General features: G+C 36.9%; 1 protein-coding gene across 1 annotated transcript; it reads left to right on the top strand.

Moving 5' to 3' along the window:
* Window positions 1–10793: 10793 nt before the first annotated feature.
* On the top strand, window positions 10794–32302 carry MS4A13 (membrane spanning 4-domains A13). Its single transcript, XM_045855436.1, has 6 exons — window positions 10794–10877; window positions 12934–13074; window positions 18912–18968; window positions 20164–20283; window positions 25897–25992; window positions 31990–32302. Exons 1-6 carry the CDS (start codon window positions 10830–10832, stop codon window positions 32047–32049), a joined length of 522 nt encoding a protein of 173 aa, XP_045711392.1. The 5' UTR covers window positions 10794–10829; the 3' UTR covers window positions 32050–32302.
* Window positions 32303–61771: the final 29469 nt, after the last annotated feature.

Genomic DNA, 61771 nt, shown 5'->3' with positions numbered 1-61771 from the left:
AGCTTCTGTGATGAAAGAGCTGCCCAGAGATCTAGTCACAACTCTCTGTGCTTTTCTCTTCGTAGGAAATGAAACCTGTAAAAGTTATGCTTTTGCATTTTGCAGGAAACAGCTGCAGTGAACCTAAATGTATGACAGGAACAATCCAAGTCACAAGATGGTAGAAAACTTTGTCAAAACTTATTATAGCGTCCCCCCTCCAATTTTTTTCTTTTTAAGTTTACGTGAATTGTGTCCTACATAATGATGTGTTGAATTGCATCCAGGATGCATTATTTGCAGACCTTTTATTTACCAATGTGGAATGGCAATGGATTCTTTTAAACACTTTCTCTTTCCTAAACCCTCTTGAAAATTTTATCAGTAGGAAATCTCTGACATAGACAAATTTGGAAAGGAGTATCATTGAATGGGGTACAACTGGAACGGATTTAAGCTAAACTGAGTTTCATGCAGGCATTTTAGTATTAAAAGAAGCTAGGCTGTGTGACATTTTTTAAACCACTCTCTTTCAGCTAAAGCTGTACCCTGCAATCACCTGGTTAAGGGCAGGGGGGCACGCTTAAGACTCCTGACACCTAAGTGCCAGCCCAGGGATTCTACCAATTGTCCTGGGGTCAGCTTGGGCATAGGATAAAAAAAACTCTCACAGTGGCCCTGACTGGTGTGATTCAGTGGGTTGGGCATTTGTCCCCAGAAAGAAAGGTTGTGGGTTCCATTCTCAGTCAGGGCACATGACTGGGTTGCAGGCTGGGTCCCTGGAGGGCGGCATGCAAGAGGCAACAGCAAACAATCAATGCTTTCCTCCCACTCTAAAAATAAAGAAATAAAATATTTTCAAAAGTCAAAAAAATAAAAACTCTTCCAGTGATTCTAATGTGCATCAGGTTGAGAACTATTCTAAATTCTTTCTATGAAATCTAAATAGTTAAGATAAAGTAGTGTAGACAACTAGTTATCACTTTAAATAGCTTCTGAAATATACTTTTGATTTGTAAAGACAATATTTCAAAATTTGGAAAAAGGACAGGGAAAAAAACAACAACATAAAACAGGTCTTTTCTGATCGCTTCATTTCACCTTGCTCTCTAGACACTCCCTCCAGCTTCATTTTAATTCTTTGCCTGGCACACTAGTTACAATCTGGTGTTTCTAACATTTGTTTGTTTGTTTGTTTGTTTGTTTCTCTTTCCTAGAATACAAGTTTCTGAGTGCTGGGACTTGTCCATTGTGTCTTGTCTATCACTGGTGCTCCTCCACCTAGAAGAGCATGTGGCACATATTAGGTCCTCAACCAACATTTATTGAACAATGATGGTAAAAATCAGTTCTGTTTATGTTACTTGTATTTATAGTAATTGATAGGCATATTCTTTTCTCTACATAACATTGATAGGGTTTCATGTGTATTTTATCTTATTTTAATAGTTGCATTATAGTCCATTGTTAGAAATGCCAAAATTGTTTTACCCATTTACCCTGTGGGTAAACACTAAAGTTAACTCTGACTGTGTATCTCTCTACCTGTCTATCTCTACGTATATGTGTGGTCTATTAAAATATGAGCATTCAGTTTCATTCTTCTTTTATCTCTTTACTGGACAAGTTTACAGTTTACATTACAAGTCAGTGAAATATTGAATCAAAGGGATTTCAATATTTTCTTTTTGTGTCAATTTTTAAATATAGTTTGTAGTTAAGATTCTCAGTCCTGTGAAAAAATAAGTGTATCCTGGTCACTAAATTTAGAGTAACTTTAATAAATTACCACTCTCTCTTACACATCCTCTTTCTTAATTCATTAAGCAAAAAATTATATGTAATTTCAATAATTTTCCATTGCTAGTGAAATGAAATCGCATTCTAATAAATTTCTTTTTATATTCTTTTCCTATTTTCTGTCCACTAAATGCAGTTTACCTTTGTTTTTATTTTTACTAAATTAATAATATCAAGTATTCAAAACATAGTGGAAACACAAAACACACCAAACCACAAAATCCAGTGTGGAATAAAGCAGTCTGTCCGTCCTTCCTTCCTTCCTTTCTTCCTTCCCTCCCTCCTTCCCTCCCTCCCTAAGAGAAAGACACTGCATATAGTGTATAAGCTTGCCAAGCTAAGCTACTTTTCTTAATAGGAGAAATGAGAATTGTTTTGTTGTTGTTGTTGTTGTTTTGCTATTCAACAAGCAGAGAATGGGGTGGCTCCCAAGAGATTTTACAGGCATTCAGAGGTTAGATGAAAGCAAAAAGGTGATCTTCTTCATGAAAGGAGGTAATATGAATGATAGATGACCATCCAGAGGCAAATGACCCCACCTTGCTGGGGCCTAGGTGCAAAGCAGTCCAGGGCATGATTCTCTCAAGTGTATGTTTCAACCATCAGGGCAGGAACAAGAACAAAGAGCAAGCAGACAGCGATGGCAAGAAAGAGTAATGCTTATCTGCACCTGAGACCCCTCTTCACAAGGCATCTCAGTGTAGAATATGCCCACATGCTAGTGGACCAAAGCAAGAGGAAACTGATTTAAATTAATACAAGAAATACACTGATGTAAATTAGAGGGAGAAGAACTACCTCTTGTTAAATATACACCATGTGACAAGCATTAGGGTGGAAGTATTGTATCCAGCATATTAATTATGCTTCGCCTCAACCCCATGGAAGTTGGTGTGATTCCATTTGACAGATGAAAAAATGCAGTTTAAAGAAATGTCACTTCCCAAAGTCACACAGATAGTAAGTGGGAGCTGGCATTCACCTTTCAACCTAACTACAAATTGTTCATCCTTTCTCCAACTGCCTCTCTTAAGACTAAAAAGGGAAAATCTCTGACTTCATCAAAAGATACACCATTTTCTATTAAATCTATAATTCAAGACCCAAACAGACATACTATACAAGCACTGTTATAAGATTCCCAACTATTTGTCACTTTCTAAGGTTTCAGTGTCAGGGGAGAAGCAGAAGCACACATTTTCCTTGCGTCTCCAAGGTTCCAAAGTAACTCCTTGCTATTTCAGAGGGAGAATAGAAGTGTAATTATCCCAAACATGCATGAAGTTAAAAAAAAAGGCAAAAATTAACCATGAAGGACATCTGGTGGTTAAAAACAAAGGCAAAGACTAACTAACCATGAAGGACATCTGGTGGTTAAAAAAAAAGTCAAAGACTAACCACGAAGGACATCTGGTGGTCAAATCTGTCACCATTGTGCCATGATTGCTTCTCTGGACCACACTTGCCACCAGACACCAATACGCAAGCTCAGACACCATACAGGACTTCCAAGCCTTTGTTTGACTCCCTACCTGGTTGGCTTATCATGGCCTACATCTGACCTGGTTCCCTGCAGGCACCCTGCTTCAGTACACGGTTGAATCCAGACACACCTGCACACAGACACTCTGCCACTTCCTGTGTGATCTCTATCAGATTGCTCCCCACTCAGGGATGCAGTTTCTCCGTGTATAATGAAATCTACTGCAGGATTTCTGAAAGAAACAGATTCACGTGAAGCTACAAAGGACCCAATAAATGGCACATGATTTTATTTCCTAGCCAGTTCTAACTTGACATGGCATATACTACCATCATTTGACTACCAATGATTGAGGTTTAGAGTTACTGTCCATAGACATTCTAGGAAGCTTAGCCCTTTTGGCTCTCTTCCTCCTGTCTTTATTCTGACCCAATTTATATGACTGAGCCTTGGTTTCTGTACTGGGCTCTCCAGCCTAAATAGACTATTCCTTGACACTTCCCTTTCTAGAGCATGGGATCTGACTCTCTGTGCCTCTAGCTTCAGGTTGGAGCCTGTTTGGCAAACAGGAATCCATGATGACTGACACAGGCTGGTGCCCCTCAAACTGTGGACCACAGACCAATGCTGGAATGTGCCTTGATATGTGAACAAACCCATGAAAAGATAAATACAGTGGATAAAAGTAAACCATGTAGGGACTCTCACCTTACTGAACCATTACACTGATATAGACCACACTGGCTGTTCAAACTTGTGTAGCAAGTTGCATGTGGTACAAGCACCATATCGATCAAGCCCTTTAGGTCCGCATGACAACATGTGGTATGTTAAGGTTGAAGGAAAGTGCACTAGGAAGTACCTTTAAAGATGAATCCCTTTTTTGAGAACATAGGTCTTAGCCAATAAGAAAATGTTTGCATACTTGCAATTAAAAAAATGAATATAAATGAGTACAAAACCAAGTAATTAGATGTGTGATTAAAATAAGAAGAAACAACAGAAATTTATAAAAGAAAAAAGATGGCTTAAATTGACAGGTATAATCAAGAAGATGTCATGGAAAGGTGGAGATGAGCTGAGCCCTTAACTAAATAGTTAAGACATGGGCTCTATAGTAAATTAGCTGTATTAAATCTCTTAATATGTCTCTCAGTAATTGTGTGACCTTGGATACTGCTATGGTCTGAATGGTGGTACTCTCATGAATTGGATTAGTGCTTTATCAAAGAGGCTCCTGAAAGACCCCTAGCCCTTCAGCCATGTGAGGACACAGCGAGAAGGTGTCGTCTATAAACCAGGAAGAGGGACCTCACCAGAAAGTGGCCATGCTGGTGCCTTGAACATGGACTTCCCAACCCGCAGAACTGTGGGCAATAAATCTCTGTTGTTTATCAGCTACCCAGTCTGTAGCACTTTGTTACAGCAGCCTCAACAAACTAAGACAGGTAATTACTCTCTTTATGTCTCTGTATCTGCATCCAGTTGATGGGAGGATTACAAGAAAAAAAAATGAATGTATTTATAATATTATTAAGCATATAGTTAATGCCCAATATGTTATTTTCTCTTCACCAATACTTTCCTGATGACAGGGATTACCCAAGCAGAGAATCGATCCGTTTGAAAAAAGCTACCAAAGTCACAGTTAAAATGTTTTCTTCTAAGTGTCTCTGAGAGGCTCTCAGAGGGTGTGTGTGGACTTAAGCAGTAGCACATTCTGAAAAACTCTCCTTAGGCCAAATCTGCAATCCTCCCCAAATTCCTCAAACAAGACCTTATGCTTATAAGGTTCTGGCTTAGTGTATGTGACAGTCCCACTGGCCCCACTCTTGTGGTACACGTATGCCTGAATGACAGCCAGGGATCTTGGCAGAGTTGACAATAAGTAACCAGCAGTAAATATAGCAATGTTTCAGGGGTGCCTGAAAATGAGAAGCAAATTAAAAATTCCTTTTTTCAGACAAAAATGCATAGACACAGACAACAATTTGGCAGTTGTCAGAGAGGAAGGGGATGGGTGGGAGGTAGTAAAGGGAAAAGGGGTCAAATATATGGTGACAGAAGGAGATGTGACTTTGGGTGGTAAACATGCAATGTTTACAGATGATGTGTTATAAAATTGTATGCTCGAAACCTATATAATTATGTTAACCAATGTCACCTTAACAAATTTAACTTAAAAAGGCTTAAAAATTAGTGTCCATCCAATATATCAATAGAATATGAGTTCTGCCTTTCTCAGTCTAAACCACTTCTGAAATATTTATTGTTGTGGAAATAAACTGATTTTGGCTCCCCAGTACCCATCTATTCATTGCTCTTCTGATACCCAAATCCCTGATTTACTTGGGGAAATGATTCTCTATGAATTTCATCATTCTTAAAAATGATTTACCCCTAGAGTTTTCAGTTACATGAACCAATAAAAATCCCTTTTGCCCCAAAAATAAAAAGAAAATAAAATGCCTGTTTTCTTTTTCTCAGGCAATCGTGATCAGACTGATGCACATTGGTTCCGGAATTATTTTGAATTAATGAGCATCACTGATGGATCAGTTCCTAATGTTCCTGAATAAGGAAAGTCTTCTGGCATTTCAAAGAAAGTCCAAAATTAATTCACATTCTATGGAAATAAACAGCTGACAATAGCAGAGAAATAATCATGGAGCGAGTTCAGTACGAGCAATAGCACATTTGATGAGTCAGGGACTTTTTGAAGCCTGTGTGAGGTCTCCTGAATAGTCAGGATTTCAGTGTGTTTATCCCTGATCTCAGCTGTCTGGGAAAGGAATTTCAGCCATGCTGATTATCTTCTCTCGCTCGCAGGTCTGCAAAACTAGTACCACCGCCCACTTTGCCAGCTGAGCAATCAGCAACACCAACAGGGTGAGTTGGATCTCTTCTCTGTAGAGTGCTCTGAATACATGCTGGAGAAATACAGACTGAAGTGTCAGCTAAGTCCTACTGTGGGCTTCCCCAGGTGCTCTTTGTCCTTGATTCTCATGGGACCTGGGGATGGGGTGGCGGTTTGGGAAACTGGATAGAATTGTAATAACAATACTGCTGTTTTATTTATTCATTTTAGTCTGTCCTGTTAATTCCAAACATGTATGAAACCAGGGTCTTCCTCAGCTCCTCCTAGAAATGATGGCCACTGAGCTCATGCCACTAGGTGTTAAAGAAGAAAGAGCATCATGCAATCTCGTGGAGTGAAACTAGTCTGCAGGAGGTTAAGAAGTTGGCCTCTACTATTCCTGATGGTTGCTAGTCTTTAAAGACTCTGTTTGAGATTTGTCCTTGGTTTGCTACTAATGATAATCGTGTGTATCTCCCTGCTACTGTTTCCTCCTACACACTGCTACCACACATTGACATGGGTGAAGGACCAGAGGACTGAAAATAACTCTAACAACCTCAAAGTTAAAAATTTCCTGTTAACATTACTCTTTCTTCAATGAAATATTACTAAGAACAGAAGCCTTTTTTGGTATATTTTTAAAATTTATTTTGGGTTTGATGGTGTTGTAGAGCAATAGCTCTGGCAAAAGCAGAATGATACAATTTCTCTGTTGATGATTTCAAATCATCCGGGTATCTGTCAGGGTGCCCAAGTCACTAGAGAGTTCCCTTACTCATCCCTGTTCTGTTCAGAAAGCCAATACCCAGTTGCCCTTGTTGGAGGTCATACTATTTTGTACATTAATATAATCAAACATCTTGCCTTTTGGATATCTGCAGAGCTTTGTTATTTACAGAGTATTTTCATGTGCATTAAATTCATTTACAATTGGGGTAATAGCAGGACGAGGATGATACATCAAGGGGTTTTTACTGGGGGTTTGGCTTTTTCATTTTTGAAATGGGAGATACATGGGCATGTTTAAAAGCCAACAGGAACAATCCAGGTAAGAATGATGTTGAATGTATTAGAGATAAGGGATGAATGGCCATGGAAGTTTAAAAAAAATTAAGTGCGTATATGAAGGGCACGACCAAAGTCATGAGGAAGGGTGGCTTATCTAAGTAACAGAAAGGAAGATGTCGCTGTTGCAGACACCAGTCGGGGTGCAGGGATGGCAATGAGTAGTACGGGAGGCTCCCATTCGGTGGCTAGTGTCATCCCTGTCGGAGGAGAAGGGAGGCCGTGCACAAGGGGAAGGGTGTCATGGGTCAAGTCAGAATACTGAGCAGAAAGGGTGATGTTGGGAAAGTTATGGAAGTAGGGAATTAACTGATCAGAGAAACAGGGGAGGGCACTGATGCACCATGGTGCACTGAGAGCGCAGCTGAGGGGGTGACCACAAATTTACCTACAAACTGCTTCAGCACCCTTTGTCTGCTCAGCGGTGTATCCAGATAAAGCGCCTATGTGATTTTATCCAGGGTTATGGGCTTTGCTAGAAGGGATGATAAAATGCCAGGAAGGCAAAAGGCTTAGCCTATTGTCAAAGTATTACTAAAAAGATAGACTGTGAAATTAAACCTGGTAAGGAATTAAAGATATTGTTTGCTTAAATTTTTCTATGTTTTTTTCCACTTCCTCATCCACCTCAGATCTGATTCTTGTGTATCTTTCAGCTGCTACCTCTGCTTCTTTACACATCTTTCTCTCTCTCTCTCTCTTTTTTTTACTGTTGTTCAAATACAGTTGTAGATATCTCTTCATAAACATGATTTGAACCTCCGCCCACATCAGACAGAACACTTGGTGCCAGATATAACCTGAAAGATAAACTCACCTCAGCAGGTGGATGGAAAAGTCATTCCGGAGCCTTGCTACATATTCCCTTCATTAATTTCCTTATTTGGCTACCTGTTTTGAAAAAAGTGAATCTGACTCAGCTACTCGCCTTTTCATTATTTACACCTTCTGAAGTGCACTTGCGGCCAACAGTTGAGGACAGAAAAGGTGAAGCGCCAACTTTTCATCAGTGATACTGGTCACGTTGCGGGAGATATGTATCTAACAAATGGACCAGAAAGGCCAATATCAGGCTTGGAGGTTTGAAGAAACTCCGTCTAGAGACACGCTCAGCGGTAGTTGGCGTGGGTCAGACCACGTGACCGGGCCCTAGTGAGTCTGCGCACAAGCCCTCCTTTCCTACCCACCTGGAGTGTGCACGCAGGCACACAAGTACCACCGTTGGAGGCCCGAGCGGCCTAAGGGAGGAGCCTGAGGGCCAGCTGGGTCCTGGGCTCCTTGTTACCTAAGTAATGACCTCTAGGCAGGATCTGGGGACCCGGCGCTGAGAGCGCTGCCAGCTGAGATCTCCCTCTTGAGCCAGGCCTGCGCAGAGACACCCCTAAGCCTGGGCCTGGACCTGAGAGTGTGACACCCAATCGATCCTGAGGACCTTCGTCAAGTGAAATGAAGGGTAATGATGTCAGTTGGTTTATGCATTTTCTGAAGTATTAGAAGCCATAAGGGGGCATGGAGACAGGATTCCCCCATACAGAGGCTGGGCTCACCCAGTCTGAGTCTCTGGGTCACAGCCCGGGACTGTTATCCCTGAGCATCCAAAATGAATTCCTTGAATTCTGGGAACTCACATTGACTTGGGAGCCAGTGCTGAGAATCAACCGTGAGATTGCACGGTGATCGGAGGCATGCACGTCCAGCATGTTAGGGGAATAGGAGAGCAGGCCTCCCAGAGAGTGTTGCTGCAGGAGCTGTTAGGGCTGAGACTGACGGAGTGGCCGGGATGAGGCTGAGAAGGTGGGCAGGGGGCAGTTAATGAAGGGCTCTGTATGCCCCACTGAAGAATTTCCACACAGTGAGGAGACGGTTGCATCACTACCAAAGATGCTAAAGATGGAGAAGTGGTTTGTAGACATGAGCTCTCTGGAATTATTCCAGAATTTGTAAAGCAAGTTTAGGGAATTGGCAGTAAGGGCTCTGGGCTTGTCCTGCAGCTACTTCTGTGTTAGTGATGGAATCAACAGAAAAGAACAAAGAATAAATTATTCATCTTATTTATTTATTTATTTTACAAAAATGGGATAGTTAACTGGGTTGTGTAGTAACTGTATGTAGAATATCTTTTTTTAAAAAAATTCTAACCATCATTTATTCCAGGAATATACTGCAGCATTTCTCAGTTTCTTCCTTTCATCAGTTAAGCTAAGGATTTTCAACACACACACATGCCTTCTTTTCTTTAGTATTTTAATGAATGCCTCGTTTTGGGTGGTTTTGGGTGGTTTTGGTGGGAGCCTGATAAAGATGACAGTAATGCTCTTCAAGATGACAGTAAATATTCTGCTCTCCAAGTCACTCTTGCTGCTTTCACGGTCAACTATGAATGTGAAAAGAATTTTTATATACACACAAAAGGACTTCTTATATTTATTATTATCCTTTTATCTGAAAGGTGAAATAATAGCAATCGAGATATGGCTCTTCCTCATTACTGTCTATAAATTCTGTAATTCTATCTCTTTTCATTTAAGCATGACAGAGTGATTAATCTTGGTGGCCTGCAGGCCTATACCCTTTCTTTGGTATTTTTTCAGAGATAGTGTTTGAATATAGAAAGCTTACTATTTATATTTCAATTATTAATGTACTGTTTTTTCTCATCTCTGTCAGTAGCTCTGGTATCTTTGCCTAGTTTTTTTTTCCTGTCCCTATACTTTACAGAATTAAGAGACATTCAGAAAATCAGCTTTAGAAACAAAGGCTCATCAAAATAATCAAGTCATGAGATTTTAAGGGTGCGGGGAATTAGAGGTCCCCTAGTCCATATTCCCTGCTTTCTGAAAAGACAAAAGTTTTAGGATCATCTATCAGGTGATCACCTGGCTAAGTGGCATCACTCATATTATTGACCTAAATATGACATGTTAGAAGATGTAGAGCAGTTTAATTTCTGACCCACAAGAGGATAAAATCCCTTAAGGGGATACAATTATTATCCAAATTTTTATCTTAAAGTAAATAAGAAGATGATCTAAACATCAGGGAGAAATACAGGAATATAAGGGGCGGGGCGGGGGGAACAGTGGAAGCCTTCAAGAGTGTGGAGTGACGGAAGAAAAAGTTCTTGCATCCAGAAAGAGGAACTAAGTAGTAGGTATGTGTCAGGAAAAATTTACAAGCCCATGATAAACTTAAGTATAAGAACTTGATTTTGAAAATGCAAACATAGCATTAGGAATTACAATGAATCGATTATGAATTGCAAATGAATTGTTAAAAGCTTTACCAGGAATTTTCTAACACTGTTCCATAGGTTTTCTTTCTACTTTATAATCCAGACATGCTGTTCACTACTCAGAAAATATCTGTAATATACCAGTATTTTTTAGTCACAGGCTTTTCAGTTGAGACTCTTATTCAGAACAGGTAAATGCAAGTTGATGCTACTAAAAATGAAGGCATGAGAAGAAGAGAGTGATTACCTCTGAGTTTGGGGAGGTGGTTGTAAAATAATAAAGAACCAAACTTAATTATTTTCTTTTGAACAAAACGTGTATATGTGTTTTGTATTGTTTTGTAGAAGTTTGCTAATAAAGATATCACCAAAGATTAGAGACGTAATCATCTAGAGGAAATGCTGGTAGTATGGCTCAATGTTCAAAACTATCTACAGCAGATGCACTTGTATTAGGGGTAAGTACCACTTCACTTTGACTAAATGTGAGGTCATGCACTACTTCAATTTAATAAGGAACATTCTTGGATCTGGAAAGGGTCAGGTTTGGTTAAGACAACAGGGTAAACCTTGTTTTTTTCTTCTTAAATGTTGATTGTCTTCTACAAATGTTGAGTCATCTCATGGCCCTTCATAAAGTAGTATCTATTAGATATAAGCAAACTGACCAAATGCACATACACAGGGAAATAGACAAAATCCAAAGTAGGCATTTAAAAACCAGTATTTTTTTTAACTGTAAAAGAGATCTATTGCTGATCCCTTTTAAATACTGTATTGATGTCTGTGCAGTAGGATGATTATCAATGTCTCTTAAGCTATACACAGAGAGTTTATCTAGCTCTCTTACAAAAACACCAAGGAATTGTGGAGACCATGCCCTTTCACATATGAAGGGGAAAACAGTTTTTCACTGGGTGTGAACTTTTCCTTTGAAGCTGGCTACCATGTAGACCACTAGTCTAAGTCTTTCACCTGACTGTTCAGCAGGGGTTCTTAACCTCTTTGGAGTCATGGACCCCTTAGACATAGGAAGAAAGCTCTGAATCTTCTTCTCAGACACATATATATCATAACCCTTTGCACTCATTTTTCCCCCAGGGGAGGACTGTGTCTTCCTGGAACCCACTCATTGGCATTAGGTGAAGAACCATTTTTAAATGAGAAGACCCATCTTGTCTTCCACACACTAGCAGCCATGCTTTCTTGTAGCGTTCTTAAGCCTTGGCCAAATGCGTGGTTTTATATAGAACAATTACCAATCATATAAAAAGAGACACTATTTTTTAAACCCAGTCACTTTTTTGAACAGTTGGAAAGTCCCGTGGAATTTATGTTCTTGATACTGAGGTGCTTCCACAGGAGGCATTTCCTGGGTGCCTGCTCTGCACTGGGCACCACAGCAAAGGCTGATGATAACAGCAAGACAGCTGAGGTCCAGGCCCTGGAGAATTTTGTGATCTAGTGGAGGGTTTTCCCACAATAAAATCCAAAGGACCTCTAAAAATAATGCTGTTCTTTCAAATTGGGTGTAGAGGAAATCTTAAATTCTAAATCTATAAAAAGGCATGACATTTTTACCTACAACAGTGGTCTTTCTATACCACAAAACCCCACTTCTCTAAAATATATTTTTAATATCAGCCAATTGCATTTATGTGTTTCATAAATGACTTGCTTTACACAGAATTGGAACTATTAAACTTAAAACATTAAATAGCTTTTTTTAAAGTTTATATGAAAATAAAAATAATCTCTGAAATTTTTAAAGGGTAATTTAAAATGTGATTCAGAATATGAAATATCAGTTTATATATACAGTCAGAAATATTTTTTACTGGGACATATTTACTGACATTGTAATTATATTCTTACACATTCAAGTTGAGTGATAATTCTCCCCTAACCCTAACCTATCCCCATTCAATAGGAAGACCTTGTGCAAGCAAGTCTACTTTGGGTACTCTTTGTATCTCTGTGTACCTCATCCCAGCATGCTTGTGAAAAATATCCATACCCAGGATTTATTGAAGGAAAAAATATATAAAACTTTATTAGATTCAAAAAGTGATTCATTGATTCATTAATTGTCTTGTTCATAAAGAACAAGAAAATATTGGATGTGTGGCTACCTGCATCCAAATAGATTAGTAACCATATTTCCTCTCAAGCACCCTCAGTCCTCTCCTCTCATGCTATTGCTGGGTAGAAAAGAAGAGTAGCCAGTGATGGAGTTAGAGTGTCAACTTTCTTTTGGAAGAATTGGCCAGAATTATTAAGGAACAATTATTAGGTGCTCCAGGTATGGTGATTTCTATTTGGTAAGCCTCAGTCAGTACTTCTTGGTGAGGACCTTCCTCTTGGATGAACCAATCCAAGAAATACGTGGTTAAGTGTATTACTATTTTACTTTTATCTTTTGTAAATGTGTTGAATGTTTCTCATAATTAACAGTTATTGGAATTGTATTATACATTACATGATTTCAGTACTAATAGCACTCTTTTCTCACAGGCTATCCAGATTTTGATTGGCATCTTTCATATTTTCATGTGGTATTTCCTATTGATTATGTATGTGGGACAGATTAAAGGAGTCTTTGGGACCTATGAACCTCTAACTTACAAAGCAGGATGTCCTTTATGGGGAATTATTGTGAGTAGAATGCATTTATATGACTTAATCATTCAATAAATAATATGCATGCCTCTAATGGAAGACAGGGAGTAGTTTCTAAACAGAGTTTTCATAAGAATTATTTAACAAAACTCCAGGTTGGTAATTCATTCAAAATCAATTTCCATTTTTCAACAGATATTTTTTGAGCACTATTAATTTGCCTGTGATGTTACAAGAGATGTGGATATAGGAGTGAATACACAATGACAACCATAGATTGGATTGTCCTTAGATATGTGAGAAACAAAGCATCTCAACCATGATATCCATTAGCATGGTCAATTTTCATATTTAGGGTTATTATATAAGCTTCCTCCCACAATGAGTCTATAATCATACAATGTCTAAATTTGCCATTACCTGAACTCTTCTGTGGTTTTTACGTAACTGTAATATAGTAGAAAAATCTGGAGAGCCTGGCATCCTGGAAACCAAGTAAACAAAGAAATAAGGAAAGACAAATTATTAAACTCCATTGTTTTTTAAAAAATATTTTATTTATTTTTTTTAGAGAGTGGGGAAGGGAAGGAGAAAGAGAAGGAAAGAAGAATCAGTGTGTGGTTGTGTCTTGCACACTTCCTCCTGGGGACCTGGCCCACAACCCAGGAATATTCCCTAGACTGGGAATTGAACTGCAACCTTTTGGTTCGCAGGCCCATACTCAGTCCACTGAACTATATGAGCCAGGGCTAAATTCTGTTATTTTTATCAAATAAGACAAGGGCTGATCATTGGATTTAGCAATACAAAGGCCTGTAGTAAACCTGATAAGTAGTTTCAGGGAAATAGTGGGGTACAAGCCTGCCTGGAGTTGGTTTAAGACACAGTAGGAGAAAGGAATTATTGACACTAAACACGGACAACTCCTTGAAGGACTTTGGTTAATGTGGTATATTGAAATGAGATGGTAGCTGGGGAAAGTTTGGGTCAAGAGAGGGTTTGCTTACTTGTTTCACTAAGTTGGAAGCATCATGTCTTTTATTGAGGAGACTGAATCAGAAGAGAAAATTGGTGACATGAGATAAATGGTGGGAGAGAGGGATCATTAGAATTACATACTTGTGTAGTCAAGAGATGATGAATTTTAATACACAAATAGCTAAGAGCACAGATAGCTCATCTCTAGCAGTGGTTCTCAACTAGAGGTGATTTTGCCACTCAGAGGACATTTGGTAGTGTCTGGAGACAATTTTGGTTTTCACAGCTGGGGGTGTGCATCTAGTGGGCAGAGACCATGGGTGCTGATAAACATCCTACAATGCATAGGACAGCTCCCACAACAAAGAATTATCCATCTTTAATGTAAATAGTGTCAAGACAGAAGAACACAGAGAGAGGAGAAACATTTTGATAAGTAGGTAGATGGGATGTTGGGAGGTTGTGGAACTTTTCTTCCAATGGCTTGAAATATCTTGGTGAATGAGAAAGCAAGACCATGAGCTGCAAGTGCTAATGGCAGAGTAGATTGGTTGTTTGAGGAGAGAGGAGGGGACATGAAATAGTCACGTAGGAAAAGTGAGAGAGTGCGTGTATTATGAAAAATTGGTTTGACTTCCATGCAGCACTAAGAGCTCAATTAAGCTTATAGTGAGATGGGTCAAGAAGGTTGCCTGTCTTTCTCAAGCTGTGACTGGCTGCATGAGTGCAGGTATGCAGTAAGAAGAATTGCACTTAATCAGGGTTTTGGTCTAAGCATGTAGCTGTGACTAAACAAGAAAGATGCAAAAGACTTGAGAGTGTACATAAATAAGTGAATGTTTGTAGAGTTTGACCATGGAATTTAAGAGAGTGATGGAGAGAATGTAACAGGGAGGTGAGGGGCTCAGATTATAGATCTAGATGGGGCCATGAACTAGAATAATAGAAGTTGATGGTCAGAGTGGGACATTTGAAATTGAGATTTGAAAGATGTTACACTTACTGGTAGAAACAAGAACAAGAGAATGAATATGAGAGTGAGTGGCTGAAACAGGATGGAGTTAAAGGATCGAAGGACATAAATCAAAGAACCACAAGCCCAGGATATTAGAAGGATTATATATATATTAAAAATAACAAAGATTAAGAGATGTTAGAGAGTTAAAGATGAGATTAAAATTACCCAGAAAGAGGAGAGCGACCAAAGAGTCAACATATGACTTTCACCAGGAGGGACAGTGGGTGATAGAATCTGAGGACATTTGATTCAAAGTTACAGGAGAGAGAATGGTTGGAAATAGCAATAAGAAGCAGGGAGACCACTTACCCCATGCTTACAACCAATGGTCTAAACCTTGCTACAGAGGTGCCCAACCTTTTGGCATCTCTGGGCCACACTGGAAGAGGAAGAGTTGTCTTGGGCGACACATTAAATATACAAACACTTAACAAAAATCGATGAGCAAAAACAAGGTTTTAACTAAATTTATGATTTTGTTTTGGGCCACATTCATAGCCATCCTGGGCCACATGGGGCCCACGGGCCTTGGGTTGGACACCCCTGGAAGGGGTGTTGGAGATAAAATGGCTGCTACCTGACAGGGCTTTATCCAAAGCAGTGGCCTCTAGGAGATACTCTGCCTTTCCACATTGGCTCACAAGTGTCAAAGCACTGCATTGGAAAACAATGGGAGAAAAATAGTGAATTTGCAGAAAAATCCCAATAAATGATTCATGTCCCTTAGCATTTAATCATTTATATTATCAAAATAGCATATTTAGGACTTCTGGCCAAGATGGAGGTGTAAGGAGACACACTGTGCCTCCTTGCACAACCAAAAGAAGGACAACAACAAATTTAAAAACAAAAATCAACCAGAACTGACAGAAAATCAAACGGTATAGAAGTCCGACAACCAAGGAGTTAAAGAAGAAACATTCATCCAGACGGGTCGGAGGGACAGAGATGGGCAGCTGGGCAGAGAGGACTCACAGCAAAGTGGTGACTGGAGGACCGGGGAGGGCAAGGCTGCAGCTGGGGAGCAAGGTGGTGGCTGGCAGACCCAGAGAGGTGGCAGACTGCAGACTGGGTACAGATAAATCAGGAGGAACAACCAGGGAGCAAGACAGATCACAGGACTCAGTTTCAGTGCGGGAAAGTAAAGTCTCAAACCTCTGATTGAAAACACCTGTAGGGATTGAGGTGGAAGCAGGAAAAACTCCCAGCCTCACAGGAGAGTTCATTGGAGAGATCAACAGGGTCCTAGAGCATACACAAGCCCACTCATCCAGGAATCAACACCAGAAGGGCCCAATTTGATTATGGGTAGCAGGAGAAGTGAATGAAAACCAGCAGAGAGCTGAGCAAGTGGCACTGTTCCTTCTCAGACCCCTCCTCCACATACAGTGTCACAACGCAGTGACGTGAGTTGCCCCACCCTCATGAACACCTAAGGCTCCACCATTTACTATATAATAGGCATGCCGAGATAAAAAAAAATGGCCCAAATCAAAGAACAGATCAAAGCACCAGAAAAAATATAACTAAGTGATGAAGAGATAGCCAACCTATCAGATACACAGTTCAAAACACTGGTTATCAGGATGCTCACAGAATTTGTTGAATATGGTCACAAATTAGATGAAAAAATGAAGGCTACACTAACTGAAATAAAGGAAAATGTACAGGGAACCAACTGTGATGGGAAAAAAACTGGGACTCGAATTAATAGTGTGGACCAGAAAGAAGAAAGAAACATTCAACCAGAAAAGAATGAGAAAACAATTCAAAAAAATGAGGAGAGGCATAGGAAACTACAGAACATCTTTAAATGCTCCAACATCCAAATCATAGGAGCACAAGAGGGAGAAGAGGAAGAGCAACAAATTGAAAACTTACTTGAACAAATAATAAAGGAGAACTTCCCCAATCTGGAAGAAAAAATAGACTTCCAAGAAGTCCAGGAAGCTCAGAGAGTCCCAAAGAAGTTGGACCCAAGGAGGAACACACCAAGGCACATCATAATTACATTACCCAAGATTAAAGAGGAGAGAATCTTAAAAGCAGCAAGAGGAGAGGAGACAGTTACTTACAAAGGAGTGTCCATAAGACTGTCAGCTGATTTCCCAAAAGAAATCTTGCAGGCAAGAAGAGGCTGGAAAGAAGTATTCCAAGACACGAAAGGCAAGGACCTACATCCAAAATTACTCTATCCAGCAAAGCTATAATTCAAAATGGAAGGGCATATAAAGTGCTTCCCAGATAAGGTCAAGTTAAAGGAGTTCATCATCACCAAGCCCTTATAATATGAAATGTTGAAGGGACTTATCTAAGAAAAACAAGATAAAAACTATGAACAGTAAAATGACAACAAACTCACAGTTATTAACAACCACACCTAAAACAAAAACAAAAACAAAAACAACTAGAACAGGATCAGAATCACAGAAATGGAGATCACATGGAGGATTATCAGTGGGGGAGTGGGAGGAGGAGAGAGGGGGGGAAAAGTACAGAGCATAAGTAGCATAGATGGTATGTAGAAAATAGACAGGTGGAGGTTAAGAACAGTATAGGAAATGTAGAAACCAAAGAACTTATATGTATGGCCCATGGACATAAACTAAAGTGGGGGAATGTGGGTGGGAGGAAGTGTGCAGGGTAGAGGGGAATAAAGGGGTGGGAAGTGGGACAAGTGTAATAGAATAATCAATAAAATATATTTTAAAAATATAAAAAATTACCCCCCCCCAAAATAGGGTATTTAACTCCTAGTAGAAATTACCTGAAAATTTTATGAAATTTAATCCAATGCAAAACTTCTTACTTAGGTCATAAACTTTGGGTATTTTGTGAAGTACGTGGTTTGGTAGTTTAAATTAGAGAGCACTCCAGTTTAAAATTCAAAAGATATTTTTACTTTCTATTCTGAATTAGCCCTTACCTTCACTGCGTATGTCCTTGGAAATCTCAACTTTTGTTACAGAATGAAGTGCTGAGTGTGTAGATTTAAGTTATTCTTGAGGAGCTTATAAGATTCAGATTTGGCCTTTTTTTTTTGTATGGTGTATCATATGAATAGTTTGAACAGTATCAACAGTATGAACAGTTAAAAATAGTATTTTTCCACAAATTAAAACAAAACAGATAAGACAAAAAGAATATTTGTTCAGCCCACCTTCAAAAAATGTGGCATCAGTTTATACTTCCAGGAAACAGACAAAGTAGCCTGTTATGAGGTAATAGAACTCTTTTTGAAAATAAAGACAAAAATATGAATGGCAGCTGTTACTTTCATAGTGTCATAGTCTCAGTTAAGAGGTATATTTTATACAAACACAATTTTGAGTAGACTTATGGGCCATTTTTTTTCACATCTGGGTGAAAAAAATGCTCAGACCATCCCAAAGAAGTTGGACCCAAGGAGGGACACACCAAGGCACATCATAAGTATATTACCCAAGATTAAAGAGGAGAGAATCTTAAAAGCAGCAAGAGGAAAGGAGACAGTTACTTACAAAGGAGTATCTTTTCACAGCAGTTATAATCAGTGGCATTTCACGAGGAAGGACGGCACTCCAAGTAATAATTGAATGAGTTCAGGAAACATGCATAGATTTGGTCCCTTATTCAGGACCACCTAAGTCATCTTTGTCATATACCACAACCTGAGTTCTGCACACTGTCCCCTAGGTATTTCTGTTATTAGTGACCCTACTATTGCTTTTAAATTTATTACTATATGTCCTGACACCTTCAACTAAATTTTTTTTTATATTTTGCTACTCTTAGTATTCTAAAAATAATTGACTTAGAAGAGGGAGTTGTTAAAAATACATTTTAAATGTATGAGCATTATTAATGAATATTTATAAATATATGTTTTTATATACAGTTTATCGTTTCAGGAATCTTCTTAATTAAAATAGCAAGGCGTCCAACTCCACACCTGGTAAGTTGAAATGTTTAGGGTATCCTAGAAATCATTTGTCACAAAGCTAAATAAGTTTTCTTTTTAAAAAAGATTTTATTTATTATTTTTAGACAGAGGAGAAGGGAGGGAGAAAGAGAGGGAGAGAAACATCAATGTGTGGTTGCCTCTCTGGCACCCCTTACTGAGGACCTGGCCTGCAACCCAGGCATGTTCCCTGACTGGGAATCGAACTAGTGACCCTTTGGTTCGCAGGCTGGTACTCAATCCACTGAGCCACACTAGCCAGGGCTACAAAGCTAAATAAGTTTTAATGAAAAGATAGTGAGCATCTAAACAATGCAGGAATCTACCCTACCTGTAAAATAAATGAAGAAATTAAATGAAAATCCAAAGGCACATACTTTAATGTAGACAAACACACTATACTAGTTAGTATTTATATGTAAAGGTTTCTAAATTTATGTATACCTTTTTTTTGGGGGGGGTGGTATTCTACCTTCTTTTAAGAGTGTATAAACTTTACTATTTGAAAAATGTAATAGAACCTAGTGCTTTTATATGCAAACCCTAATACTGCTATAAAATTCCATTTTCCTAACTATGCAGTTTGCAAACAGGATTGCATCTTGTAATAAAATAAAGGATAAATACAGAATAAAGATATGCCTTTGATATAGGTGGAAAGCCATTGGGAAGAGAAAATTTTAGAGTTAAACAGTACCTTAGAAATTAATTCATCTTATCTCATAATTGTACAGATAAAAAGCTACATATAATTGTACAGATATCCAGAGGTATTAAAGGATTTTTCCTAGAGATTTAAAACCTACCATTAAAAACCATTGATTCCTATTTGGCTTATTTCTACAAGTAGTTCTTTTCCATCTTTTTCTTCTATTTTTCTGTTTGCAGTAGAACTCCTTTTGTTAGAATCACATCTTATATATAAGACTTTCTTCCAGCCCACTCAGAAGACTGTAAAATTTTTTAGCCCAAATGAAAGATTTATGCTTATTGATTTGATGATATTTTCATGTTTTCTCCAAACTGTTTTATGTAAATCAGAAAAATAATTTATTCTAATGGTAAGCATACCAACATTTCTAAAGCTTCAGAAACTAGATCAGTTTTAACTGGGTGATTCTTTTAGCACACTGCCTAACTGAAGTGCTTATTCTGATTGTAATAAGTTTACCCTCTATCTTCTTTTCAGGTTGCATGTGCTTTGACCTTGCACATCTTGTGCATAATTGTTACGATCGTTGCAATAGCGTTGACTATATTAGAGTTGTCTAGGTTTGATTCTGTGTCATATAGGAACTATGGACAAGCGGTAAGTGACCAATTCTATAGGAACATCTCAATTTCGAAATGATTCCTTTCAGAGGTTTTGAAGGCTTAGGAGGTAAAATAAGGATTTTATTGGTCCTCACAAAATTCTCTGACTTAATAGTAAGCTCTTGGTTGAAAATTCTAACTCAAAAATAACTCTATCATAATTCTTTGTAAATATTACTAGAATATTTGAATTCTTGATATATCCAATTAAAATAGAGCAAGTAAATAATTTGAAGGTGGTAAGTGTATCTGCATTAGGCGTGGAATCACTGATGATCCTCTTAAAGAGAGAAAAGTATAATGCTAGACCTTAAAACCATTCTCATAACTGACAAAAGAACTCTGCTATTAATGCACAGTTGTAATTACAGACACCTCGAAACTTCAGGTTTAACGTATAACTTTTCATGCGCAGCCTATTTTTGTATCTCATGTGAGTTTTGCTTTAAGCCCTTAGGTACCACATAAATGTGAATATCTTCACTGATGTCATAATAGGTTTTTTCCCAATTGTGTTGGCTCTAGATTTAGAATCATAGATTATTAGTGTTGCAGTACTTACAAAATCTTCCATGTAAAATCATAACAGGTTGGAGTGGAGCTCCTCTTTGTTACTGAACAACAGAGCAAAACAAAGAACTATTTGAAAGTTTTAATTTAAACATAATTCTAATGAGTAGAAGAGTCATCATAGGTGAGAGATAAACTTCCTGCTCCCTCCATGTACCCCTACTCTGTAGGACCACCAGTGGAAGGAACCCAAGCATGGAAATGAGAGAAGGTACAATAATCCTGAAATAGATCACGTGTAATTAATGACATATTGATTTAAATAAGCGTGAGTCAGATTTTCCCTATAAATTGTAAGAAAACTCTCCACTTGCCCTGGAAATTCAATATACAAATCTTCAATTCTAATTTTTGAGCCAAAGATAGGGAGGGGAATAAAGTATAGAGTAATGTCAAGTTATTACAGCTTACCACTCTTATTCATAAGCTTGTAATCATCAGTTTAAGATAATATGGCATAACCCCTGCTTTGTGTGGCTCAGTGGATTGAGTGCTGGCCTGCGAACCAAAGGGTTGCCTGTTCAATTCCCAGTCAGGGCACATGCCTGGGTTGTGGGCCAGGTTGGGACCACAGTAGGGAGCATGTGAGAGGCAACCACACATTGATGTTTCTCTCCCTCTCTCCTTCCCTTCCCCTCTCTCTAAAAATAAATAAATAAAATATTTTAAAAGAAGATAACATGACATAATTGCTAAAGGCCTACCTTTTGCAAATATTATTACGAAGCATTTCAGACTGTATTTACCTGACCCAAACTCAGTGTTAATGATCAGTTTCACAATCCACCAAAGACACATTTTGGCTTTATTTGCTGTGATTTGTTACACAAAATGAACTTGTATGTTAGGCTTACATATCTCATTTTGGAGGCATTATAGAATTATCTACCTACATTTATTTTTAAAAAGCATTGTATAGGATTTCCTATATGCCAATCTTTCTAACATAAACAAGTGGCTTGACTAAATCCACAAATGCATCAAATTATCAGTGTTCACAGGTAGGTTCCAGTAGCCCCAAAAGTGTGTGCCTCAAAAATATACTCCTCATAGAGGAAAATGGTAAATAGTATAAATCCAGAGCCAGACTGTCTTTATTCAAACACCACCTTCAGTACTCACTGTGTGTGACCCCCTTGGACAAGTTTCTTAACTTCCTTGTTCTTTAGTTTCTTTATGTGTAAATGGAGAAAATAATAGCACAATCTACTAGTTAATTGCTTTATCTATCTCCCAAACTCCAGTCTTCTTGTTCTAATGGCAAGCTTGACTTTTCTACTTGGATATGCTTCTAGCATCATCATCTCAAGTGCAATAGATAAAAAATGAAAAATATTTACTCCTCAGAAATACTGTGCCGCAAAACTTCCTTATTTCAATCTCCTAGGCTCAAACTTTTCTGTAACCATTCACCCTTCTCTCTTCACTGTCTTCCCAATTACCAACTATTGTTTTTTTCTTAGTTAAATTTTTATTAATTAGGGCTCTTTTTCTTATGACAGGAAATACAACCCAAAGTGACTGAAGTAAAAAAGGGGCACCTACTGATTTAAATTGCATTCAGAAGCTTAAATTATGTGTCCAGAACTCAGTCACTCTCTCTGTTGTTCTTGAACTTCTCTGGCAGACATCTTGCTACTTTCAAGGAGACGGGTTGAGAATAACACTCACATATTAAGGAATATGGGCAAAATGACTTTCTATAATCTCGCCCACTAAGAAGTTACAAGTACTTCTCAGCTTAAAAATGTTATGATCATGTTTCTGCCAAGAAAATTAAATCAGAATTCTTCACCTTGCCATTTCAAATCCTCTATAGTCTTTATCTTGCCTTATCATGCATGAGTGAACACTATAGCTTGAGTTAAACATTTTATCATTTTCTCAACATGTCATACTCATTCTTGCGTTCAGTTTTTTGCTAACATTATCAAACTATAGATCATGTGATATATATTTTAGCTTTATTGTTGGTCCTTTTTTATGTCTCCATTTCTTAATTATTTCATCACACTTGTAATTTATGCTATTAAATTCTTTCTGGAATAAGAAAGGTTACAAAGAAAGAAGTAAATTAAAGCTGCCTAGAGTGTTGCTTCCCCACTTTCGTTTTCTCAGTTCTACTCTTATTTCAAAGGTCCTACCTCTTTATGAAGCCCTCCTAGATATGAATGACTTAGGGTGGATCTCCTGTCCCCTATAATTATTGAGCAAGTCTTCATCTTTTTGGTATATTTAGCTTTACCATATGTTACCATAATATTATCTTTCTGTTTTTTCTACTTGAATATAAATCTTGAGAAAACAAGAATATTTTGTCATTGCATTCTTATCATCTAATTCCTACCACCTCATACTTTATTTCATGTAAGATAAACCCAACCAAAAAAGGACAAAAGAAGGAACCAAAGGAAAGAGAATTATGATATTCTTTTTAGGTCTGAATATCATTATTGTCTTTCCATAGCCAGTACAAAAACCACACTTATTTTCAGAATTAATAGAATCACTTCACGAGGAAGGATGGCATTCCAAGTAATAAGTGAATGAGTTCAGAAAGCACACACAGTTTGGTCCCTTATTCAGAACCAAATCCTGAATGGGTTAATAGTTGAAATCCTGATATATATCAATAGTTGAAAGTATTTTTCAGATGGCAGCCAAAGGGGTCTACTTTTTTAACCCAACAATCACCATCGCCCTAGACTTCCCAGCAAAACATCATTCTTTGAACTCTCAATTCACTCATCCTTCCCTATGATATTACACAAATTTCTATGTGATATTTTTATTATTACCACATATGTGAATTTGAGAAAGTTTGTAATTAATAATAGCTGTTTTAATACCTGAGGATTGCTTGATAAAATCTCTTGGTAGCCATCTTATCATTGGAGACAGGAAAGTCAACTCTTTTTTTTATTTTTAAGTTTATTTTATTGATTATACTATTACAGTTGCCCCATTTTTCTCCTCTTTATCCACCTCCGTCCTGCATCCTGCTCCCACCAGAATTCCCCCCATTTAGTTCATGTCCATGGGTCATACATATAAGTTCTTTGGCTTCTACATGTCCTATACAATTCTTAACCCCTCCCCCTGTCTATTTTGTACCTACCAGTTATGCTTCTTATTCCCTGTACTTTCCTCCCATTCTCTCCCCTCCCACTCTCCACTGATAACCCTCCATGTGATCTTCATTTCTGTGATTCTGTTCCTATTCTAGTTGTTTGCTTAGTTTGTTTTTGTATTTTAGGTTCAGTTATTGGTAGTTGTGAGTTTGTTGTTATTTTACTGATTACAGCTTTGATTTTTTAGATAAGTCCCTTTAACATGTCATATAATAAGGGCTTGGTGGTGATAAACTCCCTTAACTTTACTTTATCTTGGAAGTATTTTATCTGCCCTCCCATTTTCTGGATTGAGTAATCTTGGATATAGGTTCCTTCCCTTTCATGACTTCAAATATTTCTTTCCAGCCCCTTCCTGCCTGCAAGGTTTCTTTTGAGAAATCAGGTGTTAGTCTTATGGGCACTCCTTTGTAGGTAACTGTCTCCTTTTCTTTTGCTGCTTTGAAGATTCTCTCCTTATCTTTAATCTAGGGTAATGTAATTATGATGTGCCTTGGTGTGTGCTTCCTTGGGTCCAAACTCTTTGGGACTCTCTGGGCTTCCTGGACTTCTTAGAGTCCATTTCCTTTACCAGATTGGGGAATTCCTCTTTCATTATTTTTTCAAACAAATTTTCAATTTCTTGCTCTTCCTCTTCTCATTCTGGCACCCCTATGATTCAGATGTTGGAATATTTCAAGTTGTCCCAGAGCTTCCTAAGCTTCTCCTCATTTTTTTTTGAATTCTTATTTCTTCATTCTGTTCTGGTGTAATGTTTATTTCTTCTTTGTGTTCCAAATTGTTGACTTGAGTCCCAGTTTCTTTCCCTTCACTGTTGGTTCCCTGTATATTTTCTTTTATTTCACTTTCCCTAGCCTTCACTTCCTCCTCTATTTTGTGTTTGTACTCAATCAATTTTGTGAGAATCCTGATTACCAATGTTTGAACTGTGCACCTGATATGTTGGTTATCTCCTCATTGCTTATTTCTTTTTCTGGAGTTTTGATCTGTTCTTTCATTTAGGCCATATTCCTTTGTCTCCGCGCACCTGTTATGTTTTAAGGGGTGGGGCCTTAGGTATTTGTCAGGGCAGGACAACCGAGTTTGCTTAGTTTTTGTACTGTATGTGGGGGGCAGGTCTGAGAGGAAACATTGCCACTTGCTAGGCTCTCAGCCAGCTTTCAGTCACTTCCCCCACTACCCACAAGCAAATTGGGCTCTTCTGGTGCTAATTCCTGGGTGGGTGGGCTTGTGTATGTTCTGGACCTAGTGGGTCTCTCTAGCAAACTCTCCTGTGAGGCTGGGAGTTTCTCCCATTGACACAACCCCCATGTTTTTACAATCAGAGGTTCTGAGGCTTTAGTTGCCTACCCTGGAACCCTGGTTGCATGGTCTGTCTTGGTCCCCAGTTATTTCTCCCAGCTGCCTGGTCTGCCAGCCTCCACCTTGCCTGCCTGGTCCACTGCCTTGCTGCGCATCCTCTCTTCCCCCGTTTCTAGTCTCTACCCCTCCCAGCAGCCTGGATCAATGTTTCTTCTTTAACTCCTTGGTTGTCAGACTTCCATACAGTTTGATTTTCTGGCAGTTCTGGCTGTGGTTTTTTTTTTTTTTTAATTAGTTGTCCTTCTTCTGGTTGTGCAAAGAAGCAAAGCATATCTACCTTCACCTCCATCTTGGTTGGAAGTCAAGGAAAGTCAAATCTTCTTGACTGAAGAGTTTGAGTTGTAAACAGGGATAATGAATCAGGGGAATAAAAGGTAGGAAAAGTAGAGCAGAAGGCAAAGGAGTAGAAATGCCTGGGGAACGCAAATAGTAAAAGAGGCTTATTTATTCTTCCTATTTTCTTCTCATACTAGGACCTCCTTCCCTGAACATAGTTGCTCTTACTAAAATAATAATGCAAATTTCTCCCTGTCTTCTGGTTTCAGAAACTTGGGAGGGAAGTTTCTCGGATTTTGCTGTCCTCCTATTCCTTAGAAACAGCTATTGCATTCACATACTGCATCTTTGGATGTATTAGTTTGGTAAGTGTTTATCTACTCTCTAGCATATTAAGAAATATTGATTTTAGTAAGCACATTCTATGAGGAGATGAAGTGCACTGATACAATATGTTTAGAATTACTAAAATGGAATGTGATATTTCCTTTTTAATTTTTCTTAATCTTATTGTTTATAAAGTTACAAAAACACGCCCTGGCTGGCATAGCTCAGTGGATTGAGCATGGGCTGCAAACCCACATATCGCAGGTTCAATTCCTAGTCAGGGCACATGCCTGGGTTGCGGGCCAGGTCCCCAGTGGGGGCCACATGAGAAGCAACCACACATTGATGTTTCTCTCTCTCTCTTTCTCCCTCCTTTCCCATCTCTAAAAAATAAATAAATAAAATCTTTAAAAAAAGTTACAAAAAGACTACTTCAAACAAATAAAAGAGTACAAACTTAGACTAAAAAAGTTATTGTTTTCTTAATGTAGTCTTTGTCATACCCACATAGGCAAATCTATATGAAAAGACACAGACAGACAGACACACTCAGAGTTTTCTTTGTTACTAATTGTGTGATCATACTAATATTGTCTGGTCATATGTATCTTCCTCAACTGCCATAAAAATCTTTTCATTATAAAGCATATCTAAACAATGCCTTTTAATAGCATCATACTTTTCCTTAGATTTTAACATTCCTTTATTGCTGCATATTTAGCTTTTTTCCCAAATTTTTAAATTATAAAGAATGATGCAGTAAACATCTCAATACATATGTCTTTGCATGTAAGACTAGTATTTCTGTAGGTAGTTGATTTGTTTAAATGTACAGTTGACCCTTGCACAACACAGGGATTAAGTGAGCTGAGACACCATGCAGTTGAAAACCTGTGTATAACTTTTGACTCCTCCAAAATTTAACTACTAAGAGCCTGCTGTTGACCAGAAACCTTACTGATACATAAATAGTCAATTAACATGGATTTTGTATGTTGTATATATTATATACTGTATTATTACAATAAAGTAAGCTAGAAAAATTATTAAGAAAACTATAAGGAAGAAAAAAACATTTATAGTACTGTGTTTATCAATACTGTAAGTTTATGCCATCTGTTTCCAAGATGAACTGTCTGTGAGATCAATATTATCTTACAGGTTATGCATATTACTGACACTAGATATCAAAAATGAAAATATGTGAAAAATTCATACTTCATAGGTTTAAGGATTTATGCATTGATAATGAAAAACAGCAATCTGATTGCTAGTGTAATGGATCTGATTGCCTCACAGTAGCAACCTATACTCTAATGATTAAATCATTACAAAATCTTTGTTACATACAGTATTATAGTCATATTCATAATACAATATCAGAAACATTGTTACAATTTTAAAGAAGTCATTTACATGGGATGACAGGCCGATATGCAGTTTCTCCAATTATGAGAGAGAAAGAGGCATACTCTACAGCAATATAATTCTGTAATGACAATGTTGTAATCATTCTCTAGACTTTCATGATGCTCTCTCTGTCAGGGTTCTATTCCATAGCATTGAAAATTTTTTCTATAAAGTACCATGTTACCTTGTACAATGATGGTCCTTAAAGGTCCTTTTGATCCTCTGATGCAGAGGCTGAATCAGAGATGTTACGTTTGGGGGCAAGTAGTCCACTTCAACACTTTCAATGTTGAACTCATGGGGTTCCTGGTGGCCAGGTGCATTGTCCAATGTCAAAAGTACTTTAAAAGGCAGTTGCTTGCTGGTTAGGTACTTCCTGACTGGAGGGAAAATCAGCAATGGAGCCAATCCAGAAAAATGGGTTTTGTTGTCCAGGCCTCCTTTCTTGAAAGACTGGCAGCTGGTGTTTGTCTTTCCCAAGGCTTAAGGGAGGAGTGGCTTTATAGATAAGAGTGGTCCTGATTTTAAACTCTACTGTATTTGCACAAAACAGTAGTTAGTCTATCTTTTTCTGCCTTAGATTCTGGTTCTCTTTTCTCTTCTTTACTAATAATATCATCTGTGGCCTTTCTTTTTTTTTTTTTAACAGAATAAGACACTTTCATCTTCATTAAAAACCTGTTCAGTCAGATATGCTTTCTCTTCATGATTTTCTTAATGGGTTCTTGGAATTCATCTTCCCCTTGGTCAGCAAAAGCTGCTTCTCCTGTTATCTCCATGTTGTTTTTTTTTAAGCCAAACCTCTTTCTAAAATTGTCAAACTCTCCTTTGCTGGCATTAAATTCTCCAGGTCTAGCTCCTTCACCTTCTTTTGTTTTAAGTTGTCATGTGATGACTTTGCTTTTTCTTGAATCACAGTAGAGTCTATGGGTAAGTAGTTCTTAAGGCAATCCTGCACCCACACAAAGGCTGCATTTTCAATGCAAGAGAAAAAGATATTGCACAAAAATGCAAGGTTTTTGTGCCTGCTGTCATAGCTGTAGTGGCACTTTCACAAATTTCCTTCTGTTTTTACATTTGGATTTCTTTATCTTGAAATGGTGGTCAGCCACAGCTGTAGACCTCAATCTATGGATATGTGGTAGATATCAAGCAATTCAACTGTTTCTTGGAATGTCATGACCTTTCTCTGCTTCTTGGGACCACTTCCAGCATCAATAACATTGGGTCCCATGGTGTTATTCATAGTTTACAATATCACACCTAACACGATGAAAAATATGTAACAACTGTGAGATCACTTTTTACTGCAATACTCAGTATACTGGAGAGAAAAAGTAATGTGGAGTTGATTAGCATCACATGACATTTAAGCAAGTACTTGCAACACTTGAGCTCACCACAATGACACCAGGAGATGGCTACAAAATTATTACAATAGTGCAGTAAGACCTACAGTTAATTTTATGCAGTTAGGATTTAATATGGCATCTGTTTGTTTACATTTCTCTTAACTGTGAATGATTCTGTGTATAGTCACTGTTTTATGCATAAGTTATGATACATTGAAATGTATTATAATAACTTGTGTATAGTGTGTAGTAAGTGATAAAATGGATTGCTGTTTACATATATTTTATGCATTCATGACATACCTAACTTTTCTTGTTTTTTTCAATGTTTCTGCTCTACATAGTTCATCTGTATTTTCAAATTGTCACAAATCTCTAAAAAGTTTTCCAGTATATTTATTGAAAAGAATCTTTAATTCAAACCTGTATTGTTAAGTGTCAACTGTAATTACAAGTTTAGTAATATCCCAAATTGCTGTAATAATTCACAGTATCACAAAAGTTTATGCAAAGACTACATATAAATTTTTTCATTCTTCCATAAATATTTATGGAGAGCTTACTATATATTAGGCATTGTAATAGGCACTAAGGATGCAATGATTAACAAGACAGCACTCATATTCTCAGGGAGTTTGCAATTCCAGTGGGGAGAAAGACAATAAACACATGCACAATAATTTTAAGAAACAAAAAGTGTTATGAAATAAAATAAAACAGAGTAAAGAGATAAAGCAAAGATTATTTTACACAGGATGGTAAGGGGAAAGCATTCTAAGCAGAGACTAATTGAAGTGCAGAAGTAACTACAAGGCAACATGGAAAAACAGTTTTCCAAGAATAGAAAATGTGTGGGACTTCAAGAATTGCTGAGTAAAGATCTGGCAAATGTCCTGAAAAAGAAATGATAAAACTGGAGAGAATTGTCAATAAACAGTTTTTAACTATTCCAGACACTTATCAAAGAATACAACAAACAACAAGTATTTAAGAAAATTTGCTGAACCTCAGTAAGAACAGTGTCTGTGACATTTTAGCTTGGTGCTACCCTGATTTTTCTCAACTGCTCTCCACCCCCGACCAGGTTCCATTTTGCAGAAGTCTACCTGAGTGAGTCAGATTGTGAAGACCAGCAGTCTCACTACTGGAGAGGGCTGATTTTATTTGTAGGAAAGCACAGAAATTTCCATGACCAGAAGTGTCATTATAACCATAAAGATCGCAGTGGCAAACAATTTGGAAAAGCCAATATAACATCTAGCTTAGTTGAAATCACAATACATGTTAGGACAAGAAGTTGACTGGTAACTGGTTAGAAATTTAAAAGGAGATTCTGAGAACAAGAGAGCCAACGTGGGCCTTGGTGATATCCTACTTATCCCTGTGGTCTGGAAGATTACAGATGTGTCAAGGAATATCTGTGCATGCACTGAAGAGGCTGGACAGGATCTTAGTAAACTAATTTTACCTGGATGAATAAGAGGCCTTGAAAACACAGAATAAAAGCTGGGACAGATTTACAAATAGTTTAAACTTTGAATAGATTTCTTAAGCTATACTTATTCATTGACAAAGGGTGGATCCCACTGCAAGAGATCTGTACTCCACAATATTAGTGTAGGGGAGTCACAAAAGGCAGCAGTAACAATCCTCCTGGGGGAAGATGAAGCAATCAGAACCCAAAGTTGTTACAGTATATCCTCTAACATATCCATTCTTAAACAACAAAAAAATATAGCATGCAAAGAATGAGAAATAATGAACCATACACTTGGGAAAAAGCCACCTTTTGTGGGGGAAGGAGACAAATGTTGAATTTCACAAAGAAAGACTTCAAAGACTAAAGAAAAATGTGTTTAAAGAATGGATGATAATAACTCATCAAATAAAATTATCAATGTCTATTATCTTGATTGTGGTGATGGTATCACAGTTTGCATATGTCTGAATTTATCAAATTGTACACATTAAATATGTGCAGTTCTTTGTGTATCAATTACATCTCAATTAATCTGTTTAATTTTAAAAATAAAATATAAGTAAAAGAGATATAAATTATTTAAAAAAAAACAAATGAAAATCCTGGAGTTTAAAATAGAGTTGCTGAAGTAAAAAAATTATTACAGGAGCTCAAGAACAGATTTGAGCCAACAGAAGACAAAATCAGCAAACATGACAGAGCAATATAAATTCTCCAGTCTGAAGAACAGGGGGAGAAAAGGACAAGAAAAATTAACACAGCCTTAGAGCTCATTGGGCCACCATCTAATTACATCTACATATGAATAGTGAGATCCCCAAAAATGAGAAAACAGAAAAAAACTTGAAGTAAAATGGCCAAAATTTCCCCAAATTTAATGAAAAATATTATTCTGTACATTAGGAAGCTCAATATTCTCCAATTAGAATAAACACAACAGATTCATTCCTAGACACTTCAGAGCCAAACTGATTTTAAAAATTGAGAGAAAATCTTTAAAGCAAGAGAAAAATGATTCTTCATGTACAATGTAACCACAATAAGATTAACAGCTGATTTTTCATCAGAAACAATGGAGCCCTGAAGGTAGTGGAATAGCAAAATGTGTGCACATATGTACATACTACCAAATATTCTTCTCAGAAATTTATATATATACTTTATATATGTACTTTATAGTAACTCCAAAGTATAAACAGTGCAAATAGATGTATGGTGAACATATTAAGATCTATTACTCTAATAAAATTCTACACAGTAATTACAATGAACTGCACCTATATTTAACAACATGGATGAATCTCATAGATATAATGTTGAGTGTAAGAAGTCAAATACAAAAGCATACTTTATGATTCTCTTCACATGAAGTTTGAAACCAGGCAAAACTAAACTATAATTTTTAGGGAAGAATACAAGCTAGCTGGTAAAACTAGAAAGAAAAGAAAAAGCTTAATTACCTAAAAGTCAAAATGATGGTTACTTTTGAAGGGAAGGAATAAGTAGTAACTGGGAAATACCATGACAAGGTGGCTTTTGTGATGCTGGTAACTGTTCTTGTTAAGGAAGACCATGAATATTTTTCATTATGAAATTCTAGAAGTAAAGCAAAAGTTACAAGTAGCCCAACAGGAATTAAGAGAGTGGTTGTGGTAGAGATTGGACAGAATGAGGACAAATGACACTTTAACATTTTATTCTATAAACATCAGGATTGCTTGTATTTTTTAAAGTATTTATTACATGTATGATTTTAAGAAACATGATTTAAAAGAGTTTACTTTTTTTTTCAGAGTAGTGGTAATGAAGATGCTATTTCAGCTACTACAGTGGAAGCTGAGAGCAGTTTTTAAAAACCTTGGAAATGTGAGATTTTTCCTGGTGCCCAGACCTGATGTGAACCCTAATGATATCTCTGTATAACAACATTGCTTCAAAATCTACAGATGTTGTGCAAAAGAAAATATAAAACAAGTTGGATTTTTTTCTTCTCAGTATTCAAGAAATTTCTTTGCACATATTTTTGTAGGCCCTAAGTGGAAAGCTTTTTCCTATTTAAATCTGATATTCTTACAATGAAGCATTTTTTTCTAGGTACTCTGAAGAGCTTTCGACTCTCTCTAATGGAGTTTTCCTAATACACCACAAACAAGATCCATGATTTTCTCTAGAGTGCAGACTATGAAGACTTGGGAGCATATTACTGTATAATTCTTAGGAAAACTTTAAATAACTTATGCCCCTGTGAGTAAAGAGTACATTTCACTCTTAGTTCTTCTACCTAACCTAGCTTCTACCTGAATAAAGTATGAATCAAAAGGCATCCAATTCATAGTCCCTTCATTATTCTTATTTGACTTCTCATTAAAGTTTCTTTCTGCCCTGCTGTGGGGTCAATACACGGCTCTCCCACCATCTGCAACTAGGGCTGGCCAGGAGAATGCATACTGTTCTGAGAATGGATTGTAACTCCATTTTTATCTCCTTTTGGGAGTGGCTCCTTGTCCTATGACTGCTTCTTGATCTTTTCCTTCTGCAAATACCCACTGAAGTAATGTAGCTCCGGGCCACACATAAGTTTCTGCAACCGGGACCTGTGCTGCCTTTGTCTGGGACCCCTTTTAATGAGCCTTGGACTGGAGGAGGTGCAGTCTGTCTCACATCAACACACCACCTTTGGTGCTGTCTCCTGTAATGTGAGTAATGAATGGCATGTCCACATCTGCGAGTCCTCTGGGTGTTTTTTGTTTGTCTCTTTGTTTTATTTTTTAATATCACAAACACTTAAGCAGAAGCTCCTGAGCTACACCTGTAAATCTCTGCTCTTTCTTCCCTTTCATTCCCCCTACTTCTTACTTTTTATCGTTTGGATCATCTGTTCAATTTTTTTTTCCTAAGAAAACAGGCTGATTTTCCACAATGAGAATTTCCCAAGGATAAGTTCTGAATTCAGTTCACCCTCTCTTTTAATATGGAACAGGACTACAGAAAGTCTTGCTCGGCAATGTTAATCAAGCCAGTGAGTACATGAAGTTCCCTTTTAAAGTGCTGCTGTTTTTCATTTGTTTGTTTCCTGCTTTGTCTCTCAAGGAGCTTCATCAATTGTTACTTTAATATTATAAATTAAGATTTCATGCTTCTCAGAATTTCAGTTCTTATCTCATGTATATCATTTCTATACATTGAGTGAGTGTTTGCTGTGCACCAATGAATATACTAAACTATGGAGTAAGAAAACTTAATAAGGTACTTCACTACAAAAAGTTTTTATTTTAGGAAAAGAAACTAACAAGTAAATCAAGACTATGCAGTACAATACATGTATTAACAGAAATATGAAAAACTTGAAGTAGCACAGAAGAGAAAATGATCCTTCTGTGGGAAAGAGAAGGGAATACAGCTTTATGAAGGATACAGCCTCTCAGCTGGGGATTAATCATTTACTGAGTGGAATGAAAGGTGGGAGGACATTTCAAATAGAAAGATTAACTCAAGCGAAAACAGAAATGTGAGAAAGATCACAGTACAATTCATTAGCTAAAATAAATATGTATCATTAAAATAATGACAGGAATAAGTCAAGAATGAAAGATGGAGAGGCAGGTAGAGGCTAGATGATAAGTCAAATAACCAAATATTGATAACTAAAGTATTGAACGACAGTGCAGACAGTGGTTAAGTCACTGAAGAGCTTTTAAGTAGGGAAATAATAGGTTTGGATTTACATTTGAGAAAAATTTTAAATAGAGGGAAATGCATTAGTAGGGATACATTTAATAACAATTAGAGTGTGGAAGAGAGTAATGGGTAGCTATTGCAATGATTCAGAGTAAGAAGTGAAAAAGAGAAAGTTTTAGTTTTGTTGACTTCTTAAACATAGAGCATGAGGGAAATAATTTAAAGTAACTTCTCAGTTTCTAGTTTGGATGACACCTGCATTTATACAAAATGTAGATGTAACAGGATTCAATGAAATAATTAGTTCTGTTTTGTATAAATTGAATTTGTGATAACTATGAGACATTAATATAAAGATGTCTGTTAGGCAGTTGAAAATACATGTTTGGGGGTTGGAGAAAGTTTAGCTTTGTATAGAGAGATTGATTGTGACTATAATTAGAAATATGAAAGGGTTTCTATTTCCAGCAAGTAAGAACCAGGTTCTTGCAGCCCAAGTCTCCTACAAAGAACACAACAAAAGCAAGCCAAATTTTTAAAACACTATCCTTTTGAAGGTATTGGAGATCTAGGATTTAAGGGAGATTGGATTTAAGAAGCCAAGAACAAGAGTTAAAATGAAGAGATGATTTGGCCTTTTGGCATAGCTTTTCCCTCAGATGAATTTCCTGAGTCACAAACAACAGCTGAGAGGTTAAAAAGCTGAGAAGAGCTTCTAAAATTCTTACATGGTTGTTAAGACAAGCAATTGGAGCTCAGGCTTACCAAACAGTGAGACACTCCTAAATACCCAGGACTTTACGTTGTGATCCCTAGAAGGGCTGTATCCTATTAGCAAAGGTAAGCAAAAATGTGCCATTACTCTCATAAGACTGATGCTCAGACTCAAATCAGCTCAGTTACAGACTGTATTAAAGTGAGCTCCCCCAAATATAACATTCTACCAAAGCAAAATAAATCGTTTCAAGAAGAAGATAACATTATCCCAGGCATCAAATGATCACTACAGTGTTTCATACATAATGTCTGGTATTCAGTAAAAGTAAAACAAGAATTAAAATCCAAGAAAAACACAGGCTCATGATAGATACCATAACATAATTATAAAATCTTCAAGGACAAGATTTTAGCAGAGAAGTGAAAATTGTGAAAATCAAATGGAAATGAGAAAAAACAGTGAGTGAAATTAAGGTCTAAATATATGACTATAACAGCAATTAAGCATAAATGATGAGAAAAAATCAGTGAGCTAGAAGAAAAAGCAGTTAGAAAAATCAGAATGAAATATTGACAAAATGGTAGAAAATGAAATGCAGATGGTAGACAGAGCAAGAGGCATATGGTGCTAATGGAAAGCTTTAATACCATGTATTTGTATTTCAGAAGGAGAATAAGGATAAAAGCCAATAGGTAATATTTGAAAATAACGTATCTGGGAATTCTCCCAACTTGACAAAACAATCATAGTATCAAGAAGGATTACAATACTAAACTAAGTAAATACAAGGGAATCCACATCTAAGTACATCATAGTAAAACTGCATAAAACCAGCCATAAAGAGAAAAGTCTTAAAAATAAATAAGGGGATTCTCTTTTCATTTTAATTATGTTTTCTTTAGTTGTACAGAAGCTTCTTAATTTGATGTAGTCCCATTTGTTTATTCTTTCCTTTACATCCGTTGCTCTAGGGGACATATTGGTGAAAATATTGCTGCATGGAATATCTGAAATTTTCCTGCCTGTGTTCTTCTCTAGGACTTCAAAGTTATTTACAATAGCCAAGTGATGGAAACAGCCTAAGGGCCCATCAGTAAATGAGTGGATGAAAAAAAAACTGTGGTACATTTACACAATGGAATATTATGCAGCAGAAAGATAGAAGGAGCTCCTACCCTTTGCAACAGCATGGATGGAACTGGACAGTATTATGCTAAGTGAAATAAGCCAGGCGGTGAAAGATAAATACCATATGATCTCACCTGTAAATTGGAACTAATCAACAAAACAAGCAAGCAAAATAGAACCACAGACTTTGAAATAAAGAACAAACTGACAGTGACCAAAGGGGAAGGGGAGAGGGATAACAGGGGAAAGAAGGGGAAGGATCAAGTCAAGGAACATGTGTAAAGGACCCATGGACAAAGACAATGGAATAGGGGAGGATGGAATATGGGAGTGGGTAGGACAGGGGAGAGTTATGGGGGGGATAGGGACAACTGTAATTGCACAACAATAAACAAAAGGAAAAAATAAAAAATAAATTTAAAAAATTCATTCCCCACATAGCACAGTGGGGAGGCCTCCAAAAACCCTACACCTTTCTCTTGAGCCCAGATATCACCTGGATCTCTTCCTCCCTGGTCAGTCCTGCTGTAATGCCCCTTCCTGACAGCACACAGAGTTTGGGGCTGTGTCAGCCCATCAGGGGGGTTCTAATAACCATATTTCAAAGGGATGTGGTGCCATTTCAGTCCCTTGTCTTCTGTACAAATTCTCTCAACTTTATCTTAGACAACAATGCCTACATTCCAGCAATTACTATGAAAGCATCCTTTGTCAAGCCCCCACCAGGTTCACCACCCAATATGTTCTTTTACACTTTTCCAGTTGTACATTAGATGCCAATCTTTTAAATTTGTATAGCCACATATGTGGCCAGAGAAGAATCCCAAAGGACTGACTGCACACCAAAATTATGTTTTGTAACCACTTACACAAAGAAATGGCAACCAGTTTACTCTGCTGAAAGCATTTTCAGTTCTGATACATTAAACACCTTGTGACATTTTTTAATTTAAATCTCACATGATATGTAATACCTGTTTATACATAATTTTAACTGAGAATATGGTTAGCAATAATTCATGAAATCATTGTGGGTGCCTTTTCTCTTTTATAAACTTTCTATAATTTCACATTATTGTATATTTGAAAATATAAATAGGTATTATATGTTTTCAGGCTTTGAGAAATATTTTATTCATATTCAGCATCTTGGAATGAGCACAGAATCTCATTGGACAAAAAAGGCAACATTTGAATCATCTGTTACTGCTACAGTTAACATTTTATTTCTTTCTAGTAAATCAGGACATAAACCTACTATGAAGGGCTAAGATAGTTAGAATTGGAAATTTGAAAATGGTCTCCCTAAACAGTTTTCCTGGGAAGTTGAAAAATTCTGCAGTAAGTGTATTCACTTTTTTGTTTGTTTCTGTGTTTGTTTGGCTTATAACTGAGTGTTTAAACAAAACTCCTATAGAAAACTGCATAAAGTTGAAGTTTGTTTTCTAGATCTCCACTCTCCTAAGAAAATAGAGGTAGATAAGTATGATTTTCTGTCTCAGATATGTATTATTCAGTATTACATATTCCCTGGGACAAAGACATTTGGTATATGTCATGATCAGCCATAGGATTAAGGACACATTGAAATCTTTGGTCCCTATATTTTATAATTTGTTGTATATAAAAAAAATGCAGGATACTTTAAATGTCTTTACAAATCGACATTTTATTTTATTTTATTTTATTTTTTCTGGAAACATCAGTTGTTAGCCCAAGAAAGGAGGGTGCAGAAGTTATTCAGTAAAGATATAAGTATTTCTATTCTCGTCTGTCAGCTCTCTCCCATACACCTCATTCCCTGTCCTTATCCAGGGAGCCGACAGACCCAGCGGAGCTTCAAGGCCCCCACCACAGAGGTGTCCACGCGGGACTCCTCTCGCAGTCCCATCCCCCTTCCAAACCGCGCTCTAGGCCACAACCGCAGCGTTGGAACCGCGCGAGGAGAGATGAGAGGCACCACCACCATCACCATCATCACCACCAAGGAAGCAGCCAGCATCCATGCTGCCAAGATTCCTAGAGCAGAAAGGTCTAGAAGTAAGGGTGTCACCTGCTAGACCATGCCCCTGTAGCCCTGTAATCACGTGAATGTAGAAATATGGGGTCGGTACCCTACATGCAGAGGGCGAGGCCTTCCTAACGCTAGTTCTTGTTTGAGTTTCAGTTTTGAACCAAGCCTCTCCTTTACTCCCCGATACACTCCTGTAGGTTTTTTTTGTTGCGGAGAACACAGCCTTTGAAAAAATAAAGGATATGGGCAAGGTCACATGGTAACTGGTAAGGACAAGGTTTGAATCAAGTTTGACTCTTTCCATCTATATCTTTCTAAATTTTCTCAGTTTCAAGTGTCAGTAGGCCATCTCAGGGGCAACAGAAATCGTAAGATCTTGTGTTTTATGTAAATGGAAGGAAAAGTTTTTAAGTTAAAGAATTTGAAAACAAGATCTCAGACTTTAGCTATGTCTATAGATAAGGGGATGAAGGGGGGAAACATGACCAGTCAAACATTGAAAATTCTGGAGAGTAGTTTGCCAAAGCCATATGATTGGGAGACAAGGTAATTTTTAGAAAGAGAGAAAGAAACAGAAACTATCTCTTGCTAGTTTTAGCAAAATACTTATTACTGTGAAATAACAACAGACATGTTTACATAATGTAAGGGCAAGAAATCAGCCAGGTTTCCAAAAGAAATTGGAACTAGAATATTGAAAACCATCATAAACTCCACAAGTTCTGCTCCTTCTCATCTCTGCTTTTCTTTAGATGTCCTCTCTATTCTTCTCACTCTCAAAACTCACTTCCTCTACAACTCTCTCCATTAGGGGAGAACATAGCAATGCCACTGTTCCTAAGGTTTTAGATCTTCTTTTCAAGAAATCAGCCAAAACAACCTGAGAAAGAGTAGATTATGGGCACAGCTTGTTAGATGCTCACCTTTGTCCCAATCAGCTAGGCTTAAGAACAAAATCTCATGGATGTTAAATATGGAATCTAGAATGACTGATATGAGTTATACAAAAATCCCAAAAGTTATCCACAATTTTAATGATAGCCATCTGTCTGTGAGTTTAATTTGTCTTATCTATTGCCACCTTCCCTAAGGAAAATTTATAGCACTTTATTTTTCAGCTTCCTGTGCAAATGATGTGGGCATGTAATTTGGGTCCTGCCAGTCATGTGCCTCTGCACCAGACTTTAATTTGGAAGGAAATAACACATAGTAAGAGAATATGCTATAATAAGGAAAAGCCCAATTTTCCTGATGCTGTGAAGGTGGGATATGGGTAATTTCTAGTGGTATTGTTGGATGGGGCCACACACCACATATTATGTAATACAGCCCAATTTTGAATTTGGCAAATAAACAAATATATTTGAAAAAATATTGGATTTTTTTCAAGATAGCAACATTGCCAGTTTGATGAAATGCATCTAAGGTCCAAAAAGTAGTGAAAAATTAACAGCTCTAAGATTCAATTTCCTCCTCAATTTTAAGTATCTTATCCAGGAAAATCATTATTATTACTCTACCTCATATTTCCCACAGAAAAGAAACACATGTAACCTCTCTTTTCTCCTATTGCATTCTAGTGGAAAATGTCAAGCACTCGTCTGAGGATAAAAAAAGAAATAAGAATGTTGGGGGTAAGAACTAAATGCTACTTGAGTGAATAAATGACTGTGGTGTTGCAATTTCTAAATATAAAAAAGAAGAGACTTTAACCTCTTCTATTATGAACTCTCCCAATGGAAGAGAGTTAGTGACAGTGTCTTGAAATGGCTATGTAATATCTGCATTTCTCACATGCAGACTAAACATGTAAACTGTTTATCAGGCCAAAGTTAAACAAAGCACAAATTATGAATTTATCAATTACATTTAAATAACCCCAAACCATTACAATCTAGTCATACTCCTAGGAAATATACTCTTGAGTCTGTAAATGAGTAGAAATCCTTTTTGGCATCTATAAATTATTTAAAGCTAAACTGATCATGACATGGTCCCAAAGAGATGGTCAAATTGTGGAAACTGTGTTTAGGAGAAGTTGTAGACTATAGAGCTTTGTGGGCAATGGTCATCATAGCATTATCTCCTTGACGTCATCCCCAAACATGCCACTGTCTTCTAGTCAACTCCCATCAAATCCAGCAGGTTTTACCCTTTTGCATTATCCATCTATATTGGACAATGAGGCCAGATTAGGAATCAAACCAACAAGGTTAAAACTTGGTATAGGAATACTCCCCAAATCTCAAGTCTATTACTGACTTCATTCATTTAAGATCTACATGATCCTCTGCCAGAATTGTACTAAGAGACTTACATAAAGCAGGTAAGGAACCCAAACTTTTCTGCTCTCATTCCCAATGTTATGATGTTAAACACATGGATTCCTAACCCCCTTGTCCACTTATCTGGTCTGGATATTGAGAAGTAATAGATAACATGTGTCTGAAAATAAATAGGTCTGTTATTGACTATATTGCTGTCCTTTAATGAGACCTACCATTATCCAAGGGTTCAGTCTCATTTTATTCAGCAAAACATTCCAACTTCCAGTTCTGAGCAAGATGAAGCAGATATACTTCTCCCTATCCCTACCACTCATTACAGCTAAAACTTTGAACAAATATAGGGGAACTATGAAAGGTACAGAAGAGGCACAAGAGCTAGGGACCTAAGAACCCCAGGAATGACATGGTGAGTTATCTGAATTTGGGTGGGGATTAATTTGGGGTTTGGGGGGATTGCTCTAACTATGCAAATTGAGTGCTCAAGAAGCTTGTAACAACAAAACAGTAATAAGCACGGACAAGAGGAAGGAAGAAGGAAGAGGAGAGGAAAAGATAAAAAAAAAGGAAGGAAGGAAAGAAGGAAACAGGGAAGGAGGGAAAGAAGGAGGGATGCAGGGAGGGAAGAAAGAAGGAAAGGAAAGAAGAAAAAGGAAAGAAAGGAAAGGGAAGGGAGGAAGGAAGGAAGGAAAAGAGAAGAGAAGAGGGAAAAAAGAGAGAAAAAGGGTCAAGATGGTGGCATAGGAAAACACGGCTTGCCTCCTTGCACAATCACATCAAAATTACAGCTAAAATATAGAACAACCATCACTCAGAACCATTAGAAATTGAGTTGAATGGAAGTCTGACAGCTATGGAATTAAAGACCCACATCCATCCAGACTGGTAGGAGGGGCAGAGATGCAGAATGGACTGGTCCCACATCCACATGTAGTGGATAAAAATTTGGGAGGGATATCTCAAGAGTAAGGAGTCCCAGTCCCATAGTGGGTGCCCCGTCCCATGGTTCCAGTGCTAGGAAGGTAAGTCCCCATAACTTCTGGCTGCAAAAACCAGAAGGGATGGAGTTGGTGGAAGAAACTTCTGGAGTCCCGAGAAGTTCCCCTTAAAGACTCACACATGGACTTACTCATATTCATTCCTTCTGAGCTCTAGCACTTGGTTAACAGCTTGAAAGGTGCCAGCAGCAAACAGGGAGGAACTGAAATGTCTGGTATTAAGGTGGGAGCTGGGGGACAGCTGTCTTTCAGACAGGAAAGTGAGCAGAGGCTATTGTCCCTTTGCTGAACCCTCCCCCCAGAGAGGCACAGAGCTGGCAAACGAGTGCCATATCTGAGACTTCATCAACCTGGCTAACACTGTTTGCCTCCTCATAATCACATACCAGAAGAGAACCCTAATGCAAACTTCAAGCTGAAGAGGAAATATGAGTTGAGGTAAGGCAAGAGATGCTAGGTTCTATACTTCAATATAATTCCTTCAGTTCTTTCAGGCTTAGTGCCAAGTTGAGGGGCCAGGGAGGGTGGCTCATTCAGCTGTGGTAGAAAAAGGCATGCCTGAGAAACATCTATTTAAAAACCAACTGAAATACTCTACAGTAAGATGTTAGAGGGCTCTAGATAGTAAGCTCAGAATTTTTCCCATCTTTTGGTTCAGAAACTATCCTGGGTGATTTGGCTTCAGCGGGCAGAAATTATCTGCAACCTCAAATCAGCCAATGGTCCCTAGGAAAAGCTACAGAAAATCAAGTATTCCAAGGATTCACCATCTTTCTTTAACTCTTGCTTATAAAGAGCCTGGGACTCTTGATATAAACCATAGTTACAGATGGGCATGGTGGTGGATAGAATGAAGGGAATCAAAGTCCAAGCACCAGTTTTGAGAGCATGAGAGAAAGACATGTAGAGTCAGAAATACCAAGTCTGCTAGACTATAGAACATAAGAGCTGTACTGTAAGGGTTTTTAACCACATAGTATTGAGGGTCACCAATTCTTTCAGGGATCCAGGGCTAATGTCAAAGGACCTCTTGAGTAGAGAAACAGGATCCTAGTACACTTTAATTAGACATGTAAGTAGTCATTGTTTCTGCAAACTTCTTTGAAATAATAACAACCACTCTTCATCTGAGTTGAAAGTTGAGAATCCTCAAATTTTGCTAGGTCACCACCTTCCTTCTCTATCTTGGCTTTTTCTTGATGTGTGTTTCTTTCAATGGTTGAACCAGAATAGTAGTAATTAATTAACAGTGTTCTTTTCTCCCAGGCCATACAGATAATGACTGGTCTGATTTGCAGCTGGCTGGGACGGCTCTGGACATACTTGCATTTAACACAATTTGTTACATTTCAAAACTGGTATATTCCTCTTGCTGCCATATTAAAATATCCATTTTGGTCATCTATGTCTGTGAGTAAATAATCTACTTCCTGATTAGTATTCATTAATTTATTCATTGTATTTAATGACTGTCTCTGAGCCAAACAGTGTGCCAGGAATAGAACACTGAAAATGCACTGTCCCTGTTCCCAAGGAACTCATTCTTCTATTATTATTGTTATTATTATTATTGTTGCTGTTCAAGTACAGTTGTCTCCATTTTCACACCACCATAGTCCCCTGCCCCACCCAGCCCTGTCTCCCACCCCAAAACCTACCCACTTTGGCTTTGTCCATATGTCCTTTATACATGGATGGAACTGGAGAACATTATGGTAAGTGAAATAAGCCAGGCAGTGAAAGACAAATGCCATAGGATCTCACCTATAAGTGGAACTGAATCAACAAAACAAACAAACAAGCAAAATATAACCAGGGACATTGAAAAAAAGAACAGACAGTAACCAGGGGGATGGGGAGATAGGGATAATGGGGGAAAATAAGGGAAGGTCCATCAAGGAACATGTGCCAAGGAACTCATTCTTATATCCAGTTGATATCTATACCTCAATTCTTATCAGTAATATTCTTTTATAATAAGAATCCACTTTTTACATAACCTTTTCATCTGATGAAAATGGAAGAGGCCCAAGAGGCATTTTGAAAAAAACAGAAAATGGTTGGTGACTATTCTATTCATAGGTCATTCATTTTGACAGTGGAGTCAACAAGATGAGGTAGAATAAGGGCTAAGGAAGTAATGGGATATATAGAGCTTGTATAGGGGAAGAAAAATGAAATATTTTTGTTCTATTGGTCCATAAAAAGAATTTGGTAGAATTTAACAGAGGTTTCTAAAGTCAATCTCACTGTGTTTGAAAGTATAATGGGTGATGTGCCATTGTCCCCACAAAATCCTGAGTGAAACTCTTTTAATGATGTTGATGATGATGACGATGATTATGATGACAAAGTTTGATATTTGGTCATTTAACCAATACTTATTTGGTACTCGTTATGTGTCAGGTGCTTGTTCTAGGTGCCTGAAATATATTGGCAAACAAAACAAAGACCCCAGACCTGATGGAATTTTATTCTATCAAATAGTAGGTAGTAGCTAGAAAGTGATAAGGCTGTAAACATAAAACAAGAAAAAGTAGAGTAGGATAAGGGGGAATGGACCTTCTGGGAAAGTAATATTGGTTATCATTTTAAATTTTATGGGGGAGTAAGCCTCTACAAGGATTTATTTCTTACTCACACATCTGTAAACTAGTAGAGAGTGAACTGATCTAGGCTGGGACTAGCCAGATTTGGCTTTAAGCTATAGGTCATGTGCAGATTTGTTGCACATCCTCTTTAGACTAGTGGCTACTGACAGCATAGTCTTCTCACAATAAAAGGCAGCAACACAAGGGGTCACCCAAGAACAATTCAAGCCTTGGGTTGGGTCATGTCTGCTAACATCTCAGCCAAAGCAAATAAAATTGCCAAGTTCTAAATTGAAGGGCAGAGAAGCACAGTCCAACCACCATGAGACTATGGCAAGAGTATGGGAGTATAATATTATCTGTAAGTGAAGAATTGTAACCAGTAATTCAAACTACCACAGTAACTTTTGAGTAAAGACTGGAAAAAATTAGAGTTTTAGCCAAATGTGAAGAAAGAACACTAGGGCAGTAAACAGAACAGAGTCTTCTGTGTCTGGTATACCTGCAATGTTCTTAGAAAAGTTTGGCCAGTATTGCTGAAGTAGAGAAAGAGCAACAGTAGCAGAAAAGAGGTCAGAAAATAAGGGGGGGGGCTAATAGTACAGAACTTTATAAATCATTGTAAGAACTTTGACTTCTACTTTAACTGAAATTGAAGTTATTATAGTATTTTTTGAGTGTAATTAAATAATCTGACTTAATTTTTTAAAAGGATCACTTTGGCTGCTGTGTTGAAAAGTTAGTAAAGGGGACCAAAGAGACCTTTTAGGAAGCTACTGGAGAAATCCAAGTGAGGCTCAAACAAGGCTGGTGAAGGTGGTGATAAGTAACATGATTTTAGGAAATGTTGAGGGGAGAGTTAATTCAATGTTCTGATAGATTGAGTGTGGAATACAAGAAGGAGAAGTTAAAGATAATGCCAGGGTTTGATTTCAGCTAATAGAAGGGATGGCTTGTCATCAGTGGATACAGGGAAGACTGTGAGTAGATTATCAGGGAGGATAAGGAGCTTGTTTTGAACATGTTGAGTTGAAATATCTATGTTTAAGATTCAACTGGAGATGTCAAGTAGCCAGTTGGATATAGAATCTATAGTTTACAAGAGAGAGTTAGGGTTAAGGTAAAAGTTTGGGAGTCACTGGCAGGTAGATAGTTGAAAGCCATGAGACTAGATGAGATCACCAAGAAAGCAAGTGAAAATAAAGAGAAGATGACCAAGGACTAGAGCTATTGTCCAATACAGTAGGCACTAGTCACATGCAACTATTGGGCATTCAAAAAATAGCTAAACCACACTGAGAAATCGTGTAAATGTAAAATGCATACCAGATTTCAAAAAATACTTAAAACTATGGCTTTATATAAGTTTTAATATTAGTATGGTGAGGTCTACCATCTTGTTCTTCTTCAATATTATCTTGACTATCCTTGCATCACTTTACCATATAAATGTTGGAATAAGTATGTAATTTACATATACATATCCAATACACCTGAAGGGGTCTTGACTAGGGTTTCATGAGATGCTATTTTTATGGTCTCTCTTATCTGGGACCTAGTTGAAGGTGAACTCTGAAAAGAGTAAATCAGAAGACCTGGAATCTATTAAAAGGCTTTTCACACATTTGCTTAACTTCATTTCTAATGTGAATTATGTTATTTAAATTATATTTTCATTCATTCAGTAAAGAAATATATTAGGGAGCCACTATTTGCAAGAACTGTTCTAGGAACAGTGTCAACAATATACAAGACCTATAGTAAGTCTAAGTAATATTAAAAATGCCTCTACTTTCATAATCCTCACTTTCTTAGTTGAGATAATGAGTAAACAAGCAAGAAAATGTATATATTTATGTGTTATGAAGAAAATGTATATATTTATGTGTTATGAAATGTATATATTTATGTGTTATGAGTAATGTGTTTACTCATTACTGTGTTATGAGTAAACTGCGTACTCTTATAAAGGATAGCCATTACCCTAGGACAATCGTATATGGGGTCGATGATCACTCATTTTTACATTCCATGCACACTGGTCCTTAAACAAATAAAATTTTCTTCTCTGCAAGTGCTTGCATTTTCTTTTTCTGGAAAACACTTTCCTCCTGTCTTCAAGACTCAGGTCACTCATATGAGCTCAGCATACATGTTACTCTCTCAAGAGGTCTTTTTTTGATCCATCACCTATTTAAAATGACCCCCAAGTCCCCAGTTCTCTTACATATCACTAGCCCTAACCTGACAAGTTTAAGTGTACTAATGGAGAAAATGGGAATATAATAAATTAGTTATATCCAGTAGGCTTTTCTGTTGCCATACTGCATCTCATCAACTGGTCTCCATGTCCTTAACCTTCTTTCAGAGTCCTACACAAATAAGAAATGAATACCTTTGAAACAGTTGATGATCTCACTATGAATCATGTCAAATTCACTGTTGCTCATATACCCCTTAGATGTCTTCAGTGGATTGTCAGTCAGAAACAGAGCTACAAGGGAGAATGGATGCATGTACCTCAGCCTCTGAACTTTGTGAAGAGGCCTCTGCAACATGTGATGAATAACTGCAGTAATTTCATTTAGGACCATGATTTTGCCTGAGTTAAAAGAGAAAATGTTGTCCTGCTGGTAGTTTTCTTTTTGATAATTTTGCTTTATGTTTTGATTTTTCTGGGAGGCTTTTCTAGAATGAGAACTTCAAGTGGTGGAAGTTCAGTATCCTAAGGAGGAGCAGAATTTTGTCTTGCTATATGTAGACTGCCTAAGATAAGTAGCTGGAAGACAAAAGAAGCACCAATTTCAAAGGTCTAGGAAGAATCCCAGTTAAGATATGGGGGAGTGGAAAATACAACAGAAAGTAATAAAAATCAGTAATATTTGCCATTTGTCAAGTTTTGGATGCTGTGGTAAGGACTTATTTCAGTGCAGGTTTTTGTAAGAAAACAGGACCACTATAAGTTTTATAGGAATATAGGAAATAGTGTAAGAATTAGACCTTCATAGATGTGGGAATCCCTAGAGATGAGATGTGGACAGGAGAGTTGGAGACTCATAAAGATAGTCATTAGCTGCTCCTGCCAAAGACACTGAAATGAATGGACAAGTTGAAGTTGTAATTAAATCTAGGAAGCCATGGGCTCCTGGCTACCAGAATGGGGTTGCAAAGGGAAGGTCATAGGGAAGTCTGGGAACTGCTGCCTCTGAAAGACAAGATGTAAATATGACAGGTGAGAGGTAGAAAAAAATAAGGCCACAGCTGCCATGTCTGATCACTATGACTTTCTAAAACAACAGTTTCTATTTCCCTTCTCCCTTCCAAATGTTGCTTGAGATTTTCTCTTGCCAGTTGTAACCAGGAATCATACAAGGAAAGAAATTTCAGAAGACATAGTTCTGAGTCTTAGGAGGTGACTGTAAATTCAGTAAATTGCTTTATATGTGACTATTAAAGCAACAACACAGTAACACAACATAGAACATAGTAATCCCCACTTTATCAATGAAAAAAGTAAAGTAAATAATAGGTTAAATAATTTCTCTTAGAGTCCCATAAAAAGCAACATGCAGAGGTTTAAAATTCATATCCTTCCAACATGTTATTGGCCTCATTTTTCTGTGGAAAGAATATTCCTTCTCTCTGCTTCTAACTGAATAGTTAAATTTTTAATGCTGTAGGAATTTTTAAATCATCCATTCATAAAAGTTGCATCAAAGAAAAAATACACTTATGATACAAAATAACTGTCATCTTTCTACAAGTTTTAGGAAATGATGCAAGGTCTCAGAACAAGCTACTCATGGAAGACATGATGTGAGCCTCATATTTAAATATGCAAAATGAAGCTTAACTGTTTTCTATTAATAAAGTATTTTAACATTGTATTAAAAGTATTCACATGTGAAATCAACAAAATATAACATTGTATAGTAGTAAATTTATTAATTGGATATGTTTTCTTATAATTCACATATGGGCTAAATAAATTATGGTCGACAAAAATTAATTAAAACTTGACACTTCTGTTGTTCCACAAAGTCACCTCAAGGTACCCCTAGATTTCACTTCCAACATATGTGTTACATCAGTGACCAGAGATTTCATGCCTTTTTCCATCTCTGTAATAGAGAACTATTGAATTATTTCCTACATGGTATTCTCAATGATCCTACTAAAGCTTTAAGATGATAGTCTTCATGTTCCAGCATTCCACAATTCTTATTCTTTCAGTATGTCTATAAACATAATGCCTGGGTATTAATAAATGTGATTTTTTTTCCAGTTTATCTTCTCAGGATTCTTTACAATATTGTTGGAGATCAGACGTTCAAAGTCATTGGTAAGTCAGAATGTCTTTAGCAATTCTAGAGATAACAGTTTAATTTGCCAAAAGAAGGAGAGTTAGTAAAAATTTTTTAATTTAAGAAATTTAAGTTTTCTTCTGCATTTTTATCCAAAAAAAGAGATACACTTCAATTACTGAAATCTTGGTTATATTTTATTGGCCATAAAAATCATTCAGAGCATATGAAGTTAATCACTGAGTTAAATTTCTGTATGATAAATTATTAGTGCAAAATGTTGGTTCTGACATGTGAATTTGGATATCTTGAAATGACCCAGTATCTGTTATTACCTTCTTTCCTTCTTCCTCCCTCACATGTTTAGGAACTTTTGATTGAATGGTGGACAATGGGTGTGAGATATTGTAGAGCCTGGATTAGGTTGATTTCCTTAGAGAGTGTGGAGTTTTATGTTGACAGGTAGTGAGATGGAAGGATCAGTAATTAAATTTTTTAAAGGATTTTATTTATTTATTTTTAGACAGAGAGGAAGAGAGGGAGATAGAGAGGGAGAGAAACATCAATGTGTGGTTGCTTCTGACATGCCCCCTACTGGGAACCTGGCCTGCAACCCAGGCATGTGTCCTGACTGGGAATCAAACCAGCAACCCTTTGGTTTGCAGGCTGCTGCTAAATCCACTGAGCCACACCAGCCAGGGCCAGTAAATAGAGTAGTTTTTAATGTTAATACTTGAAGATTGGCTTCTGGAATGGCAGAGAAAGCAACTCCATGGGCTCATCCTTCCACAAAAATAAGGGAAATACCAGCAAAAAAACCACAAAACTTCATGATTTCAGAACACTGGAAATTAACAAAACTTCACCAAAAGACCCCCTAATCTGGCCCACAGGCCCCCCAACACCCAAAGTGCCAACTCACACCTCCCCCACTCTGAAGCCTGCTCCTTATGTACCCAAGGGTGGTGAAAGATAGTGCTCCAGCAGACAAGGAATACTGAAAGAAAACAGGTCAGGGTCTATAACAAGGGAGAAAACAGAAACCTGAGCTGTAGTATCACCTTTGTGAAAACAAAAAAGAGGTTTCTAGCAGGCAGCCTTGTGAGTTGCAAGATCCAAGAGAAGACAGAGAAGCTAAAGAATTCTGACACAAGAGGGAGCAAGAAGCATGGAACAGGTGTATCCATCTAAGGTAGGAGAAAGCCCTAGCTATGATCAGGGGAAATGAAAAGACTCTCCCACATGAAAGCAACTAACTAGTAAAGACTGGAGAAGGTGACTGCTTTTTCAAATGTGAAAACAGCAACACAAAACTTCAAAGAATATGGAGAATCAAGGAAATAAGACATCATTAAAAGGTCACAATAGCCTTCTAGTAAACTAACCAAAAGACATGGGATTCCATGATTTACCTGATAAGGAATTCAAGACAGTTGTTTTGAGGACTTAATGAGCTAGAAGAAAACACAGAAAGACAATTCAATAAAATCAGGAAAATAATACTTGAGAAAAATGAGAAATTTAACAAATAAATAGAAATCATAAAAAAGAACCAAAAAGAAAATCTGGAGCTGAAGAATTCACCGAATGAAATGAAAAAAAGCAATAGAGACCATCAGCAGCAGTATATACCAAACAGAAGACAGAATTAGTGAGTTAGAGGCTAAGACTTTTGAAATACCCTAATCAGAGGAGAACAAAGAAAAAAGAATAAAGAACAAACTAAATCTACATGATCAATGGACAGCAGAAAAGAAAATACCAGGATTACTGGAGTTTGAGCAGGAGGGCACAGACAATTTAAAGAAATAATAGCCGGCAATATTAGCATGTGTATCTTCATACATGTGTACTGAAATTGGACTAAATGTTAGTAAACCTTTATCTGAAATCCTCTATTTAGAAAAGAAGCCTAGAACGTTTAATAAATATTAATAGTTAACAATTTTCAGTGAATATAATAAAAGTACAAAGGCATTTATTAAAATATATACTCTCTATCTTTAAACATTACTGAAAAAATAACCTTGTCGTAGATGGCCAAGTCACAGGCAGTGAGTTATCCCATGCCTCACAATTTTTTACCATCATATCTGGCTTTCACATAGGGCTTGTCTTTAATTTTTTTTAATGGCTTTATTAAAGTAGAACATCTGATATACAGTAAACAACAAACTTCCCAATTCCAAGTACATAATTTGATAGATCACTAATACAATGAAATAAACATAACTATTACCGACAGTGAAATAACCATCAATCTCAAAAGTTTTCTTGTGCCCTTGATAATCCCTCCTTCCAGTCCCTCCACACTTCCTCTTCTCCAGGCAACCACTAATCCATTTCTTGTCACTATGGATTAGTTTGCATTTTTAGAATTTTATATTAACGTAATCATACCTAGAGCTTTGTATAAATGAAGTCACACAGTACATACTCTTTCTTATCTGTCTTATTTTATTCAGCATGATTATTTTGAGATTTATTTATGTATACCAATAATTCCTACTTATTTCTGAGTCATATCCTATTGCATGGTATGCCACAATTTGTTTATCTAGTCACCTATTGATGGAATTTGCATTGTTTCCAGTCTTGAGCTCTTACAAATAAAACTACTATGAACATTCTCTTACAAGTCTTTGTATAGATATATGCTCTCATTTTTCTTGGGTAAATCATGAATCATATGGCATATGTATGTTTAACTTTTGGGGAACCTACCAAACTGTTTTCCAGAACAGTTGTATGATATTACATTCTCACGCACAGGCTATGAGTGTTTCAGTTCCTCCACACCTTTACTCCCTTACACTGTATTACAATACACCCCAGCCCAGGCCAGGAACTGGAGCAGGTGCTCTGCTTGTCTTATTCAGACAAGCCTTAGCCAGTAAAACTCTACCAAAGAACTCCTGCTGCAAGTGTCCTTATTAATGTGTTTCCTCAGCAAGGGTGGCTCTTCTTCTAAATAAAACAGTTATTGTGGCACAATCATTTGTTTATGTAATTGAAAATTCCCCATTTTAAAGATTACATTACATTTAAATACTATAACTTACTAAACAATAATGTTGGATGCTTGGGTTACTAATGAACATTTTATGTTAATGAAATTATCTTCCTTTAAGGGAGATTTGTTGCAAAAGAATACACAGAGATTACTATATAACAATGAATAGCAATTCAGATAAAAATATGATGTATACAGTGAGATAGATTTCAGAACCCAGTAGTTGAATTTTCATATTTATTATCTAATTCATATAAGATAGAATTTTACCAGTGCAAATGAGAACAAGAAAGTGTAAGAGAAGGATTTTTCCAATAGTAATATCAAATGGCTTATCCCTTCTCTGACCTCACATATAGACACAGTGTAATTACACAGCGACATTATACGCATGCATTGTCTGTAGTATGTAGCCTGACAAGAGTGTGGCCTAGAAACAGAGTAGGCACCTCCAGCAATGTAAATCTCCCTTATCTCCAAGATAAAATCCAAAATATCTGTCTGGATAGCATCTGTCTCTCCAACAAAATTCCCAACAACCCCTCCCGTACACTCTAAAATAAATCATAGCAAACCTGTGGAAATCTGACCCTGTATGACACTACAAATGTTCCTGTGTTGTCTTTTACACTATTTACATTTAATATACATTTGTTCAATAGTCTGAAAGCCCTTTGAGTGCAGAAACCATTTCTTTTCTGCCTCTTTATCTACTGACACAGAGCATAGTTTGCATGGTACAGAATAGACATTCAATAATTATTCGTAGTGGACTAAACACATGTATGCTACACCAAAGGTTTTATTTTCTCCAGAATTGTTCAGTCTTATTGAGATCTTAACAGATCTGCAGTTATGATTGTCCTTTTAACAACATTATAATTCTGAAAATATCAGAATTTATATAAATTTTCTACTTATGGATCATTTTCCAGAAGTAGATGTATGTGAATAACTTTCGGTGACCAGGTGATTCTTTTATCTATTCCAGGTGTTCTGTACTATAGTAATGAACATCATAAGTGCCTGCATTTCAGTGATTGGACTACTTTTACTATTAGTTGAGTTTTTCATATTCAATTTACATTCAAATGATACTGTTTGGTCACATGTAAGTACCAGCTTTCTGTGAGATTTTCATACAAATTTAGAATTACATTTTAAATTCTTTGGTGAGTGATCAAAGTATTTAATGTTATGGAGGATATGGTAATGACCTTCATCACTAGTTTACTCTTTGGCATATGCACCTACTGATATTGTAGTTCAAATAGCAGGTTACATTCCTAAAGCTAGGATTACCCAAAACTTCAGTAACAAAATGGAGTGTATTATAAATATTAATAAATGTATATTGAGTGAGTTAACATTAGATTCAATTCCAGCCACACCTAGTAACTGAGATATTTTTATAATAGCGTTGTTGTTTCCAGGTTCTTGCATGCCTGAGGCCAGTTTTCCTAGGGCTTAAAAGATAAAGTTTATTATAGCAAAATTTCCTTAAAAGAAGGAAGTGATATACTTATGTACTTGTTGTACCCAAGGATTTATGTTCAATGTCACAGATACAGTCTGCAGACAGAATAAACCTGAGTTTGTACATGGATGTAATTAAGAATGCATGTGTACTCAGGTCTGTATGGACATGACTCTGTGGATATTTTTGAACTTTCTGCTTTGTGTCTGTTTGTCAGCAGGTCTATGTGAGACTGTTTAAGGGTGTTCGTGTTTGTGCCTCAGTCTCTGTGTATATCTGTGTTTCCACACAAGTGGGGCTGTGGATATGTGTCTGCTTATCTATATGGGTTTGTTGGTATAGAAAGGAGAGGGAGCTAGGAGGGCAAGGAGATGACAGTCAGTGCTGGGCAAGTTGGGTAGGAATTGAATCTATAGGTTTCAAAGCCTTCTCTATAGAACCCTTCTAGTCCATCTGCCCATGGCTTGATAGAGGTAAAAATATCTTGGCCTTTAACCAAGACCTAGAAAACAACTTTTCTGGATTGAAGGTGCCTGTTTTTAAATTCCTAGCCTAAATCAGCAAGCTCTCCTTACGTCAACATCCAAACCTTTGGTTAACTAGCTAATTCCAAAATATATGTTGATTTGCATTTTGCTGAATTTTTCTCATTTGTGCATAGCTTTGAAAAGGATTTTAGAACAAGTGAGATTATAAATTCCCTCAGGGAATGATTATTTCTCTGATTTAATTAAAGAAACAAGCTGAGAAATATTAAGCTACTTGTTCAGGGTCACAGGGTTATTCCCTTGCAGAACATTCATTCTAATTGAGAATGGTCAAAATTTCAAGTTAGTTCACTACACAAAACTTAAACCCAACAGAAATCAAGGAAATGGCACATCAAAGAACCATCCTTTTGCTGTAGAGGATGCTAATGTTTTATGACACATACCCTAAAGGATACATTTGAGTGAAATCTTGAATAAATATAAACCTACAGATATGATTTAAAGTTATATTTGCACAAAAGGAATATCTCCTTTCACTGGATTGGAGTACAATTATAGTCTTTTTCTTTTTCCAAGAAGTGGTAAGTAAGGTGAGGAAGTGAGACCAGCAAGAGAAGGCTGCCAAGCAACTACACAGAGCTGCTTTTGGAGATGGAGTGTAGAGTTTTCCTGATCAAGAATTTCCTTTTCTTTTAAATAAGTTCTTTTTAAAAAACAATTTTATTTATTTTTAGAGAGAGGGGAAGGGGTGAAGAAAGAGAGGGAGAGAAATATCAATGTGTGGTTGCCTCTCACGTGTCCCCCACTGGGGACCTGGCCCACAACCCAGGCATGTGCCCTGACTGGGAATGGAACCAGAAACCCTTTGGTTCCCACACTCAATCCACTGAGCTACACCAGCCAAGGCCAATTACAGTCTTAACTCTTTAATTTATCCAGTTCATCTCTTGACCCGCCAATGTTCATATCAGCAAGAAATTCAAGATCTTCCTCTTGAGGCCTCTTTCCTGTAGACCCTATCTAGTTTTTCAGGAACATTGGGAACCAAAGATTCAATAATGACTCCAAATTTCTAGTTGATAGAACCCTGGAGCAGTCTACCACCATGCTGATAATTCCCATTGCCATGGCTTCAGTTACTCTTAAATGATATCAGTAGTGAAAACTGATCCATATAGCCCAGACTTGGGTTTCTAATATTACAGATTCTATATTCTTGCTCCCAATACAAGTATCCTGCAAGGATATGAATCTATTGGCACAGTCCAAGCAGGAAACCACCTATCCAAGGACACAATCAAAACCCAAACTTTCTCTTCCTTCACCATGAATTCCTCTTTGGGCTTTTTCTCAACAACAAACCTAATTTGGAACATCTCTCTATTAAATAAGTTCTATCACACTGAATCTCAAGAGTGTCCCAATTCCATCTTCTCCAGAGGTTTGTAGCCTCAAAGAAAATTTGCTGACCTTATCCAGAAGAACAAACAAGAAAACACACTCAATGACATTCATTATCCATTTGGCAGAAATTTATCAGTTTCTAATTATCCTCAGTTATTATCAGTTATCATTATGATCAACAAAACTATACATAAATAACAATTGTTGAGGGTGAGGAATATATTGAGTAGTTTTTCTTTTCTGTTTTTCATCTTCCTGAAATTTAATATACCTTTATTTTTAAAGCATTAACATATTAAGATCTATAAGAAATGTATATATTTTTTTGGAAACAGGAAAGTGGTTACCTCCTTTCCCAATATTTGTTTCTATTCATCGTTTTGGAGTTGCTTGTCACATGTACAGTGACTCGTTGGGCATGCAAAGTGACACATACAAGACAATAAAGATGTCGTGAGTATCTCATTCCTCCATTGGTGAATCAGAAGATATTGGATCCTATTATGAATTGTTTGAAGAACTAAGATCTTGATAAGAATTAAGTGTAAATGATGTTGTCTCTAAGCTATAATTATAGGTAGCCAAAAACACTTTACACTAACTATTTATTGTACACTATATGGGTTTCTATACAACTGAAGGTAAAAAATTTCCCCTAGACAAAGGTGTTTTTTATTATAGGATATTTTTATGTTTACACCTCATGAGAGAATAAGATGGGAAGCATGTGATTTTCTGGCTCAGGTTTGTTTAATTCAATAGATATTTTCTTGAAAATAAAACTGTGGAGGTTGTTAATGGGCACTGAAATATTGGAATGCTAAAGTCTCAGACCTTTAGTTCTCAAAATATGAGAGAACAAGTTGAATATCAAAGTGTAGGACATATAGTGTCTTCAGAAACCAAGATTTTGGAGTAACTGAGAAGGTGGAAAAAGATGGTAAAAATCATTTTCAACAAAGCTTTTTTCCCTTCTTCCACACATACTACTTCATATCTAAAGGAACTTTATCTCCAATTGACCTCAACATCACTGAATCAGAGAACGTTGGTGAAAGATACATCTTCCCTTTTCTCCCCCATACCCACACAACAGGCCTAGACTTAAGAGTCAATGCAATCAGCCCTGGCTGGTGTAGCTCAGTGGATTGAGTGTGGGCCTGTGAACCAAAGGGCTGCCAGTTCAATTCCCAGTCAGGGCACATGCCTGGGTTTTGGGCCAGGTCCCCAGGTGGGGACATGTGAGGGGCAACCACGCATTGATATTTCTCTTCCTCTCTTTCTCCTTTCCTTCCTTCTCTATAAATATTTTCTTCTCTATAAATAAACAAAAAAAATCTTTTTAAAAACCTGTAGTTATTTAAAAAAAGAGTCAGTGCAATCATAAGAACAACTTAGAAGGAGTACAAAGTTAACATGAAGGAGAGAGTGATATGTCCATATATCCCAGACCAGAAATGTAGGGAGATTTAGGAAATAACAAGAAAGAATAAGAATGGCCTGGGAGTCTTAGAACAGAAGAAGAAAAAAGGAGAGTTGAGAAAAAAGAGAAAAGGGGATGCTGACAGATCCTGTTCTCAAATATTCCTGGTTCTAGGACTTCATGTATACTTAGATGAAGTCATGGATATCACAATAATATTTTCCTCCAACTACCTGTTAGGAATGGGCATTGAAACTCATTCATACTAAAGTAAAAATGACTGAGATGAAGTCAGCTACTGCTCTGATAGAATGAAAATAAGAGCAAAATGACTAAATAATGTAAAGAAATGGAAGAAGCCCAAGGAAACTTTGGGTCCAAGCTATGAGGTAATGCTGAAATGATATGGGTAAATCCCAGCATTTAAAACCCAAGAATAATGGGAGTAAAAGGGAGAAAACTGTACTTGAACAAAGATTAAAATAAATAAAGTTTTTGGTGAAAATGAAAAAAAAAACCCCAAGAAGAAAAACAAACTAAGCAAACAACCAGAACAGGAACAGAATCATAGGTATGCAGATCATTTGGAGGGTAATCAGCTGGCATGGGAAAACAGGAGAAGGGGGGGCGGTGGGGGGGTGGAATGTGCAGGGATTAAAAAATGTAATTGATAGGAACAAAATAGGGAGATGTTAACAATAGCAGAGGAAGTGAAGAAGCTAAAGAACTTATATGCACAACCCATGGACATGAACTAAGGAGGGGATTGCTGGAGGGAAGGGGGTGCTGGGCAGACAAGGGCAAAGGGGGGAAAAGTGGGACAACTCTAATAACATAATCAATAAAATATACTAACCCCCCCAGACTATTGGTTTTGTTCCTAGTAAAATCATCATTATATGGATTATTGGAAGTTAGAAATTATAAGCACCATAATATGGGAAAACTTCTTTTAAATTATGTGTTTCTTAAGGTCTCAAAAACTAGCAATGAAGAGAAAAAAAACTTACAGAAAAATTAATTCCCTCCCTATTCTTAATTTTGTCAGGTTAATTCAAAAAAGATTATTTAAGCAAAGCAATCTACATATTAAGATGGTAAACTAAACAAAACATAGTTATGGAGTGTTAAGTATTGTAAATTAATGAGGCTGGAGCACGGTTTTTGCAGGGGTGATTGGTAGAAAATAGGGGTCAAGGAATTAGATGGGGGTAAATTACTACAGAAATGAATGTCATGTTGTAATACCAGGCTCTCATGCTGTAAGTTTTATCTATCCAAACTTTAACTGTGAGAGATGGAGAAAAGGAGGACACACATATGCTTAGATTATATCAAAAGAATTTTCAGATTTTTCCATTTATAAGTGCTCCTGAGCTTCCCTTTTAGGTGTTCAGGTGATGATAGTGCCCCTAAGTGGAAAAAAAAATAACTAGGAATTGATTTTGTGTGTGAAATGATGGGTTCAGTTTGGGATATACTTAATTTAAGGTGCTTTGAGATAATCTGAGTAGAAACCTCTTGTAAGAAATTTGAAATATGAGCCTAGAGCTGGAGAGGTTTATAATAAAAATTCAGCATTAGGATTGTCGTAAATTTATAAGTGTTTGACCAAGCTGTAGGTATTAACAGTATTGCCCATGGGGAAGCTATAGAGCTATAGCTGGAAAAGTTAAGGACAGAATGACAACCTTAGGAGATTATGGCCCAAGTAAAAAGCCAGGTTCAAAGGTCAAATTTGTGATTAGAAAATGATGGCCAAGCAGTAAAATGGGGAGCTGAAGTTCCACCTAAAGGCATTGGAATTCAGCACTTAAAAATGAAACAGTTTTAGCCAAAAGGAAACACACACACACACACACACATCTAATTCTTTTTTTAATCCTCACCCAAGGATATGTTTATTGGTTTTAGAAAGAAAAATGTGGGGGAAAGAAAGGAAGAGAGGGAGAGAGGGAGGGAGATGGAGAAAAGGGGAGAGAGAGAGAAATCATTGTGAGGGAAACATTGACTGGTTGCCTCCTGCACACACCAGGGACTGAACCCGAAACCTTTCAGTATGTAACGTGATGTTCCAATCAACTGAGCTACCCAGCTGGGGCAACACACATCTAATTCTAAATTCTTCTCTGAATAAAGTGAAAAAAGAAAAATATGAATTAAATATATATGTTTTCTTATATAGAAAGATAGAATTTAACATAGGTATTCATCTCCATAGGTAATAATTACTAATCATTTACTAATTAATTAGTATTACTTACTAATTAGTAAGTAATTATTAGTAAATATTACTAATTCATTTAGTAATTGCATTACTAAATAATAATGCAATTCAGTTTAAGTAGAAAACTATGCGTTCTTATATGATCAATATGTGATTTGGGATCTATATACTCACATAGCATTGTGAGTATATCAACCCAAGAAACCAAAAAGGAGGGAAGGAAGGAAGGAAGGAGAGAGGAAGGGGAAGGGAGGGAGGAAACTATAAATATTAAAAGAGCGCGGTTTAATTTTAAAATCTTAATGATGAAGACATTCCTATTAGCATTCTTTCCAAAATTCTACCCAAAACCCTATAGTTCTTTATTCTGGAATGTATTAATGATCAATTTACTAACACTCAGCTTATCTCAGGTGCCTGGAAGAATGGGATCCTTTTCCTACATATGAAAGAACCATCATGACCTCAATCAAGGAGGAAAGTTTAATGGCAAATGAAGAACTTCACTTTGTTCAAAAACCTTGTTTGAAAATGCATATTTAATTAAGTCCATCTCATTATTTCTTTTCCCCAATTTCATTAATAAAAATTTAAGTGGGTAAATATAGTTATTTTTTTTCTGCCTGGGCAGGTGAGCATTGATTTTTCTCAAGTTAAATCTGGTCAGCCTACATCAAAGGATTCTTCCATAGAAGAGAAATTCTAAGATTGGGTACATATTTCTGGAGTGGGATTTAGATTTAATATGGATAGTGTGACATATACTAAGTGCTGACTTAAGGAAATCATGAAATTTAGCACAAATTATAAACAGTACCATTGCCTCTGAAGGCCTCTCAGCAGATTAGCTCTAAACACAATTTCTAATATTTCTTTCTTACTACATACTGTTAAAATTTACATAGCTTTCCCATAGTGAAGAAGGTATATTTAATACCCCTATGTTATTGAGACTATATGAATGAATGTCTCCTGGATTTTTGTTTCTCCAGAAAGTTCATTTCCCAAAATATTACATCCTTTTGTCCACAATTTTACTCTATGGTTTTTCACACCGAATTTTAAAAAACAGTTTAGGTACATTATCTCATTAAAAGTTCTTTACTATGTTTGTACAAACTCTCCTCTGCTTTTAAAAATTGTTCTTTGAGCTCGATATCCAACTCCCACTTCCCTCCGTCCATGAGTATTCCATTATATATAATATGCATATTTTAAGTATCTCCAAAATATGCATGACATTGTATTGTAGGCATGTGTTTGTAATTTATGTAAATACAAACACATGCACATATACATTTTTCCTCTCAGCAATAAATTTTTTAACAAAATATATTAATACTGACTTTTACATTTACTTATACCTATCTGGTAACCTTTATAAAATGCTCTTTATTTCCTCATGTGGAGTTGACTTCATGTCTCATGTTTTTCCTTTCAGCCTGAAGGACACACAGGGAGGACCTGATGTTGGGCCATGAACTAAATCTGGCCTCTGATCACCCAGCTGGCAGGTCTGCTAGCAACAAAATTCCCTGTTTTTATATGCCTGGCAAAATCTAATTTCTCCCTCATTTCTAAAGGTTAATTTTTGCTGGATATAGAAATCATTTTTATATTCCTTTTTCATTACTTTGAAGATATCATTCCACTACCTTCTGACCTCCATGGTTTATGATTAATCAGCTGTTAATCTTACTGAGGATCCCTTGCACATAACTTGCTTTCCTCTTGCTACTTTAAAGATTTTTTCTTTGTAGATGGCTTTCCATATTTTGACTTGGATATGTGTAGGTATGGATCCCTTTGAGTTTATTTTCCTTGGAATTTGTTGAGCTTCTTTGATTAATATTTGCATCAAATTTGGGAAATTTTGGCTATTATCTCTTCAAGTACTCTTTATGACCCTTTCTTTCTCCTCTCCACTAGAATCAGTTTCTCATTATGACTCATGTTATGCTGGATGATATCCTATGGATCACTGAGATTCTGTTCATTTTTTTCATTCCCTTTTGGTTCTCTTCATCAAACTATACAATCAAAATCAACCTAACTTAAAGTTTTCTAGTTCTTTCTTCCAACAGCTCAAAAATGCTGTTGAGCCCTTCTAGGTGAATTTTTTAATTAGTTATTATACTTTTCAACTCAATAGAGTTTCTACTTGGTTCTACTTTTATAATTTAAGTCTCTTTATTGATACTTGCTTTTTAGTGAGATGTTGGTCTCATGCTTTTCTTATTCATAGTTTTCTTTAGCTTTTTGAATATATCTATAATAATTTATTTAAAGTCAATGTCTATTAGATTTATCATCTGAGTTTCCTTTGGGACATTTTTCATTAATGCCCTTTTTTCCTATGCATATTATCCTGTTTCTTTGCATGACTTATAATTTTTTGATGAAAACTGAACATTCTAAATAATATAATTAGAAAATATAATAGAATTTGGAAAATAGATTCTCTGAGTTTTTATTAGAGTTCTAGTATTTCCTGTTGCTGTTTGTTTAGTGGCTTTCCTGGACTAATCTGAAAAGTCTAAATTCTTTGTCGTGTGCAGTCACTGAAGTTTCTGCTTGATTACCTTAGTGTTAAGGTAATAATTGGGGTGAGATGTACTTAAGTGTCTTGAACCTACAAGCTTTTCACCCCTTGTTGAAGGGCTCTATAGGTATGTCAGGGTATGCCTTTGACATTTGGGAAGTTTAAAACTCTGCCTTACTTCCCCTGCTCACATAGAGCCTTAAGGCAGCCAGAGATTAATTTCTCCTCAGGTCTTTCCTTGGCGTGTGCACCTGTGTGAGACCTACTAGATTTCAACGAATATGTCAGAGCTTTACAAAGCTCTAAAGGACATATCATTCCCTAGATTTTCACTTTTTAAAAAGTATGTATATTTTATTGATTATGCTATTACAGTTGTCCTATTTCCCCCTTTACTCCCCTCCACCCTGCACACCCCCTCCCACCCACATTTCCCCACCACCATCACCATAGTTCATGTCCATGTGTCATATATATAAGTTCTTTGGCTTCTACTTTTCCCATACTATTCTTACCCTCCCCCTGTCTATTTTCTACCTACCATGTATGCTATTTATTCTCTGTAACTTTCCCTCTCTCTCCCCCTTCCACTACCCTGTTGATAATGCCCCATGTGATCTCCATTTCTGTGGTTCTGTTCCTGTTCTAGTTGTTTGCTTAGTTTGTTTTTGTTTTAGGTGTGTGTTAATAATTGTGAGTTTGCTGTCATTTTACTGTACATATTTTTTATCTTCTTTTTCTTAGATAAGTCCCTTTAATATTTCATGTAATAAGGACTTGGTGAGGATGAACTCCTTTAACTTGACCTTATCTGAGAAGCACTTTATCTGTCCTTCCATTCTAAATAAAAGCTTTGCTGGATAGAGCAATCTTGAATGTAGATCCTTGCCTTTCATGACTTGGAATACTTCTTTCCAGCCCCTTCTTGCCTGTAAGGTCTCTTTTGAGAAATCAGCTGACACTCTGATGGGAACTCCTCTATAGGTAACTGCCTCCTTTTCTCTTGCTGCTTCTAGGATTCTCTGCTTAATTTTTATCTTGGGTAATGTAATTATGATGTGCCTTAGTGTGTTCCTCCTTAGGCCCAACTTCTTTGGGCCTCTCTGAGCTTCCTGGACTTCCTGGAAGTCCTTTGCCAGATTGGGGAAGTTCTCCTTTATTATTTGTTCAAATAAGTTTCAATTTGTCGCTCTTCTTCTTCTCCTTCTGGTACCCCTATAATTTGGATGTGGGAATGTTTAAAGATGTCCTGGAGGTTTCTAGGCCTCTCCTCATTTTTTTT

This window comes from Phyllostomus hastatus, unplaced genomic scaffold (genome assembly GCF_019186645.2).
Source record: "Phyllostomus hastatus isolate PE091 unplaced genomic scaffold, TTU_PhHast_1.1 phas_scaffold_11, whole genome shotgun sequence".
Classification (NCBI taxonomy): Eukaryota; Metazoa; Chordata; class Mammalia; order Chiroptera; family Phyllostomidae; genus Phyllostomus; species Phyllostomus hastatus.
The sequence above is the reverse complement of the archived record's forward strand: the minus strand, read 5'-3'. Positions and strand labels throughout refer to the sequence as shown.

Excerpts from the sequence above, each read along its gene's own strand:
- MS4A13 (XM_045855436.1), top strand. The coding sequence starts at position 10,830 with ATGGCTCAATGTTCAAAACTATCTACAGCAGATGCACTTGTATTAGGG. Across the intron at positions 13,075-18,911 it reads GTCCTTTATGGGGAATTATT|TTTATCGTTTCAGGAATCTT; the intron begins GTGAGTAGAATG and ends TTTTATATACAG. Across the intron at positions 25,993-31,989 it reads TCTTTGGATGTATTAGTTTG|AGTAGTGGTAATGAAGATGC; the intron begins GTAAGTGTTTAT and ends TTTTTTTTTCAG.